The sequence below is a fragment of the Chiloscyllium plagiosum genome, chromosome 33 (genome assembly GCF_004010195.1).
Source record: "Chiloscyllium plagiosum isolate BGI_BamShark_2017 chromosome 33, ASM401019v2, whole genome shotgun sequence".
Taxonomy (NCBI): Eukaryota; Metazoa; Chordata; class Chondrichthyes; order Orectolobiformes; family Hemiscylliidae; genus Chiloscyllium; species Chiloscyllium plagiosum.
The window spans coordinates 6401380-6473468 of record NC_057742.1 but is presented as its reverse complement, the minus strand read 5'-3'; the positions used below and the strand labels follow the sequence as shown (position 1 = coordinate 6473468).

The window sequence follows — 72089 nt, the reverse complement described above, 5'->3', positions numbered from 1 at the left end:
ATTGTCAATTGTTGTAAAACCCCCTCTGGTTCCCTAATGTCCTTTAGAGAAGGAAATCTGCCATAGTTACCAAGTCTGGTCTACATGCGACTCCAGACTCATAGCAATGTGGTTGATTCTACACTGCCCTCTGAACTAGCCCCCCTCAGTTCATGGGGTTGTGCAGTAAATCCCAACCAGCAACGCTAACAGTCCAGGAATGATTTTTTTTAGAAAGGCAATATGAAATCTCTGTCCACTCCCTCCCTCAGCAGCAATTCAGCTCCAGGGTTTCCTCGCTGCCATTGGCCTGATGTGAGATTAAATCGCCGCCCTGCTTTGATTGTATTGATTCTGTTCCCAACCAGCAGAGAGCACTCCAGCTTTGGGAAAACTGGGCGACTGGCTGTTGCCAGGTAACCGCGTCTTTCCTGCCTGGAATAGTGTTCTTTTGTTCACGGACTGCCAGTGTTTCCCACGGTGACATATGCTCCCTTCTGTCGCCTCTCTAATAGCAGAGGATATATCGATCGGCGCTACCCTTACTGTTCAGCTGTACTAGCAATGGAGATAATATGGATCCAGACAGAGTCAAAATAGCCAGCACGTGTCATTAGACATTCAGTTTATTCCATAGAAAGCTCTATGTGCATTACAGGCACTTATTATCCCGATACTGCATCATACAAGCTGCATCATTTAAATTGCTTATTATAGTATGTGATTGGCAATAATCTAAAATAAATGAATATGCTTGTAGCAAAGCCGGATTTCCTGACCGAATCATTAAATGCATGCACCAAACGTGTATTTTACTGCATTGTACGCTCTATCCGTTCCTGCGTTTATTCAGAAGACACCAGCAACGAGAAAGCTAGTCATTGCTAATCAATAGATCGATTCCCTGAATGGGCGCTGCGTCGTCCTGGAAAAAAAGGAATTTCGTTTTTTATTGTCAGATTGTCCTTGAGGTTTCCTCACCTCCCCCTCCCCCGCATAAATGAGAAATCCCAGCCCCCCCCAAGCCCCCAACACCCCTCTCCCCTGTCTCACCCACCATGAGGGGGTGGGGAGGGGAGATGGAGAGAGTGGAAAGCATGCCAGACAGAGATAGATGGCGTGGAGATAATAGCTACGTGAAACAAAGAAACGGGAGAGAGGAAGGACAAGAGGCTGTGTCACATTAGTGAAAGCGATGTGTTAACCCTCACGACCAGCGCGCACACACACTCTCTCACACACACTCACAAGCACTTCAATGTTCAATGATTATACATAAATCTGTGTTTATTGTGTGTATAATATTGGCATTGCAAGTATTTCTGTTCAAAAAACAATGTTTGTTTAAAATATAATAAAGGAACCATAAATCGTTAGGGAAATGTGCCTGTAATTTATGTTCAGTGGAATTTGAACGCTTGTCCAATATTTGAGAATATATTTATGGTAATATGGCCGCACTGCTTCTTCGAATCTGCCACCATTTATTGCAAAATTGCCTTTCACGCGTTGGTCGAAAGACAGATATTTTTTAAAAAGCGGGGGGACAGAAAGAATATGACAAGCAGAAGGAAGGCAGAAAATGTCAAATAGGGTTAAATCTCATTATCTCTAATCAGAGAAACAGATCGATGGACATGATAGTTCTGTGTAGAACGAAATCACCAGTCCGCTGTAAAAGTTAAACTGTGGCTCACGTCCGAATGATGCAGAAGGAGCGAGCAGAAAACCAGTCTTTGTCAGTCCCTGCCCCTCATCCTAGTTATCTCTCTCTCGTCTCTCATTTTCTCTCCATTTCCTGGACTATCTGTAGGTTCCCCCCACTCTACCTCACTGTATTTGACTGTCTCCATCTGTCTTTGTTTCCCTGTACTGTATTTGGCTTTTTCTCTCTCGCTGTGAATCAATTCTGTCCGTCTGTATTTTTCCCTTTTTCTTTACCGTTGCCTGTCTGTCTACAGTTGGTTTTCTTTTACTACCCCTTTCTCTCTTGTAAATCTATTATTCTATCTCTGACTATCTCGTTTTCTGATTGTCTTTTTCGACGCATCTATCTATCTATCTATCTATCTATCTATCTATCTATCTATCTATCTATCTATCTATCTATCTATCTATCTATTTTCTTCGCTTTCTTTCACACATAAGGACAATAGCTCATGCACAAACTACCAATTCTCGTCCATTTAGGTTTTAAGGCTGCTCACCTGCACTAATCTATTTAACTGCGTCTCTTTGAGCGGAGGATAATGTTACTACGTTCCTTGTGTTTTTAATGTGTCAGTAGTTCGCTGAAAATATTAAATACTCATGTTTAGTTATAAATAGCACATTCGAGGTGGAAGATTTGATCTATGTATCGGAACTTTGCACAATCTCTAGTTTCCAACCCTTGCAAACTGCATGCGTACAAACTACATAGTGAGAAAACATTCAACACACCTGTCGTCTTTTTAAGGAAATGGCTGCCAATAATCATTATGTACAATCGGATAAAGCAATAATTCAACAGTTCATCAAGCAGTGTTCGAAATTCAAATAATTGCTAAACGAGAAAGAATAAGAGAATAAAGACGTCATAAGGCACTCTTTGAATTAAAGTCACTTGTATAACTGGCATCAAGTCAAATGTTCCAGAAAATTATACAACTATTTCTTGTTCTATCATCCATTGTAAGGAACACACCTGGAATCATAAACCACGTTTAAGTTGGGTCTGCCATTTTCCTAACCTAGAAACTAACACAATTCAATCGGGTTTAAAGACATACAGAGATCATTTTCCCCTAATACTTTGTTCTAACGATTGGAAACTAAACTAGTAAATTGGCGTGAAAATGGGTGTTTTCTATAGCTTTATTTCTCGATCATCCTGTCTTCATTTCCTTTATTTAACCTTATTCTCTTAAATGTATGAATTAGCCAATGGTCTGATGCAGTTGGGAAAAGGAGAATATTTCGCGTTCTCAATCTTTTTGAATTGATTTGAATCTAATTATGATATCATTGGAAAACGGAACATGTTTAATACGTGTGCAAACTCATGGAGATTTTGCCGCGAAAGAAATCAGACTCAGGGAGCAGTTAAATACATGTTTTAACTTCTTGCGACTCCTATAATTAAAATTGTGGACCGTTTTCTTGCATCAACAATATGTAGAGAAATGGGATCCTTATCAATCTTTAGATATGGTTTTCCTCATGATTAAAAATGAGTCAGACTTTGTTTTTAACGTACAACTTGCTGGATTCTATTTGTTCTGAGTCGTAATATTGCCGCACTGCTCAAAAAGCAATTGGGAGGCGTATAATGTTCTGAATATTTGGGACATTAGAGAAGTTGTATCCTAGCTCTCTAAGACCCGAGCCCTGGCAAAACAAAAAGCTTGTTAGCTTGCGTAATGGGTGACGATAAACTTTCTCCTGTTAAATCTTTTTAACTTTTACTGCGAAATCATATTTACTTAACGTATTCGCTTGGCTGACAATCTGTATAAATAAATGGGATTTAACGTTTGACAAAGAGGCCGCTTGAATGCTAGTTCAATCAGGTTGAAGAAAAGAAGGCAATCCTAGCAGTCAAATGAATTTATTCACACAGGTTAAGAACATGCACTAAAAAAAGACATATTGTTTAATACGATGTTCATTTACAATTAAAATATAGTAATTACAAATACTTGATCGTCTGTACCACAATTGTCCTAACACATCTTCGTCTACCACAAAATGCACCGTTGGATATTCAGTAGTGGTTTAAGCTGATGCAGTATATATAAACAGGTTCTTTAGCATAACACATTGTTATAGACGGTGCTTAAAACAAATACATGAAAGAAAAGATTTCAGAGGTTTATCACCGAGAGCTAGCTCACCAGTATCGTGCCATTAAAAAACAACAAATTCTGAAATAGGTTTGACATTAAAATAAGGGATGTTCACTACACTTTATGACTGTTAGGACACTAAATCAGAGAGCGCTTAAATATTGACAGATCCTAAATCGTAGTTGCTGTGTACATACTGTGTTCGGTATAGTAATAAACACTGTATACAATGTGGTAATTTGTGTCAGCTTCAAACAATAATAATAATTATATTAATGATATGAGTTTGTAGCACTTGGAACTATCCCTGCATTGAATGGGCAACGTAATCAGTCATATTGCATTGAAATATCATAATAAACAGCAGATAGAAAATGAAGCAATTTGTAGTATTAGCAGATACATTGATGTACGGTATTAAATGTATGTAGAAGCAGGCCGTATTGTTGAAGCAGCGAGCATTGATATCATAATATCTCCATGTCTGAGAAATGACAGGTATCTGCTCATCTTTTCAATGAACCTTGTGCTCATTTAGAGCACATTTAGCCGGTTAAAAGAGCTGTAATAACCTGATTTGTCTTTTGAAATGCATTCGGTCTGTAGAAACAGGCCCTTCTTTAAATCCGGAAACACACACTCTATCGAGCAAACTAATAGCAACTGTTTGATACAGGGCCCCCGTATGACGCTCCATTAAATAAACGCAGCAGCGAAAGAAATACCTATTGCATTGATGTACAGTGATAAGTGCATTGAGCAAAGCACTGCAACCCAGTAAGTGCGTGAAGATAGAGCTACAATCAACTAATTGAAGAAACCAGTGACAGGCAAACCATCAAATTTGATCAGAAATAACTGCATTACACTAACAGCTAATCGGGTGCATTGGATGCTCGGATTGGACACAAATAGAGATAATGTTGTAAAGACAAGTAATAGGCATTTCATTCATGGTATACATAGATATTTTGGATACCCAAACAGGGCTGCAATCCAATCAAAATGAAGATAGTTTTTTTGTGACAGCCTCCAACGTCTGAAACGCTGCACGTGAAACAAAGGAAAACTCAGAGGCATGGTACAAATTTGGGTGCGAGGCAGCCTTTGTGAGCATATTTTCTCAAGGGCAGTTTCAAAATGGCTGTGCTTGGATGTAGGGTTACATTAATCAACATTTAATTTTTTTTAAAATGCAAAGTCTCGCCACCAAGAGATTAACAATGCATACCCAGACTGAATCGGTGGTAGGGGCGCGAGGGGCTGAGAAATAAAGTGCACCTAGCATGTGATACCTTTACAAGAGTAAAACCTTGGCCTCTTAAAATGGTCACATTTGACGAATTTCGCAATTGTGGGATTAGAATTTTGGGGGCGGGAGGGGGGGGATACAGCAGTCGTCGTGAGGTGCAACGTCGCTTAAGGCTAGACTCTTCCCATTGAATAAATCAATGGGAGTAAGCAGTAAGTAGTTTGAAATATGCCTTGACACTATATTATTGATACAAGAGAGTAAGCAGAAAATAAAAATACTGAGGCTTCGAATGCTTGCAATGCATTAGATAATTAAATAATCTCGAAGAAAATAACGTATATTTTAACATATCATAATTAACATGAATGGTAAAGATGCATCCTGTAATTATAAATATTGACTAAAATATTAATGTGTAAATACACTTCTGTTAAGTTGCCTCGTCTCCCAGCAACAAAGGCAACAGAATTGAATGCGAGAGATAATAGTGTTATCTTCGCTATAAATTTTCTAATTTTTTTAAATTGTAAAAAAATTGTGAAATAAACAGGTAAGATCAGAAATGTGCACGCAGAGCGAGTGGCGAGATAAAAAATAGCGTCCCTGGGTGGGCTCGAACCACCAACCTTTCGGTTAACAGCCGAACGCGCTAACCGATTGCGCCACAGAGACTGGCTGGCCAATGCACTTTAGTTCTGTTGCTGAAATAGATTATATTCATGTTTGGTTTTCATTGGTGACTGTTTAATATTGAATGCGTGGGCAGAAAGATAAATGTCTACAAATAATAAAAGAGATTACATTCAATGGTTTCACATTTACATGCTGCATGTCTGCTTTAACTCTTCCGGCACTCATGTGAAGGTCCCAGCTTTTCTGCCGTGAGGTGCAATCACGTTTGACATGTATTGTGTGCACAAATGCTTCATATCTGTTGATTTGGAAGGAATCAGCAAGCATAAAAGAGCCTTTGCAAGGGCTACATTCAACTTGCAGCAAGAATGATGGTATCATGATGTAATTTTGCAGCTCTTGTATCGCTGTTCTGTTTCAATATTGCCTGAAATCTGCGAAGGTAATGCAGCAGAAAAAATCCGCATGAAATATTATCTTACTTTAGCAAGCTTTTAAATATGAACTGGAATGTCAACAACAGAGAAAATAGTTTCTGTTCATAACTGATTTGCAATTTTTTTCGTGTAGTTTTATGATCTTAAATGGTAAATCCAAGCACCATCCACTGTGCTTTGTCCAGAATTAAGTGAATACATTGTAGACCTTTGCCCTTGAACACGTGTTTGTTTTGCTAAATTTGTATTTTGGAAACGCAACATAAAATATCTCAGCGAACACGATGTGCCTGCGATTCTAGGTTTGGGGGAGGGGGAATTTGCAGCGGGGTTGTTTTTGTATGATTTTTCGCGAGGCATCAAATGGTTAACAGGAAACCAGCAAAGCCCGGTTGCAGCTGTCAATCAGCCGGCGGCTGCAGACGGATCAGGTTGCTCAGCTGATGTAAATGAATCTGCCTGTTGGGGGAGGGGAGATAATTGGCTGAATGGTAAAGGTAATAGATTCCACGGGCTACAGCCTAAAAAAGCATCTGCAATCAGTTTCTCATTGTAATTACTCATTCCGGATTGTGACTGAAAGCATTGTATCTTCTGATTTCATTTCTTTTAATTTAATAATCTTGCAAGTTGATCACTGACAGTGGCTGGCGAATAAAGCTACAAAATAATGTCCTGAATAATTATTGCAACGACATTCCAGATTCGTGCTCTTCAAGCGGTGAAAAAATATAAACACGGATTCATTGTGTTTGCCCCCTCCCCCACCAGAATTGTACGCTTTAATAGTCGGCATGGTCTCTAGCTGCTTTCATCGGAATCTCAATTGGAATATCGGTGCATCGTTTCCATTATTGGCCAAATTTAATTCCCCTCCACATTAGTGCAAATTGACTTTCACGTATTTTTGTATTTACTACTTGGTTAGTATTCTGATATGAGTTCTTTAAATGAACATAATGCATATATTTTGGATTAAATGTATTGCCCTTTTGCTGTGTGAAACATATGCACTTTGAACATTTCTCAATCTTGAATTTCTGTTCAGGCATTGAGCATTTTGCCAGATGCGTGTTAAATCATGAATCGTCACCATGGCTGCCCCAGTGAGTATTCCTGGACCTCGCATTAAACCTCCAAGTACCTGTAGTTAGCAACATTGGGACAAACGTCCATTACAAAGCACACATACTCACATTAGCTGTAGTCATGTTTTCTAGCTACCTGCGATTAGAATACCACAAACACCCACCCGCAAAACAAACCATTCACACCTGCATTAAAATGTAATTTTTAAAATTAAGACTGAAAGTAGAATGTAGTTGGGCTGAGATTATTTTACGCTTCCTTCCATTGAACTCAACTTTATGAATGGACGATTAGCTGTTGATGAAGTACGCTTACTCCATCTTGTGTGATTTTTGGCATCCGCCTCGTTTTTTTTCTGTGAATACTCTTTTCTGCCCAATGCCTTCTCGACTTACTTTCATTCTTTTTTTTAAAAAAATAACTATGTGGCAAGGGCGGAAATGTTAACAGCTCTGCCTTGTATCTCGCTCTTTCGCGCCTCCTCTCTGCCACTAAAACCCAGTTTCGCCTCCAGCCGCTACTCTATTGCCGAAAGGGCTGGGTAGCTTTTCAACCGACCGCGAATAAAAAAAAAACCCAACAAACCCTGCAATTCGTCGTCAGATAGGTTTTTTTTTTTAGCTACATGGAAACGGGTTTTGCATTTCAGTTCTAGTTGGCCTCCGAAAAGGAAACAATCTCGCGCTGAAGGCCCCATGAGGTGAATGACATTGTGGAAACCACCGGTGGGCCCCATCAAGTGTTATGCGTACGTGATCTGGGTTGATGTAGTTACCAGGGTCTCTCAACGCAAGCACGGTGGGCTCGTCATCTGCCAGTTTATGTGGATTTTCAGGGGCGTTGTTGACAGTTTGTAGAAGGTTAATATCAACCAGATTGATATTGATACCAGGTTAATATCAGTTTGCCATCGAGGAGGAGGGAAAAGTGAGTCGCTCGGGTGAATGCATTTCAACGTTTAAACCCTACATTAGGGGCAATTGTCTGTATTCTTTTCTGTGAAGCAGGGCATTAGAACATAATACTAACGAGTGAATCTTGATGCATTTTACGTCCGTAGACTTCAGAACTCAATGGTTTTATGATTGCAGAAGCAAGCTGTCCAGCCCATAAAGCCCGTGCCTCGTCTTTCAGAGAGCTATTCAATTTGCCCCTCACCATGATTCCAACTCCCCCCCCCCCCCCCCCCACTCCCGCCACGAGTCCTGCAATTTTGAGTTGTATTTATCCATATTATATTTGGAAGTTAATTATTCCACCGCAGTTTCCATTATTAGCCAAATTTAATTCCCTCCACTTTAATGCAAATTGTCTTGTAGCTATTTTTGCATGTACTTTTTCACTCGTATTCTGAGCTGAGTTCTGTAAGTGGACATCACGTATATGTTTTAGTTTAAATATGTTGCCCCCTTGCAATACATTCCAGAATATAACGAGGCGAGACTTTTAAAAATAAAATCACCTAATCTTTCCTCGACCTTTTTTGTTGTCGGTTGTCGTAAATCTCTCTCACCTGCTTACCAATCTTGCACTGTTCTGTCACAAAATGCAATAATCTCGCAATGAAAATCGACATCTCGAGGTTACGAGTAGTTAGTTGATGCCGTTTGTCAAATCCTAATCGCTTCCTCGCTTCTAGAATCTGGATTGAACTGAAAACCACTGGAATTAATCGCTTCCGGAAGCGAGCAGAGATTACCTGACTCCTGCATTGAAGACTTAAAACATTTCTTCGGAATGCTTGAACTCTCCTTGCTTGCTAAGACTCGAGAGAAGACAACGTCTGGAAGTATCTGCATTGCGGGGTTAGGAATACGTACAATTCCAGTCTGTTCACGAAGCATTTTTTGATCGCAAAAAAAAATCTGAGAACCCTGGCGTTCATTCTGCAGAATGTGGGCTCCATCCCGCAACCAAACTCCACATTCCCCGGCAAGTTCTCCCGAACGCCGCACGCGCGTTTGAGAGGGAATATTTAGGACAGTTGCAGTCGGTGTCCTTCGTTATTCACGGTTCATGTTGTTGTTGTTGTTGTTATTATTGTGTTCACATTTTTCAGCAGAAACCCAAAAGCGGGTTGTCATGTGTGGGACGTAAACCGGGATCGCTGCAAAGTTTGGATCAGAAAGAAAGACATTGCATTTGCATGGCACCTTTTACGTCCTCATGAGGCGACACGGAAACAGTTTGTGTTAGCGGAAATAAAGCAGATAAGTTGTGCACGGGATGATCCCACAAACACGAGAGAACCAACACCGCTGGTTTATTTGTGAACTCACTGTGAATCTATCCTGCATTGTCCGAGGTGGCAGCAAGGCGGTTAGATTCCGAGATCCAGCCGACCAGCCAAGTAGTTATCCCGGAGTCAACTGCAGATACCCACCTGGTCAGGTTGAATTTCTTCGCGACGCTACGAGCTCCATTTCAGATGGTGCTTGAGATTTCGGGAGAGTTTAATCGTGTTAGGTTCCGACAGCAGGGGACATGACCTGATAGTCTTTGAAAGAGAGAAATTGAAGAGTCATCCAAATTCGAAAGGTTAGTTTCATGGATGTTGCCTGGCCCGCTGTGATTTCCAGAACTTTTAGTTTTCAGGCGGAAATTCTCGGCAGCTTCAGTGAGGAGTGTCCGATTCCCCACAGACTAGTTCTCCAGTCTTTCAGGAATTTCCTTTATTTTTCTCACTCTCTCAGAATTGCAAGTTTCACAGTTTTAAGCTTTTCATTTGACCGATTGGGATTTTGAAAAATCCATTCACAGGATGAGGATGTCACTGACTAAGTCAGCATTAATCGCCCATCCCTGATTGCCCACAGGGAGTTGTTGCCATAACCGTGGGACGGGTACAGGGCTAATAGTCCTAATCAAAACCGGAGTGTTTCAATCGGCTTGGCTTGGCATGGCTTGGTTGAACTTCCATTAGTCAGCAAAGACAATCTATCAATGCTCTGCTCTATTCCTACGTTGTGCTCAGCGTGACCAGCCCTTGGCTGGTCCGCCACGCGAAGCGATACTGGTAGCGTGGGTTCAATTCCCCCAGCAGCTGGAGTGTCATGAAGACGACTTCTTCACTTTATCTCAGGCTAAACCGGCTCTAGGCAACGGCTACTTTATCCTTACTACATTATGTACAAATTATTCAGCTTCTGCTCTTCTCGAAACTTCATCTTAACGACATGTTCTTCTGTTCGTCTCTCACCTATCTTCCCTATTCCCCTATATAACTTCCACTCTATTGAGTGAAAGGATTCCCCTGACTTTATTTTACTTTTTTTCTGGGTCTTCATCCTTATAGTAGTGAACAGCTGCTTAACTTCTCAATTGAAAATTATACATTAAAATGCTCACTTTTGAAGGTGGAAGACTAAACCACGATTATTTAATAGCGAATTTAAGACCAAACCATGTTTGTTAAAAATATATATATATAATTAGCGCTATATCTAAACGAAACATCTCAGTCATACGAGATTATATAAACTAAGCTTTTGCCTTGTAGCCGTTCTTGGGGATTAAGTGAGAACTGAGAATGCGGTGATGCTAATACTCGCCGGTCCAATTATCTACCTTGGCTTCTCACCTTACTCCCTTAAAAAGCCCCAAAGCGAGAGCTCAGGACTTTTACCCTTTGCTATTCCGTACGTTTTCTTTCGAGCTGAATCCTTTTAAATGTTCAACTTTGGAGATAAACTGTCCGCCTAGGGCGGCTTTTATTAATTTTTGAAAGGATCCCAGGCAAGCTTGGTGGAATTAGCAGCTCTACTTAGACAAATCGGATGAAATGGCCCTACAAACTCCCAATAATGTTTGACAACAATTATTAAATAATTGCACTGGATCATTGCTTCCAATCTAACACCAACTGTCAACTCTGAACAAAATCTTGATTAAAGGGTATGGGATATTTGAGAGCTACAAAGCTTAAATACTGTACTGTCTGTCTTTGAGAGATGTTATTTGCTGGCAAAGTATCTATGAATTCGAGTTGCTGGATTGAACTAGCAACTTTCTTAAAGGCAATATCTAGAAATGCTGGAAGTCTGAAAGACACATGGAAAATCCTGGAGAAACTCAATAGGCACCATCCCTGGAGGTAGAACCAGAGATAACGTTTCGAGTACGGTTCTTCAGAAAAATAAGTCTGAAGTTCTGAGTTTCTCCAGCATTTTCTGTGTTGGTTTCATAATCCTCAACTCCCTAGCAAAGAACCAGCTGGGGAAATAATCTTTGTTTATTGAAATACTTGGTGATGGAACTCATTGAAAAAATCGTGTCGCTCATTCGACAGTTGTTTCTATTGCGCGCTCAGTAACTCCTGTAGGACAGAGGACATCCTACAACGCAAAAAGTTAAGGGCTTTTGTAGTGCAGTGATAATGACACTCCCTCAGATCGAGGAGGCCTTTAAGCCCCATCTACTCCAGAGATGTCTAATAATATGTAGGCCGGGAGTGGGTGACCACGCCTCCTAACGGCATAGAAATTACGAAAATCAAGAGGTAGATACATTTTTCACACTGACGAGTGTGCAAATGAAATGGGTAATTATTTTCTCTCAAGCAAAAGAAGTCAGTGCTCATGCACTTATCATCAATAATTTAGCTTTAGGTACGAAGTGAATTTGGAATTTAAACTCCAGCTCGAAGTCATGCCGCTAATTGGCAAAACATCCCAATATCCAATATTGTGCAGTCAATATCCTTCTGTATCCCTATCAAATCTCTGTAACAAAATATGGTGAATGTTTCCTCGTCTGTATTGAATGTTTGAGGGTATACTTTTTATTAAAAAAAATACATGTAGAACTGAGTGCTAGTCAGGCCCATGATACATTTTAAACTTAAACACGCACCCAAAGATTAGTGTCTGGTGATATTATATAACTATAGTTGGCTGGACTGAACTTTCACAATCTGTGGAAGTTTTTTACTATATAGAAATTGGGATGTGATGTAGATAATATTGGAAGGATTTTCTATCTAATCAGGTCGAGGAAAACGAAGGGGCAATTTTCCGTTAACTTGGCATTTTGTATGCTTTTCATTGGCTGATGGTCAGTGGTGGAAACTATTATTGGATGAGCTTATTGAGTGGGTGGAATTCAGTCCTCTGGTCAGTATCCGAATTTAGGCTGTATAAGAGCTTGTTTTATATAATTATACATGTCTATTTAAAAGTTCTTGCAAATTAAAAAAAAATGCAACATCATTGGTGAGCACATCAGGGAAGGCTACCCCTGGGCTACCATCTTGCTTTTTAGCTTGTGATCTGTTCGCCTGTAAGACAGCAACTCTTGCTTGTTAGATACAGCACAGGCTCTTGACTTCAGCTGGGTTTTAGACTGCTCACTTCGCACCAGAAGAAAGATCTGCACTACGACGAGAAGTACAACTTGACTTGCACTTGGGTCTGGGCCGCTTGAACTTAGGCAAAAAAAGTGTTTTTAAAAATAAAATACACCTCCCGGGACAGCGCTAAAGGTGTGATCTCACAGACACAATGAGAATGTATTTGCCAGCGAAATGAATTCCTGTCAGTCTAAATGGTCTGACTGACCTGATCAGTATGTAACACTGCGCCACCCAACTCTTGATATTCCAATGAAAGTGGATAAGGAATTCATTTGATGGCAAAAACAACCTTGAGATAGGAACTCAGATATCAAGAATCCGTAAAACCGAACCAGGAGGCTTCGAATAAGGGATTGTTATCGCTTAATAAAGCTGGGTATGTATCCTGAGTTGGTTTATCTCTGAAGGAGAAAAGTTTGGAATATCCCATTCTAATTGCGACATCTTGTTTGCTGAGAAAGTAGGGTTAGTGAAGTTATGTGATTGTTTAACAAGAAACATGTTCAGGCACGAGTGCGTGTATGGTGTTGCAATGACAGAGGTGGGAATCCAGGTGGGTGAACTTCCAAAAGCCGAACGTCCATATACTTGGTGGTGTTCTTCACATGTGGCCTGAGGGGATTTGACCTACCAACTCGCATTAGGTCACATTTTATTGGCGTTTCAATCATAGGCATTGTTTGGAACATTTTGTTTGTTGCAAGTGAGCTCGGAGAGTAACCTACACTTGAATTCGGATGAGTAACGTACACTTGAATCTCTAACGAATCCTTTCCAGATGGATATCAGAACAGCTAAATTAATCAAACGTTTGCCCAGCCTCGTATAGAATACTGACCTCCTGGACATTTTTTTTTCTGAAGAACAGTTTTGAAGATGGGTTACCGGAGCCGAAGCGTCTGCAGACGTGCTGAGTTTTTGCAGCAATTTCTATTTTTGTCTCTGGTTTCCAGCATCTGTAGATCTTTTGGTTTCTTCTTCCACTGGAGTTTTTCTTCGTAAAGGGATGATCATGCCAAAGGTCGCCTGTTCACGAAGAGTCACCTGACCACGCTTGTACCAAAGTAGGTTGTTTGTGTAACAATTGTTTAAGCAGCAGATTGGTTCTGTCTGCGAGGCGCCTATTTTGACTCACTTGAATAAATCTGTCAAAGTTAATTTTGGGTGTGTGTTTCCAACTTGCTGCAACAAATCCAACAATTTACTTTACACAACGCTGTGGATAACCACAGAATGTTGGACGTATTACTCCCATCAAATGCAACGTGAAAGTAGGAACATTGGTGCAAACATTGAGAAGTATTTCAGTGATGTATTAGATTATGGCAGCTAGTACTTATTAATAAAATGAAAGCGCCGCCACTGTCAGGCTTCATGTCATTGACCATGTTACCATGTTTATGTGAACCTTTTGATTTTTACAACAGTTTAAACGAAACGCTAGATAGCTTATGAAAATAGGCAGAAGTGGGTACTGCAAATGCTGGAGATTAGAGTCAAGATTAGAGTGGTGCTGGAAAAACACAGCAGGTCAGGCAGCATTCCAGGAGCGGGAAAAACGATGTTTAGGGCAAAAGACCTTCATGTCAACTTCAAAGTTTAATGACTAGAAATTTCAAAGTTAGTTATGTTGACTCCCATCAAACCCATGGCTTTAGCCATGCTTTGAATGCTCCGGCTTATAAGCACTTGTCAAGACTCCAAACATTAGACACTTAGCTCCCTTTCGAAAGATTGATTGACAATCCAAGATAAAGCTTCATTGCTCAGTTAATCAAACAGCTATCATAAGTCGCTTTTCCATGAGGTGACTGCCTTCTCAGGGACTCGGAGAGAAGCAGAGAAGTTCTGCCCTCGGCTCCAGATTTGGAAGACACTGGTTTAATTGTGAACTAATACCAATTCTATCCAAATTGCGTCCTATTGAATATTTCATATTCAATTATTACATTGTTTGAAAGACGTATTCTTGAACGCAGCAAGAATCAACAGTGGCAGCTTCTGGGGGATCAAGCAAAATTTTTACCAAATAAATAATTTTATACCTGGTCACGAATCAATGCGCCAGAGTTTGAAGATAATATTTCATATCTATCGTGGTGTAAGCACTGAAAGTAAAATCCTTGGCAGTCTATCGTGATAATGTGCATCTGAAGAAATTGAATGTGATATCCTTTAGTCAGTTATCACGAGGTAGATAGGCTTGCACAAAGAAAAGGCTTTCGGAGTGAATATTTTAGTTTTAAAATTTGGCTATTTAACTGGAATTGTTGCTTTGAGTACCAATGAGTGCACGACTTGAGTTGGATAATGAAGAAACGAAATGTAAGGGGCACCAATGGCGCAGTTGTAGTGCCTCTACCTTTGAGCCAGGAGGCCTACATTCATGTCCCTTCTCAAGAGTTGTGCCACATCTCTGAGTAGTTTGATTAACATAAATAAAGTCTGTTCCGTTAATGGTGCATCATTTTAACAACCAGTGTTAAGATACTAGTCCTATACAGACCTCACGCCGTACAATCTTCTATCCTATCCCTAGATGCTTCCAATGAACTGTGTGTACAAATTTTATGGAGCACAAAAGCATAATCTGCTGCAAATTTTACACGGAATTTAACGACGTTGTTCATTCATTGCGAGCATATTTTCCATATTGCGTTCGTATCTATGCAGACCACATATTTTGTCTTTCCATATGGACTATGTGACTGACAAGCTTTGTGTTCACTTTGTGGTTACTGCTGTTAATGTTTTATGATTGTGGTGAAGAAGATTGCCCCGTTTCCAATAGAATTACTGTACACATATTCCCATTAAAGGTCCAGTGTTCCTCAACAAATTCCAAGAATATGTGAACAAGAAAACAAGAAGCAAACAAAAAACATTACACATGAGGTGGTCAGGACTTGGGATTATCTGTCGTAGATCATTAAAATAGTTAAGGAAAAGCCGTTTGTAGCAGGAGAAAAATAGTGGCGCTGATCTGATGCACCGAATACTCTTTGACTAAAGTGAAGAAATTTGTTTTAGGAGTAAAGTGTAATTTTCTTTTTTAAGTTTAGAGTGTACTTTTCCTGCTTGAATTAGCTGATAAGAGCATAAATATGTGAAAGAGAATAGATCATGTTAACCACCCTGTTCAGGGATATTATTGTTTGTTGTGTCGCCATTGTCTTACCAGACCATAGGGACTGCTCTTCCTCTAGGTTTGGGATTTCAACCCTCGTCTCAGAGACAGTGACGCTACCATTCTGCAACCAGAACCCTCTGTAAAAGAAGGTAGAGTATGAAAACCGGTTTAGTCTTAAATCCAGCTAAATGCTTTTGAATGCTTGAATCCATTGGCTTACCAGTTAAAACATTTTAACAATCTTTGGTGCCGTGGAGGTGTCATTAAAGCACGGAATTTCTGGGGAAAAGACTGGTAGACGACAATTCCATTAGAAATTGTACGATCTGATGCTTAATGTTCCACATTTTTCTGAGGGCGACCCTTCAACCGTATTTCTTATTTATTACATGAACGTTATACTTGGATTTAAAGGGTTCAAAACGAAATTGTGGCCCTCCCGAGCCTTAAAACTATGATAATACGTTCGGAAGACAATATATTTATCCTAGTGCTGATAACCGAGAAACACGATAGGTACATTACGTGTGCTGTACAAATGATGGTGGACAAATATCCACTCGATGGCCATATTAAACATGCAATTCCCTAACTGGCACGTTGATTCCCATTGTAGCAATGTGAGCTCACTACTTGTTTCGCGAACCATTCTAATTTATTATAATCTTGTATTTCATTCTCTGTGTTTGGACAGCTTTGGAATAGATTATGATAACTTGCCCATTCACATACCTGTAGTTGTTTGTGGCAAGTTTCGGTTGACATTTAGATTTGCCAACCTTTGGCATAACCTTCACCGCGCGCCACCTCCCCCAGATAAAGAAAGTAATCTGTTCCTCCACTGATAATTCAAGTGTTTCAAATGGTGGGGAATAGTTCAACTGATCCGAGCTGCAAGACTCCAAACGGAAATTTGCGTCGTGTTTATGATCCTGGAAGACATGCGATCTAACATCAGCGGGTTCTGACGTTAACCGCGTTATTATTATAAAGAACAGGGCTTAAACGGCATAACGTCTTCATTCTGGTACCAACATCCAAATAGAAGCCTCACCCTGATGTGAAAATATGAAATTGTTTGGCATGTTACCTTACGCCATTAAGATCCTATACGGCAGAAATAACCGTTATCTCGGGAGACCTGTCCCCTCCATCACATGTAATTGGACTCTCTTGTGAATCTGTTGCAATTTTAAACCCTTTGGCCTGAGTCATTTTATAGTACAATGATTTTGTTTTTGGCGCCTGCCGTTACATTCTTGCCGGCGCCCAGGTTTTGAAGAAACGTGTTCAAACGGTCTCTGTCAACCGTACCCTGGCTGGCGTGCATTTACTCACGAAAGCTGGGCGTGAAGGAGCAACAGAGTTACACCTAATGGCAATTCATCTTACTTTTTTGGTACCTGGTGCGAGAAATGGTTCCGTGTGAGTACCACTAATAAAACTAATTCCGTACATGTCAAAAAATAGACTCATGCCATTGGTCCACAGGCAGCGCCTGGTCTCTGCCTGGTAGATGTACCCTTTCCCCAACAAACTAGAAACTCATCAATTGGGCGTTTCCGATTATGGTGTGAACGAAGATGTGCAGATGAGCCAGTGAAAGTGCCAATCATCGAAGTTACCTGTTTAAGCCTTTCTGTCAAGGTCCTCTCTATTAGAAAGTTCATTCAACCCACACAATCACACTCTGGAACACAAGAGTAGACGAAATAGATACCACTGCTAGGAAAGAGTAAGGCACCTGACAGTTCACTCTTCTGGTGAAAGTGTGTCTAACAGGAGCAAACCCCAGGAACCTTGATAAAACAGAACTACAGGTCTCGAGATCTGAAACCCCCAAGAGCAGTAAGTGTTGAAGAAACTCGGCAGCTTTGGCAGCATCCATGGACAGTGAAACGGAATTAATGTGTAGAGTTCAGTGACCTTGTGCCAGAACTGAAAACGCGAGGGACAAGATAGTATTTTTGGTGATGCCGGGGTAGGCGGTGGGTGAATAGAATACACGGAGACCAAAGAGAGAGAGAAAAAAAGAGAGGCAAACAAAATGATTGCCTATGCTAAGCCGATCGGGAGATAAATGCTGGATACGGTGCTCAGCAGAAGTACGAATGTTTGAAAGTGGGTTGCCTGTGCTGGGACCAATCCATACAAGATTTTACTCTTTCCCCTACTCACTCTCTCATCAGTATAAATACCATCTGTCCCAGCTGCTGTTAACCAAAAGGACAACTCTGTTTTTCTCTCTCTACAGATGCTGCAAAACCTGCTGCGTTTCTTCAGCACATTCTGTTTCTTATTGCTCAATAACTTTGACGCCGATGATGATTAGACGCTACGAAGAATGTCGATACGTTGTGGAAGTATTAAGGTAACGCTGAAAAATCATCCTCCTTAAGAAGGTAATATTGCCTAAAGAAATTATAGTTCAGCATTAACAGTGTTCTATTGCCTTGGTGCCCATTGTTCAGACGAAAGGAACTCGCAATCCAACATGTTATTAAGCAGCAAGCATTTCGAAAGTGGGTCTATCCACAGATAAGCTGGGTGTCTTTCCTCGCTCACAAAATGACGTTGGCAGCTCTTGTTTATTTAAAGGGAAAACATTTTCTACGTGAATGAACATATGTTTCCCCTTCCCTACTCCCTCCTGTGTTCGCTTCGTGCAAGGACCCTTATCTCCAGAACGCCAAGACAGAGATGGCACTCAGCCAAGTCAAATTCTTGGGCACAACTGCCGTAAAACTTTGGCAGCATTCTGTCAGATGGCCGCGAGTTCATGATTGAACTGTACCCAAAATTAGGCCAGTCCTCCAGTACAACACCGAGGGAGTGCTACGCCGTCTAAGGTGCCATCTTTTGGGATAGATATTTAAAACGAGACCCTGTCTGCCTTCTGGACGTAGAAACTCCCATGGTATTAATTGGAAGTAAAGCAGAGTGTTATCCTGACCAACATTCACCTCTCTCAACATCATAAAACAAAACTACGTGGCCATTCTTGTCTTGCGGCTTGCTGTGTAAAAATTGCCTTCGGCATATCGCAAATCACAATAGCAACAACTATTCAAAGAAGTGCTTCATTCAGTGTGAAGTGCTTTAGGGCGTTTGGTGGCCGTCAGGCGTTATACAAATGCAATGCCAATTCAACCCACAAAGCGGACAATGGTCTTCTGTGGCAAAAGTGAGGACTGCAGATGCTGGAAATCAGAGTCTAGATTAGAGTGGTGCTGGAAAAGCACAGCCGGTCAGGCAGCATCAGAGGAGCAGGAAAATCGACGATTCGGGCAGAAGACCTTCATCATGGTCTTCTGTGGCGAACTGCATCATTCTCAAATCACTTTGCAGAAGCCCATGATTTTAGTAAAAGTAAACTCTCTCTCACTTGCATGAGTCACATTCTAAAATCATCCCAGCTGGCTATTTATTTTGAGATATAAAAAAATGCAGTTGCTGGAATCCAAATTAGACAAGCAGGAGGCTGGAAGAACACAGCAAGCCAGGCAGCATCAGGAGGTGGAGAAGTCGGCGTCTAGGGTGTAACCAAGCCTGTCTACTGTGTGTCTACTATTTATTTAATGATGCATGTAAAGATCAATCCGTTCGTGTTGTAAGTCTCTGTGCAAACATTGTTTGTCATTTTTCCTTTTAAATTTCTACGCAGTCCCTTGTGAGATATGAATTTGCTCAGAACTGCCTTGTTCAACACCAGCTCTCTGATTCTCCAGCTGTTTCCCTAAAAGCAATTTGTGTTTTGTTAGTGCTGGGTATATCCAGTCTATTTTATTGGACACTGAGCAAACGGTCATTATCGAATCCATTTGTACACTGGATGATTGTAACTTCAATTATGAAGGAAAGCATTTAAGAAGTCAACATTATAGATATATTATTTGAGTAGTCTGACGTGGAAACAGGCCATTTCGCCCAACAAGTCCACACCGACCTTCCGAAGAGTAACCCACCCAGACCCATTCCCCGACATTTACCCCTGACTAATGCACCTAACACTATTGGCAATAACTGTACATCTTTGAGTTGTAGGGGAAAACTGCAGCACCCGGAGAGAATCCGCGCAGGCACGGGTAGAATGTGCAAACTCCGCACAGGCAATTGCCTGAGGGTGGGATCGAACCCGGGACGCTGGCGCTGTGAGGGAATCACTGAGCCACCGTGACACCCATCGCTCTTCGACTTTGCAAAAGACTCTTTTATGGCCTAACAGCAGTGAATTCTTCCGCTTTTGCATTTTGTGCTTCCTCCCACGTCGATAAGATCTTAATATCCAAGACTGCATTTTAAAAACATTTGTTTTTCATTCTTCCTTACAGTCTCAGTGTAGGCTTTCTCTGTTGACTTTAACCTTTTTTCCTATTTAAATTCTCAAATTACACAGTGCTTCCTAAGCAGTGTGATGTTTGTATCTGGATTGGAAGGCCCACACCACAATGCTGACGGTAGGCTGACACCTCCCAATGTGGCTCTGTAAGAGTTTCACACTGTTGGAGAGAGACGCTATCTGTTGGCCGAGGGGCTAATTCTCAGTCTTCCTCTACACTTTTGGGGGGTATAGTCAAGATCCAACTGCATCTGAAAGAAAAGCAAAGGAATTCACCCGAATTCAGGCGAACATTTATCCCAAAATTAAGATTTTTTTAAAATAAAAAGGTGGTCACTTTACCATTGTTGTCTATGGGAGCTTGCCGCGCGCAACATGACATTTCAGTAGTGACAACACTTTGAAAGTTTCCAATTCGGTGCAAAGTCACTAGGGGTTTTCTTGCGTTCTGACAAACATAAATTATTTCCTTTATACTAACACTGTAGAATATATTAATAGTCGATGTTATATTACGTTCATCACCTTTTTCTATTCTGTATAAAGTTTTATTTTGTCTCGATAGGATACTGGTTATTTCAGACTCCAGGTTGTTTATTCTGAGGCTGGTAATAATTATGTACAAACAGTAATCCTGGTTTCTACTCCAAAACATTGAATTTTAATCGTCTTTATCAGCGTTACCAAAATGTGAGTTTGTTTGATGTATTTCTCAAATACATCCTGAAGAAGGGCTTATGCCCGAAACGTCGATTCTCCTGTTCCCTGGATGCTGCCTGACCTGCTGCGCTTTTCCAGCAACACATTTCCAGCTCTGATCTCCAGCATCTGCAGACCTCACTTTCTCCTCAAGTATTTCTCAAAAGGATGGACCAACATTTACAACAGCCGTGCTGTCTGTAATATACTGCCTGTATTCTGAGTTTGAGGTGGTGGGGGGTGGTGCGGGATGGTGGTGGTGGCTTGGACGGGGTTGGGGATGGGAGGGACTAAACAACTGTATTTGTTTTTAGAATGCCCTTGTCCCAGTATTTGCGCCAGTCATTATCAAGCTTGAGATATCACCCAAATCAATCAAACTGAATGAAGATCAATGGGAACCAAACATTGAAACCAAATTGGCAGATACTTTTGAAATCACGAAAAGATTTTTATTGTAACCTTTCTGACTTTTGGTTAATTGTGGTTACATTAGTGCGACAACCAATGCACATGTATTATGTGCATGCATAAATGTGTATATAGGGACACAATTTGGCATAGTTTGGACATCACTCATTGGGCATTTACAACTAGATTTGCATGGCTGTAGGGAAGGGCCAAATACTACAATTGCCCCATTACGTAGGTTGGCTGTTAAAGTTTGACAAAAAGAACAATTGGCAACAATTAATCTATTTTCATTTGTTTAACACCATTATTGTTGCTGTCGAAGATCGAAGATGTTCTGAATGTAATACTAATGGGAAACAGTTTGAAGGTTGTGCTTTGGAGAAGTTAACGTTCTTAGGCAGTCTGAAGTTTCGAATTTACACGCCACCACCCACTGAGAACGACATACAGAAGGTCCAACTATCATCTCACCCAATTAGAACATGTGCGTGAAATCATAATGAAGTATAATAGCACTAGATTAAAAGGGATATCTGCTTCTTCTGAATACTTGGAGGCGTGGGGAATGGACTGGACAATATTCAGCAATACAACTGAACATTGCAGACTTTGGGACTCCCATGAACCACTATTGAGTTTAAAATGCAGTAGTTCATTTTATTTCCCTTCAGGCAACTAGCAATCAAATCCAGATCTAGTTAGCTTTTTTAAAAAAAATGCAGTCTCGGTTTGTTCTCTGTGGCTTCCTTGCTGGGGTTTTTGGGTCTAAATTTGTTGAATCAGTCAATTTGTCTGCCAGGAACATAAGACACGAAAAAGGAACATATCTTAGCAATGTGTTCAAAGTACAACCATTGCAATGAAAAACATGGCAGGACGACAAAATGTAAAGAATATAGATTTTAGAAAACAATCAAATACGTATTTCAAAAATATTACTATCCACCATTCCATGTCTCAACAGCTAATGCGATGCACAGAGAGGTCATTAATAAAAAAAAGTGAGTACAAAGACTTAAGTCGAGTTGTAGTTCTTTTTGGAAAATGTATTTACGGCATATTTGCGTCGCTGGCTGGACTATTTTTTGTTGTCCACCCTTAATTGCCCAGAGGACAGCTAAGAGTCAACCACATCGTTGTGGGTTTGTAGTCAGTGTAGGTGAGGACGAACGTTTCTTTCCCTAAAAGACGTTAATGAACCAGATGTGTTCCACATTCCAGCGACAATCGTCAACAGTTTCATGGTCATCATTAAACTTCTAGTTCCAGACTTTAAAATATTGAAATTCAGGATTCAAGCCAGTGCTTACAGAACACTGCCTGAGTTGCGGGCTTAACAGTCGAGCGATAATGCCCATAAAACACCACCTCCTTACATCCTCAGATCGTTGAGTACTAAGAGATCTCACAATTAGGGTACAGTAGACTGCGCTGAGTGCTACTTAAGAGAATGGCGACAGTGCTGTGAGGTGATAGTACATCGGTTTAGTAATATATGCCACACATAGACTAATTCTCAGGGACATGTGATCTAATCGGTTGGGGGTCGTTCTAGGGTGTTTTTACCTGTGGGACAAGCAGGTCGGATTTAATTCCCACCTACCTTGTCATAGTACGTCCAAGCAAGTTGACAAAAGTAGCTATAAAGGGAGTACTTCATTACTCAAAGCAGAAGATGAACTAGTAAACTTTAGAGTCACGGAAATACCTGAACAGATGCTTCATTGTTAAACATTTGTTACACTTTATGGTGTAACTAACTGATTCATTAGATGATGAGCTCCACTGAGTATCGACCTTGTCGGGCGATAGATTCTTTGCATCATTTACCATTTTTAGCTGAAATTTATCAAACAGTTCATCATTACAATAACAACAAGGTGCTATAGTTTGGACGTTATCTCGAAGCGGCGCTATTATAATCAATGTTTATAGATGATGAAGTGAACCATTTAAAGCGCGGTTGGTTTTTGTTCAAATATGTCGCGTTGTTGTACTCGCTCATGAGAGAGCCCGAAATACCAGGGATACGGGGCAGTGCAGGTAAGAAGGGGCCGTGGGCAGGAGGCGAGGTCGGAGGATGGGGTGACAATAGGCTTAAAGTTTACATTCAGTCATGTTGTTGGCAGTATTGGATGGGACCGATTTGATAGAGCAGTTGGTCCTCTCCCGCCCATCAATTTCACATGCTTACAGGAACGTCCTTAAATATTTCAGAGAAATAACCTGTAGAAACATGGAAAATATTGTCAAACCTTATTCCAGAATGCCTGAAAGGTTATCATATATCCGTGGTGTAGTAATAGTGTGCAGTCTTGTTTAGTCGGTTATAGGTAGATGAGCATATGATGCCTTGCCTTGAGTAATAGCTAAATTAAGAACCACCAAGGCATATTTTAGGATTCCTGATGAAGGACTCGTGCCTGAAATGTCGATTTTCCTGCGCCTCGGATGCTGCCTGACCTGCTGTGCTTTTCCAGCACCACTCTAATCTCCAGCATCTGCAGTCCTCACTTTCGCCTATATTTTAGGAGCTCTTGATTGCTCCAGATTTATCTATAACCTCAGGTAGACCAGTATCAAGGAGTTTCTGTATGGAAAGGTATACATGTATACATGTATTTCCAGCCGTTTCGCCGCAAATAGTGAGGACACAATTGGAATTGGAGAACCAAGGAAGTGTGGTCTGTGCTATACACACGTAGAGTTTTGAACTACATCTTATAGGTATATACGCCTCTGAACATAATAAGACACCCCTTGAGATTTCACAGGAACACTCAGCTAGATCAGACGATATGAAGGCAGATGTCCAAAACCTGGTCAGAGTTGGTTTTAAGGAACATCTTCAGGGAAGAAAGGGATGGTGAGGGGTTGGTGAAGGTAGAGGAGGAATATCCAGAACTTGGCACACACGCAGCTAGAGGCACGACCATTAACGGTGGAACAATTAAAATCGGCAATGCTGAAAATGTGAAAATTAGCCCAACACGAGCGTTTCAGATTGGACACAGCATAGAGACTCCTGAAGGGTTAATGTGGTGTGTTTTCACATATAAAGGTTTTATGAGCTGCCTTCACATAAGGTTCTATTTACAATACTGACATCATAGGGATTCTCGATAAATTATATTTGTTTTAAAAAATGCTTGTGAAGCATAGGTTCCTCCCTCCTTCCTTAGTGATGTAATGCCCAAGGGTTGTTCTACTTTGAGTCTGCCCGGGGCAGATAATCTGAAAATAGAAGCCCAGCATTAAAGGACCATTGGAAAGTAAACGAGGGAGTATTCCTCTCACGCCCGATCTGAGATTGGATTGTGAGACGACAATGTTTCAGAGAAAGTTAGGTTTGCATTTCTATAGCGCCCTTCAGGGATTTCCTCACAAACAATGAAATGCTTAGGAAATATGGGCCTAAGTAGATCTGGTGTGAAGAAGGATCTTAGTCGGAATGCTACATGTTAACTTGCATGTATGTTCGTAGAGGTGAATAGAATTTGTTAAAAAGGTATAGGGCTGTTGCCATTCTTCGCCTCCCTCTCAATTATGAGATTTGTTACCTCGCGGGTTGCTTTGTTTGTCAGTTGGAACAGTTTTCCTGGTTAAACTGTTGGAGCAGCACTTGTGTATAGTCACAGCACGGATTTGCAGTATCTTATTAATCCCGAGTTCACACTCCACGCTTTTACAAGTTTTGGTTGCCTTGTTATTAAATATAGAAATGCTTCCTGTTTTAGAGTTCGGGAGCAGCCATGGGGCTTTTAATAGTTGTTGATGAACACTTTGTGATTGTAATGATGAATTCATCTTCAAAATAATGAACATATTATCGATCGCGGATTCCTGCAGTAAATTAGGATTGTATGTCAGTAATTGAGGCAGACGAGATAATTGAGTTATTAAAGCAGTTTATTCATAATCAATAATACTGCTATTCTGGTTGGTAGGTGCACGGAGCTAGGAGACGGTTCATTGAAGACAGAGCGCCTCGGAAAGGGAAGCGAGCGATCTTGGGAATGGCTTCCGGGAAAGAAGCAGCTTTCCCGGGGAGTGAAGCAACCTCCAAACAGCAAAATAAAGAAAAAGGCTGAGCATGGGCCGGGGAAGAGACGGGCAGAGAAACAGTGGTTTCGGGACTAAGTGGAAGTGGGGTGGGGGTGGGGGAAGCGCGTGGAAAGAGCCTCGACGGTGGCAGGAAACAGAGCCACATGAAACTGGGGCAAGGGAAAGGAGGGATCAGCGGCAAGGGAGGGGCCGTTGTCCAGGCGGATGGAGAGAGGGCACATGCTGATCTAGATTTGTGCAGTGCGGCTGTAAGTATTGCAACAATGTTTGAAGTGTCATTTAGTATGTTTCCCAAAACAGACAAATAGTCCCTACAGTACAAGGTTACTTAATACTAGCTACTAGTTAATACTTCCTATAGACCACTGCGTGAAACCCAACTCAGGATTTCATTTCCAACGTGGAATTACAGAATGAAACATTTTTAAGACCATTATTCCAATTTTTGTTGTTAACAGTGGACGAGTGCAAACTCGACTTTATGTTTCCATTTCCCTGTGACTCGACAAAGTTCGAAAGAATTCGAACCTCGCGTTATATAAGCGGCGAGCCATTCTAATGCGTTTTTTGTTGTTGTTAGAACGCCGGAGTATTCCAGAGAGACGGGAAACGGTGAGACTGACTCTGTGCTTAGCCATACAGAGTTATAGCTCTTCTGAAACACGGACAAATCAGACTGAGAGAGGCGGAACCTGCCTCTGAACCAGCCTCAATCGCCGCTGAAAGAGCGAGCGAAAGAAAGCCATTTGTACAACACTGGGGGCAAGTCGCAGTGACAGCAAAACAACTGGAGGTAATGCCGGAGAAATGTAAATACTTTGGACGGAATGAAGACGAGAAGAAAATTGAGTGAATGAAGCTTTAAATGCCCGCTGTCAACAATGGAGGAATTTGCCTGCTTGTGGGGCCACTTGGGGTCATGAAAACAGTCCGCCCCTGTGAGAGACATGCGCCAGTAGTGACACCCTTGCCTCTTTCTTTTCTAAAAAAAACGTTTTCATTCCAACTCCAACAACAGTCCATTTATTTGCATCGAGATCTAGCAGTTCGTTTTTACAGAGAGGAACGGCCCTTTGCAAAACTGGCAGCAAATAAAACAATCCTTTTTGATCCTGATCATCAAATACTGGAGAACAGATCAGGAGCAAGTGGTTTCTGTCTGGAGGGGGAAATGTTCATTTGAGCTAATGCTCCTGTTACCAGAGAGCCAATTAAAATTGGAGGGGGTGGGGTGGGGGAGGTCGTGTGTTGTGGGAAGATATTCCCACAGATATTCTTGTGGGAAGAGCATTATAGAAGGTCAGAATAAAAGTCAAGTTATTGAGATATTAATTAAAACCAATAAAACACATTTGGTATATATTTTATATGAGGTGGTAATCTTAGAAGGAGCCCGACCTATCGACCGTTTGAAATCCAGCGCCCATGAAACAGAAGAGCAGTGTTTTGCATTCCTTGTTGGCATTTGGGAAGGATGACCATTGGAATGCGGCGTCTATGCGGCTTTGCCATTCATTTGAAAGTCACAGAAGTTTAAAAAACAAACAATATTTTAATGTGTGCTTGTTAGTAGGGTGGAGTTATGCTCAGAAGATAACTGAAATAGATGTCGAATATTTAAAATGAATGACAATAAAGCTCGGATTTCTTCGGGAAGAAAGTCTTTTAAGTCCCCCTCTTCAGTGTGGCACTGACAGAGGCGAACCAAGCTGATGCAGGAACCCCAAAGCTGTGCACGGGCCATGGCAACACTCCCTATTTGCTCTATATTGTGACTTTGAACGACATTGGAAATCAAGAGAAAATGGCGGCAGCACTGTTGAAATATACCGGCATTCCTCCATTTTCCCCTCCAAGGATGAAACATGTTGTCATATTCAAATGAACCGTCCACACCGCGTGAGAGGGACGAAGATTGACAAAATCTTCCCCGCCCGCTGCTCTTAAGCCTTTTCCAATGTTCTCAATGATCACTCCTTCGTCTTCCAGGAGGATTTAAAAAATATATATTATTTTGAGATATCTCTCACGACAGCAATTCTCCAGCCACGGAGGGTCATTATTTTCCTCCTGTTGATACACGACTTGAAGGAAACAACACCCGCCATGATTATAATCTGTAATTATAAAATGGAGCAGCCCCTCGTATGGTGTAAACTGCAGGCCGTGTTTTTCAAACATGCACGCTGCAAGCTGTCGTTTTTTTATATTTACTGCCTAAAGGCCGCTTCTTTCCAAAAGAGATGGGCCACTGCGGGCACATAGGGGCACCTGCAATCCTCATTGATGTACGAGTTGAGGGATAACAGGTTGCAAATCTAAAGGTTACCCGGGCAATATTGTACAGAAACATATGGGAAAATGTCAAACACAGCGTCGTGGAAGGAGAGAAGCAGTTCCCACACTTTTAGACGGAACAAGCAGAACTATTAATTTTAAAATATTTATAAACAGCACATTTCAATCCATTGACTTGTTCTGTCTCTAAATATTGGGTCATTAAAATTCAAGGCAAAGTTGTCACAGCCAATGGATGTCGCGTTGCCGAGAATTTGCTGTCCGGTTTGAATCATTAGATTCCCTACAGTATGAAAACAGGCCCTTCGGCCCAACAAGTTCACACCGAACCTCCGATGAGTAACTCATTCCTTTACCCTACAGTTACCCCGACTAATGCACTATGGGCAATTGAGCATGTAATCCACCTAACTTGCACATCTTTAGATTGTGAGAGGAAACCCACACAAACACTGGAAGAATGTGCAATACTCCACACCGACAATGGCCGAGGATGGAATTGTACCCAGGCCTCTAGCGCCGTGAGGCAGCAGTGCTAACCACTGAGCCACCAATTTTTTTTATTAGAGGTTAACAGGTCAATTAAGGTGGAGAAGCCTACTGAGAAGTCCAGTAGTGCATATCTGTTGGCACACACAAGCTTTCGAAATCGAAGGACTGGGAAGGTCTTGCTGACCCATCAATCTTACTCCCATACTGTGGTGGCTCCAGCTTCATAGTTAAACACTTCCTCCCTCCCTCTGTCACTCTGTGTTATCAACACGGAATCACCGCCCCATCTCAACCCCAATCACAAAAACACATTGCAGTTAGGTCATGACCCGAGAGAAACAAAAATATGTTTTAAAATCTGTACCAATAAAAGTGAAGTGCTTGATAAAATTCAAGCAGAACTGAATAATTAATGTACAAATGCAACTGTAAGGTTTTGTTTTACAAGCTTGGTGGTTTCAGGAAGGATGGTAATACAGTGATGGTTATATTGAAATTGTAAGTTGGAGCCGTCTCTTTAATAACGATTTCAGATCCCACCTGGTCAGCTGTGGAGCTTGAAATCAATCAGTAAATGCATCTGAATAAAATTTTACTATTAGCGACCATGTAAGGATTGGATTACAATAATAATAAACAGTTGGTCCACTCATGTCCTTCAGGGGAAGAAATCTGCCGTCCCTACCCTGTCTGACTTACATGTGACTCCAGGCTCATAGCAATGTGTTTGACTGTTTTAGCCCCCTCGTGAAATCGTCTAGCAATCGATACACTCATGTACCGCTGTTAGTAACGGGTTGTCCTTTCCAGCGACGCTCACATCCCAAGAAGGAATAATATGTACATATAAATAAATAAACACAGAAAGAACTCTGAAACTCTGGAAAGATTGAGTTAATAGGAAACAATCAGTGATTTGTTTGACTCCAACGTTAGTAAAAAGATGAAGGTAATTTAGAGGGCGCTGATTAAATTCTGGAGGAAAGCAGGAAGTGTTGGAAGATCGTGACGATACTGCACGATTCTTATAGTGTTATGCTTTGATTTCTATTCCATTGGAGGCTGGAGGAATTTCCCCGAATCAAATGAATATTCCCTGAGAATTGCCAGGGCCATGGTAAATTCTGCTAAAGCCAGGAATGGGGCAATAGAACTCCATAATTTGCCGCTCGCCCACCACTCGATGTAGGTGTCGCTTATAGTGACTCCTAGTACCAATTAACCATGTTCAGTCATCACAAAAGGCAAACAGACATTTTTCAATGTGATTTTTTTTCTCTCTCTTTACTAATTTGAGTTTCTACAGAGCCCCTCGCTGCCACAGCTTAAAACATCTTACAGCAAATGAAACATATTTTAAGCTGTAGTCACTGTTGTAATGTAGGAGGTCCAACAGCAGCAAAGCATGTGTGCAACAGTAAGATGGTGACCAGGCCATCTGTTTTTTTTTGGTGAGGCTAGGTAAGCGATAAATATGAAGCTGAAGGCTATGTGTTCATACGTTGCTAAACGTCCAATGGACTTGATGGTGATGGTTGAGTTGATGGTTTAATAATAACTGGAGGATGTTTGGTTTTTGATTGTTCTTGAATTTTTCACTTTGTGAGGTGTTTGCTCGCATGACCTCACCGAAGATTGCATCACAGCTCGCTTTACCAGTAAGGATGCAGATGCGGGAAAAACCAACGCAGAAGCATAAACATTTCGCGTGGGAGACAAAGGAAGGAAGGAGCAGTGAACTTAAAAGCCCCATTCCGTTTTTACTTCACGTCACTGCGTGGCGCGGGTGTGAGCACTTTAACCGGCCCACCCTTCATTGAATCCCTCGCATTTCAGCCCCGCCAGGCAGCACTCAGAATAAAGGGACTGCAGTCTCCTGTACATTAGGAATGACTCGCAGATGGGGCCATTAAGCAACAGAATTCTGCAATTAAAGTGTGAAATTATATTTCAATCAAACTGCTTGCTAATGAGGAACAACGTGAAGAAACGGTGGTCCTGGTTGAAACACAAAGGGATCATTGTAATATTTTGAAGTTATTAAGCTGAGTGACTACATGAATAAAAGTTAACGTCATAAATGACCTTCTTTAGTCCCCCACCCACCATGTTGGTTGAGAGAAAGGGACCCCCTTGTCATTTATTAACAAATCGTTTTGCATAATCCGGTAGATTCGCCCAGGAGTGGCGAGGGTTCATCTTCCGCGGTGAGGAGTGAAGGATCTTCTCAAACATTGGCTTTCAGAGGCGTCTAATCCGCGGTCTACCTCCAGATCTTTGTGATCCGAAATTCAGATGGAACTTTACAGTGCAGTACAAAGAGAATCAAAATTTGATACCTGAACAACCCAATAACAAACGTGAGGCGTAAGCGATAAAGGTTATCCGGCAGTTCTGAGGAAGGGTCACTGGACCCGAAACGTTAACTGGTTCTCTCTCCACAGATGCTGTCATACTTGCTGAGTTTCTCTCTCTATTTCTGTTTGTGTTGTTATTTAAGATTTCCGGCGTTTGCAGTATTTTGCTTTCACTGTTATATTAAGTGTTTCAGAACAGCCTTTGCCTAGTTGGATGGTGGTCAAGTGAAATGGAGGATTTTTAATCCTCTTCTGACGTCTGAGAATCTGACCTCGCGAATATCAAAAGGTGCTTCACCAAGCATAACGTTTTATCTTTTTTAATATATTAAAGACATGTTGTTAGAAGCCGCCCTGACCTCAGCCGGTTCAAACAGGTCCTGATGAACCCACTTAAAATGTTAAACAAAAAACAGAAATTGCTAGAAAAGCTCAGCAAGTCTGGAAGCACCTGTGGACTGAAATGAGCGTTAACATTTGGGATCCAGTGACTCTTCCTCAGAATATTAAAATATTCTCCAGCCCAGGTACACATTGTCGAGGATTTTGGAATGGGATCAATGTCCCAGTGATTTCTTCAAATACCTACACTTTCCATAGTTTTGAACCGAATCTGTGAAAACTAGAAAATTCCTTCACCTCCAGCCCCAGACGTAGAAATCGTCCAGTTTCTGCAAGGCACGCCAACCCAGTTTTAATGCTAAATCCGTATAATTCTGTAATCCGGGTCTACTGATTGATACCAACCAATTCTTGCAGGTGAACCTGCCCCTCGCTCGCTCATTTGAGGATTTGAATTCCTGGTACAAATTCAAAATCATGTTTCACCCCTCTCCCCCTCTTCCTCTATCGCCACCCTCCGTACTGTCCACCCTTCATCTCTCCCCACCCCTCACCCCTCAATCCCCACAGAAACCCGAGATTATTTTTATTGTTGCCTGGGCTGGGAGATTGCGTGGGGTTAAGTGGAAGCCGACTGTGGGGTGGGGGGATGGGAGCTGAACGTGTGAAATTGAGTTAGCGGAAGGATAGGAGGCGGAATTCTACCATTTTCGAGGAGATGAATGCAGAATATAAAGAGTATATGACCTGAGGATAGATAATTTTGAGGCACATTTCATATGTTTATTTTGACCTTTGTTTCTGATCTCGGGCTAGCGAAAACATTTTCTTTTAAAAAATGTATTTGGTTTGCCTCAGTTCCTTTTGATGTCAAGTATGAAAATTACACGGAAGCGACTGAGTCAGTTTCTTTCTCTCTCACTCGCTGTATCTCTCTCTCTCTCTCTTCACGTACACTATTATGTATGTGTGATATTTCAGTATAGTGCATGGCAGCGGTAGAAGTTGACTGGTGGCGCCCTTAAACTCCGAACTGCCGCGTGATAAAACCATCAACCCGATCAGCAATACCTCCGCGTCGAAATTGGCGGGGATCGGATCTTGACTTTTGTCTTGGAAGCAAAACACCAATACAAATCAGACAGAATTGACAATTTATCGACACGCATTGTGTCGGTTGGGTGGCGACCTTTAAAGGATTTGCACGGTATTCATTTATACAATGCTAAGAAACCGCTTGGGGCTGTTTGTTGTTAAAAGCTATAAAATGGAAAAAATATTCAGACAAATATTTACCACAAGCTTTACGGCAAAAGACCTCAATGGTTGCTGTATGGCTACAATAAAGAAAGGCAGGGTTATAGAATGGTTAATAATTCTTGATATTGTCGTTTCTGTCATACGCACTTTCTTTAAGAGCGAGCGAAGAAGATGGAATCTTGAGCTGCACATCTCTACTAGGGTTAAGGGCAACTTATAGTTCACCCCAAAAAGGGCCAAATAAAGTATCGCCACAAAAGCGCCAGGATTCAAACATCTGATTAATAAACCCACACGTCCCAAGTCACTTGAGATCTTGGAGTGAATAATACTCGTAAAGTACAGGGGCCACACACTCGCGTTTTATTATGTTATAACTAATGGTGTGTTCTATATCTATTTTTATTTTAAAAATCACATTTTATTCTTTGACCCTTGTAACACACTACACACCGCAACCGTCCTCCCTTTCGCTATGTCTTTCTCTGTCTCCCTGTCTCAGTCTTTCCCTCCTTTGTGGTTGTCTGGGTTTACATCTCGCCATCTCTCTCAACCAGAATGTCTCTCCCTCTATCTGTGTGTGTGTGTGTGTGTGTGTGTGTGAGGTGTGTTCTGTCTCTCTCTCTCCCCTCTCTCTCTGTCTGTGTTTGTGTCTCTCTCTCTGTCTGTGCGCCCTCCCAGCCTTTCTCTTCCCGGTCTCTGTGTCTCCCTCTGTGTGGGGTGTGTGTGCACGTCCCTCTGTTTCTGTGTGTGTGTTTGTGTGTCTGTCTGTCTGACTCTGTCTTTCTTTCAGTCAGTATTTCTGCCTCTGGACACCCTGAAGGAATGAACCCACGTGACCAAACGGGGCGGTCGATCAGGAGCTGAAAAAAAAAGCCATTTTGTGTGAGGAGCCTGTAGTAACAGCTCCAACCAAACACTGTTTCTTCGCTCGATTACTCGCACCCGAGACGGCGGGGGCCCGAAGACCAGGTAGGGACCGCTTTAAAAAATATTCTACTTTGCGACCGGCCTGGGGGACTGGGCTGGGGCTCCGGCAGCTGTCGACAGTTGAACGAAATTAGTACTGCGAGCTCGGTTGACATCCTTATTGCTGTTTCTATTTCAAGATGGCGGCTTGCCTTGAATTCATTTCTACTGAACTGCTACTTTTCATTGTTGCTGCTAGACTGTCTCCGTTGATCCGGTGCTCATTGGGGCACGGGGTTCTGGTCCTGAGCTTGGGTGTTCCCTTCGCCTGCTGCCCGGGTTCCTGAGAGAGTACTCGGAGCTCTCAATTGTTGCAGAATTGGAGTTGAGTCTCTCTGTCTCTCTCTCTCTCTCACACACACACACACACAGAGTGCATGTCTGCTGCCTCTCTCTCTCTCTCTCTGCCTTTTTCATACTGACGCTGGGCCACTTTCCCCACTCTTTCAACGCCGAATTAAGTTCGAAATCGTTGCTTGCATCGAGGCGAGCCTCAGTCTCCCGGTACCGCTGGAAAACTCAGAGTTCCAGCTTCTAGTCCTTGCTGCCTCTGAACTCTGGTTCGCTCTCGAAACGCCGGGGAGAGCTTTCGAAAAGACGGTGCGCCCGTCTCCGCCAACCTCGTGCGGTCAGAAGGCAGTCACCACCCCAACATTGGCCCTGATTTCAGTCTACTCCCCGGGTGTCAGCGGGATGATTTTATAGAATCGGAAAGTGCACAGTGTGCGGATGGTCTCCGTCAGGATCCCGTGTCGATCTGACCGAGCCCGGGCGTTTTACGAACTTATTTCGCCCAGCTTCTCTTTTCTGGAATACTCATGAGTCGAGAGGGCTCTGGCCCCCGCTTAACAATTTGGAGCCGCCACCGCAGCTGCAGTGAAGTCAGTCTCTCGCAGCTTTCATAGAGATAGCCGGGTCAAGGGGGAAAGGGAGTGTGGGGAGACACTAGTCTCATTTATCCCTTATTTTTATTTGTGATGTGAAGGACTCAGGAGGGCTCCTGTTTAGCACAAATCAGAGCAGAACAAGGAGCCTTGTGTCGTGGTTTCAAGGACGTTAGAACGAAACTAAACTGAATCGCGCTTTTTTTTTGAAAAAAATATAATGCGTGTTGTGTGTTTTGGACTGATGGCTTTTATTTTCTTCCCCACGATCTAAATGTTTTAAACACCCGAGGTTTGCACCCTGTTCAAAGGGTTTGGACTTTTAAAGCTTAATGCTGGAGTTAGTGTGAAAATGTGTAGATAGAATTGAATTATTATAATTGTACAAGACGGTAATTAATCTGGGAGACAGTGTGAAATTGAATTTTAATCTGCTTGTAGTTTACAGTTTGTGAAGTTAATGCCACTCTTTGTAATGGTCACCGGTGGTAGTACAGGTCATTTTGGAGTTTCCTCGGCGTTTGTATTTTTAAAAAAATATTTTGAACAAGATACCTAGTTTCGGCAATGACAGTTCTTCTTCAGTCTGTGTGTAACAACAGCGGATAATTATAATTAAAGGCTGGGAGTTGGGAGTGAAGTGACGATCAGAAACGGTGAATATTGTCTCGGAGGGGGAGGTGGGGCTGGGTTGGGGATTTGGTGTGTCTGAGCAGACGTTTTATTTTTTTGAAATGTATTTTTCCAGAAAGAGCGAGAGAGAGAGAGAGCTGCACGGGTTAGAGATGGAGTCAATGGGTTGAAGTGTTGATACCTTGTTACTAAAAACATGCGCCTTTTTCAATACTTCCAAAGGTGGTCACCCAGTCCCCTCTCAACCCTCGCCCCCCTACCCCAGGGCACCCAATACAGGAATCGCTCCTTGACGATTTAAGGTGAGGCCGAGAGAGAGGTCGACTCGGTCCAAGTTAGGATAATTGTTTATTAACCCAAGGAGAAACATAACTCAGACCGAACTCGTCCATGTGTTTAGAAACCCCTGACGGCATTCCTCTGTCGATCAGTGTAAGGCAAAAGTTGCTGGTATTTTCCACACGCGCCTACCCATGATGATGTGAACTGATATTATGCGTGAGGAACGAGTTAATGATGTGTACGCGTTTTGGAGGAAGTTACCGACTGGTCTACATTTTCACGACCTAGCTCGTCCCGGTGTCTCCCATTACTGAAAGCCATGTCTTCTTAGGTCTTTTTTTAAAAAAAGCAAAAAATCTTGACAAAAATCACGTGTGTGTGGTGTCTACTATATCCGGGTTCCCGTCGCTGCTGCTCTGGTCGCCAGTCTGCTGTTAATTGACCGATAGATTCTGTGGGTCAATTCGACCGGGGAGCTGCTTCCTTGTTGTCACATCAAACAGTGGGATTATCGGGTTATTGAAACGGCCGATGGCGAGTGTGGGATCGATACCGTTGACTGAAATCTTGCCTTGCTCAGGGGTCTGACCGAAAGTAACCCGTTTTATTTACGGTGAATGAAAATACGGGAATGGTAGCCGATTTGAGATGCAGCCATCCTGCATCTCGGAGAGTTATTGGTTAAAAGTGTCATGTGTAGGTAACGGATTCCTGATCAATAGAATTCCCTATTCCCCAACCGTCACCGGGATGACATTTCATAATTTGTGCCTCTTGGTCTCAGTAACTGTAAGCAACACGCACATTGCTAATGTGCTGTCAAATGAACAAAAACCGAAATTGCTGGAGAAACTCAGCAGGTCTGGCAGCTTCAGTGGAGAGAGGAAATAGAGTTGTGTCCAGTGACCCTTCTTCAAAAGTTCGCTTTATTACATTGTAGACCTGTTCTGTGAACTTCGACCTGGCTACTTACAAAATTTGCTTTTTAAAGAGTCTCTCCCTGGCTTTCCCCTCGCCAGTGTCCTTCCAACAAAACCTGCCTGTCGTGAGTCCGTAGGCGGTGACAAGAGCTGCTGGTTTTGTGAAATGGAATGCGAGCTAGATTACATTTTGCTGTCGAAATGAAATCGCACGTCGACCAGTCCAAAGCAACTTTCTGACACATTTGGCAACCCGTACATTTGGCAACACAAATTATTTTGTAAGTTGGCCGTTGGATTAGATAGGACTTTGCATCGTTCGGGCCTTAAAACATCCCCTTTCAAAATTCCAAGAGTTATAATCAGTTGACCCCTTGTCGTACTGTATTACACATAGTGATAGAGTCGGTTTTATTCCCATGATTTCTGCTTTCTTCAAAGACATAATGAACTTGTTTATGGACAGATACAATCACAATAAGATATGAACAAACAATTAGCTGGGAGTTTTGGAAGTGGGTTTGGAAGTGACAACCGGACTGAGGAACCGCAGCTTTAATTTATTGCGACTCCCACCATCCCACCAAGCCTGCTGCAATTCAAAACGATGGCCTGCCCTTGCTCTGAAAAGCAAGTTCACGGGTCATAGGGGACGAGGAATGAAACGTAGGGGGATCCCCTAACTGCGCTGGAAACATTGGAGATAGCCCGAATAGCTTTAGATCCTGAGGGACCGATTTTAGAACCCCATAGTTAACACTTTCAACTAGCATTTGTAGTATTGGCCCGAGTTGAATTTATTTAAGACGGGTTATGTAATAAATCATTTGTAACAAGACAGATTGTTTAAAAGTCCCAATCTATTTCACGACCAGGATCGCCTTCATCATAAGGCCTACACGGTTTACTTGGGGAAATTTAGATGCTGGGTTTCAGGAGCTGACAGGCTTTGTTTCTGTGTGGCCTTATCGATAAGGGATGCACACATTGCACACTCCCACAACAGCTCGTTGCTACAACAACCACCAGTGCCATCTACATTTAAAAATTAGAAACTCAGACAATCAAGCATTAATTTAGGGAACAAAACCTTTACATAGGAAGCATCAGATAGAGGCCGGCATTGTTGCTTCTGCGCTTGTATTAACCTTGACAAATTGTTGCATTTTTAATGTGCAGATTTAAGTGGAGTTACCGTGGAGAGAAAGGCCAACTCGTTTATGCTCTGAGACGGGCTGGATTTAAACCAGTTTACCCAGAACTGAACGGACGCCTTAGAGAGAGATTCTCAAAGTTTGGCTTTTAATAAAGTTGTAGTTGCTGTGAGCACACCTTGAGGCAAAGAATCTCAGGTAGTTTTAAAGATGCAGCCGTATTCAGTTTACCTGTACAATTTGTTTTCAAGCTATTTAGTAGACGTGAGTTTTTTTTCGCTGTGATAATCTAAGACCTAATGATCAGGAAAAGCAAGCTGGCTCCTTGTTGTTTGTAGTTGCGGGATAGCATAGGCAATAAATCTGATCCACCGCGAGAGTTAAGTAATGTTTTGACTCCGACAGGAACACTCCGGTGAAGCGCTGTGACCTCCAACCTTTGAGTGTCCCACTGCTGGCCAAAGACCGAGTAGCGAATAATTAGTGAGGTCCTTTTTTTTTGAAAGGTGGAGACAGAGTGTGACGGTGGGGAGAACCATGATTAAGGGAGGGTCACGTGTAATGTAATTTGCATCCGCTAAGACTCTGTGTCTGTAATCCCAGGAGAGTTTTTCTGTTTAGTAACTTCATCAGATAAACGAGTGCCTTTAAAATAAACGTGCAATGCTTGTCAATTACTTCCATTCGGCGGGATTTATCAACAAATAAGATTGGATTTGTTTATTTCTGGTCTCCGTCACCAGCTGTTTATTCTAACTTCTGGGTCATACTTTATTGCAACTAACATTTGGGGGGGGGGGTGCGGTTTGGGAGATGACTTCCAGGTCGACATGTCATCCTCGCTTTCCCCATCCCCAATCAGAAATGCAATGCTGGTTGTTACAATAATTTCCCAGAGAAATGGAGTGTTAATGGGACTTGATACAAGCACTGTTTCCTTCACCCAATCACAAAATTGATTTAACCAGCGCCCAGAATACAGGTAAAAAGCAGGATGCACCTCGCCCGACTCTCCTGTCGTGGTACCGATCAATGCAGCGGCCCAGTCAGTTGGTGGGTGTGTTGAACTGTCTGTCAGCCTTCAGTTGCAATAAAAGATATTTCAACGTAATCCTGTCACGTGGTCGACCAAGAGCGTCATCTGCAGATCATATACATACAAGCACACTCACTCACTCAAGTAAACACTCAAATTCACACACACACATACACCGATACACCCATATACACGGCTGACTCAAGTGCACACATTCACTGATGTACACACTCTCAAGTACATGCGCAAACCCATACACTCACTGAAGTAAACACACGCAAATTCACACATACTCACTCAACTACCCGCATTCAAAATACACGCACAAATTTAAACACAGTCTGATATATACATGCACATACACGTACCCATACACACAGTCAAATACATACTCAAATGTGTATATTCACACGCACTCACGAAAATGTACACGTTCAAACACACACGTTCAACAGGCACATACTGTCATACCCAAATACGTATGTATTCAAATTCTCTTTAACGCACTCAGTCAAACGCTCACTAAAAACACACACAAACATAGATAGACAATTCACACAGGCAATGCAGCTAAACACAGACACTCAAGTACACTTAAACAAATATAGACAACACACAAACATGCAGTGGTGCTGGAAAAAACATATCAGGTCAGGCAGCATCCGAGAAGCAGGAGAATCGATGTTTCGGGCATAAGTCCTTCATCAAGAAGGGATGAAGGGCTTGTGCCCGAAACGTCAACTCTCCTGCTCCTCTGATGCTGCCTGATCTGCAGTGCTTTTCCAGCACCACACTGTCGACTCTGATCTCCAGCATCTGCAGTCCTCACTTTCTTCTAGCTAAACAAACACTCACAAACACTCAAACACATGCAGATAACACCCGGGCACAGACACATGCACCTAAACACAGTCACTCACACATACTCAAACACAAATAGACAATACACACAGACACATGCACCTAAACACAGCCACTCACACATACTCAAACACAAATAGACAATACACACAGACACATGCACCTAAACACAGCCACTCACACATACTCAAACACAAATAGACAATACACACAGACACATGCACCTAAACACAGCCACTCACACATACTCAAACACATATAGACAATACACACAGACATATGCAGCTAAACACAGACACTCACATATTCAAACACATATAGACAATATTGTACACACAGACACATACAGCTAAACGCAGACACACATACTCAAACACATATAGACAATACACACAGACACATACTCAAACACACACAGATAACCACGGGTATTAGGAAGCTGGTGATCCTTTCAACTAATTTGCATTGTGAGTCCACTTTGTTTCGATTTCCGAAAGAACTAATTTGAATATCAGGTACAGCTGGGTGGGTTTCTTCACTTCTCGTAAGATGGGTTTGTTTTCATCTTTTTTTGCGGAGGGGGAGGGGAGGGATCTTACGAAGTGTAAAGACGGTCGCTATAGTAACCAGTAGTGGATACTATAGCCGCTATCCACGTCATAACACGTACAAGCCGATGTAATGTGTCTGTGGTTGTTTTTAAATTGGAAAGTCTACTGGCTGAGCGCTTGTTTATCTTCATTTTTTTTCATATACTTTTTGTTTCGCGAGGCAGTGTCACTCGCCGGCCGCGGGGGTGTGATGCTGCATTTTCAAAGGGATATTAACTTTCTCCAGCATCGATTTAAGCGACCGCGTATGTGCCCCAATGCAGGCAATACTCTACAGAATGAATTGCGTGTTAACTGTTCATCGGACCATTTATCTGATTTTGTACGGATCAATGCCTATGAAAACGTGTGTGTGCCTGTGTGTTTGTCTGTGTTGGTGGATGGGGGGAGATGGAGAGAGGGAGAAGGACGAGAGAGCGAGAGAATGGTTTCCCAGTAAAAACAGTGAGTGAAAACTGAGAGGGGTCGAGAGATTGTAGGTTAAATATTCGGTGTCAGCACTCTGCTGATAGGACGCGTGCCTGCTTTGCAGAAGCGGCAACAAACCGGGCGTACAAAGGGATTGGGAATATTCCCGAGAATACGCCAAAGAGTATGGCGTTGACAGTGTACCGTTTGTTTAGCGAGGGGCCGTACGCTTCGGTGCCTTGCGATTTACGGACAGGTAACCAGAAAATGGGGGCGCAGTGGGATTGAATGTAGCAACCCGTGTCTATTTACACCACAGTTGAGCCTTCCCTTCTTATCGAAATGTCCACCCTCGCTGTCGGAATTGGGTTCCTTTCCCACCTCAAAAGGACGTGCGTACCCTCCAAATCTAGACTTGTCTTGAGTATGATGTGGGTAATGACCTCTGGCACAGTGTCGCTCCCGGTAAAGGCCGCTGGGTTCTGCAAACCCGGAAAGTTAACCTTGCTCGATTGAAAACCTACCGGGATGGAATGGATTGGCAGAGATGTCGTCTTACACCGTCTCCAGTTGTGTTTTTTTTAAGATGCGTTTGTGTGCTTCGTCGATATGTTCCACGCAGCATGTACCAGATTTCTTTCAGAAATGATTCACTGGCACAGATCCCTGTAATGGTTCATTACAAATTAAGTGAGCACAGAATGTGGTACATCCCTCACTTGCTTTCAAAAAGCTATAACTCTCAGGGCCTCACTCTTTCCATTCTCTAAATGGCTTCGCACTCATATACTGTCTGCATGTGATATATGACGAACACTCTAATTCAACTATAAACTAGATTAATGAATATTTATAACCTGTTATGGACCGACTGTGAATTTCAGGCTTTTTTTTCCTCCCCATTTTCCCTCCCCATAAAGTTTCAAAATTGACCATTTAAACTATGCGTAGTTGAATAAGGGAAATTATTTTTGAATAAGGGAAAAAAGTTTAGACTCCAAAAAATGTAACGTCGCCTCTTCCTTTCACGTCTCAGTAATTCAATGGCGAGTTTGTATCAGGACCTCAGTTGCAGTGAGCGCTCGATATTTCTGATGGCGATCGATCTTTGCGATAATCGATGTCAATCATTGAGCAGGAGTTTCCAAAAAGGGGAGCTGATGGTGTCCTCTTAGCTGTATGTACCATCTGTGGCTTTCACCCGGGTCTGAAAACAGGGCCACGGGGAAGATGTAGTAGACGCGAGTAGAGCCCCTGTTTCCCCGTTGATGATTGCATCAGACTAGGTTTTACCACGGTGACCAACGCTGACGCTACTCTCTGGTGCTATGTATATTGAAGTAATTTGGATTAACAGCCATCGGTGATAGATGTGCGTTTGGACTGGACGCGCAAGTCACATGCTAAATATTTGAATGAATGCCCAAGTCATGTCCATAGTTGTTTTCTTAATTTATATTGAAAATCACCCAACCTCCAACTTCACTCCCATCCCCAAAACATACCGTCAGTTCATGTATTAAGGATAGGCGTCACATGTGAGGGTCCCTCCTGCACTATTCATCTGTCATATAATAATTGTTTTCCTTTTTTTGAGGGATGGTTAGAAGGTACACTATTAGGCCATGTACACAGTTGATTATAAGGCTTCGGACTAATATTGTTTTATTTTCTCCCAGCACGCTCAACTTTTCAAAGTTAGCCAGTGCTCCTATTTGTGCGATGAAGTATTTGAGAAACGTGCGTTAAGTATAGGATTGGCTACACACATAGCTGTTTATTTCCACCCTTTAAGACAGTTGCTTAGTAACCGCGTCTACATATAAGGAGGCATTTAAGGTAAAGCTGGCGTACACAATACTATGTGGTAAGCGAATAACGCAGAAAAATGTATCTCTCATTTGATTTAAGATTAAGACCTCATGTATCCAATGTGAAGTCATATTTCCGAAGTACACATGCTTCTGCTCTCACATGCTTAATTAGGGAGTCGCAAACCTTGAAGAAACCAATTTTCTCTCTCAAGTCTTTAGGAAAATCAACCAACAAATGTCAATACGTGTTTGCGAAATGTTAGTTACTCAACACGATCCTTCATAATCGCGACATTTTCCAAAATCGAAATGTTTGCCCAGTGATCAGCTGCACATTAAATCGTATTGGGGAAGGACTAATACTGTTCATTAGACGTAGGAATTGTGTCAGTAGGTTCTGAATGGATTTGCTTGCACTTCCACTGAACAGAATGACAAGAGTAATTCTTCCGCCCCGTCCCAGGTTTCTAGACAATTGAATATATTCGAACATTTTATGTTGGAAAATAACAAGCTGCTCTTCAATGTTAGTGTATCAAGATACCCTCCTCATGTCACTGCTGTAATACTGAAAGCTTTAACTTTTCACAAATAACTTTGCCAATCTCCTGCCAAGCCCAATGGTTAAAAATGAGTAGGTTAGCACAATAACGCCCTTCCTCCACCGTAGCTTCTTCTCGCGATTTTTTTGTCATTTCTACTTACTGTTACGTTTTCTGATTAGATTAGCAGTGGGGTGCCTCACATCACATTATCCAAGCTTCCAGCTATTAGCATTTGTAATAATGCGGGGTTCCCAGCTCATTACTAAATGATTCAAATAGTCTTTGTATAAAAGTTGCAGCACCAGTGTTGACGTTATTGTCTCTTCTGGCAGTTTTAAGGTCCAGTATGTTTAATTAATTAGAGATGAGTCACTGTGACAATGCATAAAACACGGGTTATGTATTTCTAGCGTTGACACTCCCACTGTTTTGGGACTTCCACTTATTCTTGGGCCTTCCCTGGGGTTTCTCCTCCTCAGTGCAATCCCGGGTTCTTTATGTAATTCATGGCATATAATTTAAAGTCCTTCTTAATTATGTTTCCTAAATACGCCCTGGTACTCTGTTCAAAAACGTTGGAAATTCGGACACTGTGATAATGGAAAAATGACTAATAAAGTTAAATTGTTGCTATAAGGTGCCTTATAGCATGTGCCTTACTTCTTTTTTTAAATGATGCTGTTTGGAACACCTCAGCAAGCTTGTACAGGATCTGCAACACCCTTAACCATGAATAATCTTCTGTTAACATTGCAGAGTCTATTGCAGCTAAAATGCACAGAACCACTCGGATCAAAATCACAGAACTCAACCCTCACCTGATGTGTGCGCTGTGCGGGGGATATTTCATAGACGCCACAACCATCATTGAATGTCTACACTCATGTGAGTTTATTTTAATCATGCTTAATGTAAGCTCTTAATGCTTAATCCTAACGCTTGCCCATCACTGCCTTTCAGCAGCCTACAGGTGAGATGAATTATGAACATTAGGGGAGAAGTATCTGACACTTGGTTGCAATAGTTTTGCTGCCATATATTTCATCAGCTATGTGAATTTTATTGGTAATGATCGGGTTTGGTTTCATTGTAAATATGTAAACAATGTCCGTTTTTACTTATCTTTTTGGTTTTCACTTGTTAAAGGTACCCAACCCTGAATAGCCCAGTTTCACTAAAGGCCATTTCCTGTCACACGAGGCGCTTTCACTTCACCTGCCTCCCCCGTGATGATCAATATGTGTCTTTGTTTGTGGCGAAGCTTAACCCTCATCAATGCTAACCCCAGATGGAACCCAGAGAGTATTGTGTTAGTGCAATTCACCTCATCACGAGGTAAAGCTAACTCTACCAGAGTCGCAAGTGAAATCAGGTGTTAGACTACCACGATACCCGTTTAGCACGCTTTTAACTTTAACTTTTGGTCCTCTCAAACTCGCTCCAGCGTTCATGAATCGCACGAGTACCTTTGATTGTATTATAACACGCACCTCGGCGGGACGAAGGCTGTAACCCAATCTGACGGTTCATGTGACGTCTCTGAACAGCTGGAGCTTTTGTTCAGCTTGTTGCTGAGGTCATAGTAATCTCTTCATTATGTTAAAGCCCCTACCCAACAAGGTAACTCGGAGCTTTTCACTATCTGCATGTTCCCACGTAGCTAATGTATGAATTAGGCAAGACACAAAATAATTAGTAAAATGTTGTTTTCAATCATGGGTAATTTACTGCAATTTCATTATAGCTTTTTAATCAAACAAATTTATTAAAAATGATTTCAGCATGACGGTTACAATACTACTGGGATTATAACTTATTTTAGCTGCTTGTATAAATATACTCCAGACAATTACTATTTTTGAAACATAAATTATTCTCTTAATTTTATAGGAAAATTACATATAACTTACATGTTACATGTAATAATTACGATAATCCTTTCTGATTGTAAGGTTTCACCCTTATAATTTCAGTTCATTCTGTTGCAAAGAAATTGAACACATTGCTTATTTGCTAAATTATTTTATTTCATTTCAACCCTATTTGTAATGAATTGCTCAAATATTTATTATTATAAATAAATATTTGAGCAATCAATTGGAATTAGTTATTGACACATTTAACTAACAATGTTAAGACATACAACATAGATCAGAAAGGGAACATAAAACAATATTATTGTTGCTAAAGTCTTTGTACAATGCAGTTCAGAAAAGAATTACTTAATTGAAAGTATTGACCATTTTGAAAGTGCAGGATTTTGAATGTTTGTTATTTTGTATCCATCCTTGTGATGTTATTCACAAAAAATGATAAAGTCTTTTGGGTAGGTTCATAAATAGGAAGGGTTTAGAGGGATATAGACAAAAAGCTGGCAAGTGGGCCTAGATTAATTTGGGTTATCTGATTGGTATGGATGAGTTGGACTGAAGGGTTTGTTTCTGTGCTGTATGGCACAATGACTCTATGAGATGTAAGCATCTGTGATTGCATTAATGCTTCAAAACCGTTCTAGACAATACATGTATGTTGCAATCATGTATTATTCTCAACACAATTAATTTGATTACAATTACCAGGGAGTAAGAAACTCCAGCTATTCATTAATAAACCACTCAGTCCCTTGCTTGAATCGTAGCTTTATAAACAATGGTACAAATGCAGTATTTTCTACATAAAACAATTACAAATACTGATTTTGAGTCTCTTCCAATTGCCTTTGTCATTCAGATTAACTTTTCTCAAAAAAAGTGCAGACATCTATAGCCTCAATTCTGTGTAAAAAAAATCTTGACCCTAAAGTAAATTGCAAGTTTGTAATAACTCAAAGAAGTTATCCATTAAATACGTTAAAAAAATGAAAGCATGATGAGGTTATATCCCTGATAACACTTCCATTTGTATTCTGTCCAGTACATAGATAATCTGAACCCTTTAAACGAATAAATGTCTCACAATATCATCTGTGCATTTTTCTGTTTGCAATTAATCAGCATTTAGTTATTTTTATTTGCATCCATCACTAAAACTGTATATGAAGCTCTTCAGGACATCAAAAAGATTTTACATGGGGCTACATATGTGAAAACTAATATCTTTCTTCCTTTTCCTCTTATAATACTCTATAAATGCACATTTACAATTAACTATCATTCAATAAAATTTATATTTATCCATACAAAGCACATTATTATCCTGAAATTGTTTCAAAACAAAAAAATTCATGTAACACTGATTGAAAATTATATCTAACCAGGAAGAAAACATAGAGATGTAATCTTTGTCTCAACTCTCTTGACTTTTCAATTTGCTCATTAAGTTGGAGGAGTTTTTGCTCGAAAATAAAACTTAATTTTTTCCATGGATTATAAACATTACAAATTATTTTGTATATATGTCAGCATCAGACTAGATGTTGACATCATTTAAGTGAAAAGAACTGTACAATGAGGCTGTGTACTCTAACCAATCTTATTCAGTCTGTACACAAAACAAATATTTAATGAATTAGATGCTCTTCAGGGGAAAAATTGAAGGCCAGATCATAACAAACACTGCAAGAACATTACTTGCTGAGTCAGAAAAGTCCTTTGTTTTTATTCATTTGTGGAATGTGGTGTTGCTGGCTGGCCAGCATGTCTTGCCCGTCCCTAATTGCCCTTGTGGAGATGGCGGTGAGCTGCCTTCTTGAGTCATTGCAGTCTATTTGATGTCGGTAGCCCAAAATGGTCTTAAGAAAGGAGTTCCAGTATTTGGACCCAACAAAATATCTTTGATCAAGCAAAATCTGTAAGTTTGCTATTTGGATTGAATGTAACCATGAAAAAAAAGAAAATGGCAGTCAGAAGAAATATGTAAGGGAAATAAATTATGGAGAAAATGGAAGGCGATGCTGTTGCATTGAAACTAGTAGACAAGTTTGTTTATTCAGGACAATTGGTGGCAGACAGGATGCCGAAGTCAGATAGGGCTAGAAGAAATAAATTTGTCAAAATGAAGGATGTGTTAACAAAAAAAAAATTCAAAACTTATTACAAGGGGAAAAAACTTCAGGATGCTGCATTTTATCAAATGTTCTGTATGGCACAGAAACATAGGCAATAAATAAAGGTCAGTAGAAGAAAATAGGGACCTTTGAAACATGGATGTTAAAATGTATGCTAAGAATTCCACTTGAAATTGCAAAAGCAAGATACACTCCAAACAGTGATGTCCAGAGAAAAGAATGTCAGTATTTCAACCATTTGATCAAAGCTGAAAAGCTACAGGAAACCCTCTGGGAGAACAAAGAGGATGGCAGCAGAAAGAGGGGTTGACTGAGACATAGTTGGATGATTGATGTCACAGAACTGTTCCAGAGGAGCTAGAATGAGTATGGCACAAACTATGACAAACTATGCAGCAGATCCTCTGGCAAGAGTATATCAAAATTCCCTTAATCAATTTGCTAATCATTTGTATTCTGATACCTGCAATGTCTATTTCTGAATCACAGATGGTTCATGTTGATATGCTTCTAAGTTTGGCCGAGCAAGACCTTTATAATGACTGTGATGAACATTCTTAAAAACAATTGACTTCATGAACAAATTAATCTGGGATTAACTTGTGAAAAGTTGGCATTTTGTACCATCATTACATGGAAGGTTAACAGAAACTGTAGTATGTTGTGAAGCAATAACTGGTTGAATGATTGAGGTGATGCTTAAACTGTGACAGCAAAATTGGAAGAGTTTATCCATGAATGTGAAAGCTAGAATGTACTAGTGCCTCTGTGAACCATGCAGAGTTGCAGCACTTCCCGTGGGGAATGCAGTCATTCACTACGCAATCATTTAGTTTTGTAGAAATGTTGCAGAGATTGATTTTACTGATGGTTTGGGGGAGTATTGCTGTTTCATTGTAATATTCTAATGTAAACAGGCCTATCAAAATTTATACCTGCAGTTAGATACCAGCCTCAGCAACAGCTGTCTGTGTTTGTCTGAAGAGTAGGCCTAGAAAAACTGGAACTTAATGGCATCCATAAATCCCTGGAAATAGATTACTCAGTGTAAGCCAATAAAAGGAAAGCTAAGGGCCATTTGATACAGTGACCTTCCCATTTGAAAGCGCTTATATTTTGAGTACTAAAAGACTTGATAGGAATTGGAGTTAGGAGTTGTCTCCACAAAAAGCTATGGATCAGTTGGAAACTTCAAAGCTGGAATTGACAGGAGTTTTGTCCAGTAAAGGTGGCAACAGTTAGTGTGGGATAAGTAGACTGGATAGGTTGTTGAGCAGGTGGGATACTAATCTCACTGTCTGGGTGTGAGGTGGAGGATTCAACAGCCGCTACTTGTTGCTATATGCTTAAAGACTTTTTAAAGAAACCAGAAATGGTCCCAATATGAAGTCAACATATCTGTCACTGTAAGTGGTCGCATGCACCAAGGTGCTGTGAAATATCACTCCAAATGCCACCTGTTGAAGGAGCAGCACTCTGAAAGCTAGTGCTTCCAATTAAACCTGTTGGACTATAACCTGGTGTTGTGTGGCTTTTAACTTTGTACACCCCAGTCTAACATTGGCATCTCCAAATCACTCCAATTGACACATTGTTTGAGTTAGATCTGCCTGTCTCTGCAGAGGTTTGTTTCTACAGACTTCAAACTGTTCATGGGAACTCTGTAAGATCCTCCAGCGCTTGAGGGCAAACCAGGGAAGATGAGGCATCCAGAAGTGAAATGCAAGGAACAGCTTAAGTTGTGACTGTAACTGTCCCAGTTAATCCATCACCCACATCCTGAAGTACCATCCTGAGAGAGATCCATCCCTGGTGCTATCACAACCATTCATATTAAGTCAGCCGAAGCAATTGAATAGACTGTCAATCTGGACGTTGAGGTAGAACCGCTTTCCAATCCAATCCAAGCCAAAACAAACAGCATTAATGCATCTCAAATGTATTTCTATTGCCCAGATATTTGTAAACTTAATATCAGGGCTTTAGATTGCAATTATTCAGAAATGATATTTAACACCGAGATGTTGTAAACCCGGTTCTTTGACATTTGTGCAAACTGATTGGAAACGTTTGAAGTTATGTTCATCTACTTGCTATTGTCAAAGTGTATATCTAATAATTCACTTTTTTTCCCCTTTTTTAAACCCCGGCAGTTTGTAAAACTTGTATCGTTCGCTACTTGGAGACCAACAAATATTGTCCGATATGTGACGTACAGGTTCACAAAACTAGACCCCTCCTTAGCATCAGGTGAGTTCTGTTGTCACCTCTTCTGTAACTTATGGTTGTGAATATCAGTCTTATGAGGCTTTTTACTTTCCAAAGAATTGGATGTGTATTAGCCAAACTTCACCAACACCACTTCTCCACTTAGCTCCAGGAAAACGTCTAACATTTGAAGCCTGCCGAGTTATGTCCCTCTCTCTGTGCCCATTAGTATAGCTGGACTTTTCCCCTTTAAGAACTGGCAACAAAGTGCGGAAAGTCATAGCTTGACTTGGAATAATAACATAAACGGCACTTAAGGGAACCGGACTCACATAGTGTATGTATGAGCTGTTGTTTGCATGTTCATCCTCATAAGGTAGTACTCATTCCTCGTTTGGTAACAATGTAATCTCTCTCAAACCACGTACGCGATTAACTGGATTATCGGGGCCTTTTCTGACATGCGCATCTTCATATTTGTTAGAGACGGTTAAATGTTTGGCGCAACTTGAGTCTGCCGTCCGTGTACTTTCAACCATTGTCCTCCCCTCTGTTCCAGGGCCGATAAAACGTTACAAGACATAGTTTATAAATTAGTTCCGGGGCTTTTTAAAGGTAGGCAACTATTCTTCACATTTTGCCTTATTTTCTAAACATTAAAATAGAGCATTTACACACATTTTGGATCAGAACGCATTATGCTGCTTTTATTTCTCTTGCAGATGAGATGAAGAGGCGGAGAGACTTCTATGCAGCCCATCCCTCCGCAGATGGTAAGTGTTAATGTGAAAATAGGAGATTAAGGTCGCTTGTAAATTTGTGACTATCTTGGGATCAAAGCCTTCCTATTTCACCAACAAACTATGCCTCCCTTAACTCAATGCTACATGATCAACTTCATCCTAATGTCAGAATCACACATCAGAAATCATCTACTTACAATTCAGAAACACTAGAGGCTTACTCTACATTTACACGGTTCTATGAGACTCCGATATTAATTAATGCGCTTACATGAAGTCATTTTCTATTCAATCTGCCTCCAAACAGTACATTTATTTTGTCCCAAGGGCTGTGCAGTCAACATAATAGATTTTTTAAAAAGTCTAGGTTACTTTCCAGAAACCGAATGGACCAGCGTGGCTACAAAGGGTTCAATAAACAGGCGAATTCTAAATGGCTATTGTGTAGAGCAGGAATTACAATCACGGGGAAACCGAGAACGTATCCTCTGGTCATTCGATCTCCAGTATCTATAGACTTGACATTCCATAAACTCGGGATCAACTAATTGAAGTGTTCTGGGTTCTCCATCTTCAAACTATCAATTCAGGGATATAATTGAATGCATCTACTTTTCCTCTCTCCCTAAACAGTCACAAATGGTTCAAACGAAGATCGCGGGGAAGTCACAGAAGAGGAGAAGAGAATTATTACAGATGACGAAATCATTAGTTTGTCTTTAGAGTTTTACGAGGGCAACAAGTAAGTTGAATGGTCTTTGGCAACACAACGATTAATTTGAACCGCTCTCAAGTACTATCTTGGAGATTGACAGGAGTATTGATATCAATTGCATTTCACTGTAATTTACAGAAATAAAAGCGCATTTATCTATTTGAATTAACGTGTCACTGACGCCTTTTAACAAGTAAGAAAGGACTGCTAGAGCATTGGACATAGTGCACACTTCTATATACGATCGAGTACAAATACAAATTCTGGAATCAAAACAACGCATGCTAATGTTATGAGACATAAAATGAAAGATACCCATTCCGTTTATATATATAAAAAAATCTGCCTAGGTCATCAGATACCCTGAAATCCATTAGTATCAACCAGCTTGGCGATTTTCCTTGTCTAAAATAGAAAGGCAGGCGTCTGTGAGCAGCTGTCTTCCATTATGTTGCATTGGCGGGAACTACAAGTCTCTTTCAGATAATAATTGGTCTACCGTGCAATTATGACATTTTGCTAATGCAATATAATTGAAACTGCATCACCTCGCATTAGGTGTACCGTTTGTATAAGAACTTCTGTCACTATAAGGGGGTAATCACTGTTAGTTACCATGTCCAGAACGGCATGAATTTGCATTCAACAAGACCCTACAATCAGCAACGAGACAATGACCAGTCGTTCTTGTCGTGTCCGTAACATTTGGTGAGGGATTAATATTGGAGTTTATCGGGGAGAACTCCTCTATCCTTGTTCCATCTGTGGCCCTTTTACCTTAACACCAGTCCATGCATGTTCAAAAACCCAACTGTTACTAACTGATCCTCCATTTGATGTAGATTAATAGTAAAATATTTAGTAACCATACGACCATCTTAACATCAATGCAAAGCCACTTTACATGTACATTATTTCACTAATTTTAAGTGTAGGGAATTACTGAGTTTGGTAAAACTGTCGGACTTGCATGTTCATCCATGTTGGTCAGTATATTCCTGTACAAATTGTATATTTAGTGACACCATGTTCTATTTATTTGTTCACCGCTAAACTGCCCAAGGACACAGTTTCCCGCTGAGTGTTTTCCATTTTATGACTTTCAACTTAATTTATCAGAAAGCTTATTGAAAGCAGGGTATTAGAGATTAAATAGTACGAGCAAAAGTAATTCGGTTTCTATCCAAATTCACGCAAATTCCGTCTATTCTGCATTGTTTATGACGAGCCAAATTCTATAGAGTTGTAAGAACATATCAGTTACTATTTTAGGAGACAGTCATTGTAATTGAACAATATGTGACTCTGTAAACCATGTTAAAAATTACACAATACCTGGACCTGTTGGACTATAACCTGGTGTTGTGTGATTTTTAACTTTATCTACCCCAGCCCAACACCGGCATTTCCACATCTTAAATCATGAGGAAGTTATCGAGCTCTCACGTTCAGTCAATAAAGAATTAAACATCGGAATGAAAGTTAATGACTATTCGACCTTGCAATTAATTAAATAAAAATTGTGTTTATTGTGTGCTTTTCAACAGCTCAAAGGGTTTTACAGACAATGGAGCATTTCTGGAAATCTAGTAATTGTTTTGTTAAAAACACGTTTAATCGAACCTTTTCAATTTATATTGTTCCAGATCAGAAAAGAAAGAGGTCCCGCAGACTGAAGATACAGATAAGGTAATTTACTGTTTAAATTGTAAAGTTAAGCTGTGAAAACAAAACGTACTGGAAATCAGGCAGTATCTGTGGAGACAGAGAGCTACGACTCTAGATGAATTAAATTGTTTTCAGCAAATTCTCCGGTAGTCTACAGGGTTGATCACTGATATTAGCAGAGAGTCAACGTTTATATTTTTATTTATTCAGATTTATTCGTCTGAACTGAATGTAGCAAATCTCCTTTTCACCGTTCAGTTTTCTTCAGAGTACCAGTCGATTCAATAAACAGAATACTTCCGGAGAGTCTAAAATATTCGGTAAACTCAATTCCCGTTGGCAGCGTGTTAGAGTAGAAAACTACTACAGTAGCTGAGGTTTCAAGTATTAGGTCAGAAAGCCAGGATCAACATTATAGCATCTTACAGCGTGGACAGAGCCGTTCGGCCCATCGAAGCCGCGTCGACGCTTTGAAAGCGCTAGCCAATTAGTCACCATTGTTCGTTATAGCTTCGGTATTTCCCCACCCCATTCATTTAAATGTTTCATATCATTGATTTGTAGTTGCTTTTAAGAAATTAAGGGAAATTAGGGACGGCCAGTAAATGCTGGCCAGCCAGCAACATCCCGCGAGAGACCCTAATCTGCCAGAGGAAATGATGGAGGCTGGTATTGCTACAACATTTAAAAGGCGCCTAAATGGGTATATGAATAGGAAGGGTTTAGAGGGATGTGGGCCAAATGCTGGCAAATGGAGCTATATTAGTTTAGGATATCTGGTCGGCATAGTCGAGTTTGACCAAAGGGTCTGTTTCTGGGCTCTATATCTCTATGACTCCATGACTGTAGGGCAAACAAAATGCTTAAAGAATCTTTCCTAATACAGTTGATCTGTAAATGCTGACACAGTATACAGTATTAGAAGTTTTGGGTTAGATCTATTTAGGAGTCCACCTCCCACTGTTTAGTGTATGATTTAAACAGATATGATGAACACTCGGAGAGACATGAAACAAAAGAGGCCGCTTCAGGACAGAGCACAGCTTCATTAATGAAACTATTGGCTACATGTAGATTAAGAGGCTGCTAATATGCTAACGAATTTTTGCAAAAAAAACAAGAGTCTTTTTGGGGGTCATTTTATGGGTTGGAGTCGCAAAATTCTTGTAGTCATCGGTGTAGCTGTAGTTAAATCGATTATTAGCCTCCAAGGTAAAAACAATGACTGCAGATGCTGGAAACCAGATTCTGGATTAGTGGTGCTGGAAAAGCACAGCAGTTCAGGCAGCATCCGAGGAGCAGTAAAATCGACGTTTCGGGCAAAAGCCCTTCATCAGGAATTTATTAGCCTCCAATCCAATATTTACTCGCTCTGTTCAACTAAAGGTCCTGTCGCATTTGAAGTTGATGCATCTTACATCCTCTTCCAATCTTTGGAGCTTCCTGATCATAACTGGGCAGCGAAGTTCTGGATATCCTCTACATGTACAAGTAGGAGTAAGAGTGGGCCATCTGGCTCCTTGAACCCGCTCCGATATTCAATAAGACCAGGGCTGATCTTTTCATGGACTCAGCTCCACTTACCCGCCGTTCGCCATAACCCCCAATTCCTTTACTGTTCAAAATTCTATCTATCTTTGTCGTAAAAACATTCAACGAGCCAGCCTGAACTGCTGTACTGGACAGGGAATTTCACACATTCACAACCCTTTGGGTGAAGAACTTGCTCCTAAACTCACTGCTAAATCTGCTCCCCTTATAGTGAGACTGTGACCCCTAGTTCTAGTTTCACCCGTTAGTGGAAACAATCTCCCGTTAGTGGAAACAATCTCCCTGCTTCTATCTTATCTATTCCTTCCCCCTATACGGAAGTACAATTGACTGTACAAATTTACCGATTGGATGGATCCATACAGTTCTAATTATTAACATTACGTGGCCGTGCCTGTGCAAGGCAGTGGTCATATCCCAAAGCTAAACATTAACCACCATGTTCTTTTGTGAAAAAAAAACTCGAGTGGTTACAGTACAGAAGGGGGCCTTTTGGCCCACTGAGTTTGTGCAGGCTTTTATAAGTGCAGTTAAATTGTACTGTAAGAAAGTTACAATCTTAAATTACTGTTGCTATCTGAATCGAAGCGAAGTGCAGGTTTGCTAATTACAGTCTTTGACCGTGGGTAATGGTTTCAGCAACAGTGAAGACGGGGCTTGGAGAGACTTTAAAGTGTGCTCTTGCTTATTTGTTGATCATGCAATCATGCAAATTGGGTTTAATTTGTTCTGGGATCTTTCCCTTCAAACATAACCGGTTCGATTCCCGCCTCAAGCGACTGTCTGTGTGGAGTTTGTACGTTCTCCCCGTGTCTGCGCGGGTTTAAGTGCGGGTTGGTCATGCTGGTCATAGTGTTTGGTGCATTAGTCAGGGGAATGGGTCTGGGTGGGTTACTCCTCGGAGGGCCAGTGTGGACTTGTTGGCTCGAAGGGCCTGTTTCCATACTGTAGGGAATCTAATCTTGTGTATACAGTTGCCCTCAGGCTGAATTCTCCCATAATGGGAAGAACTTGCTTTAATTCGCGTTCAGTAGTTCACAGTGCATAACTACGGGTGGGCTAAGTGACGCTTTGATATCATTGACCTTTGACAGCTGTTGCAGTGAGCTCGTTCGGTTGAGCAAGTTGCTGCAGAATGATGAATATCTCTGTTCATAATATTAAAAATCGCACAACACCAGGTTATGGTCCAACAGTTGTGATCACCTGATGAAAAAGCGGCGCTTCGAAAGCTAGTGCTTCCAAATAAACCTGTTGGCCTATAACCTGGTGTGTGATTTTTAATTTCGTCGACCCCAGTCCAACACAGACACTCCCAAGTCTATTCATAATGATAGCCCGTTATACCCCTGTTACAGCTTTATCAAAGCTGACCAAAGTTGTTCAACAATAATAACAATAGAAAGTGCTGGAAAAATTCAACAGGCCTGTGGAGAAAGAGAAACAGAGTTAACGTTTCGAGTCCAATATTTCATATCTCCAGCATCTGCGTTTATTGGTTTTGTTTTAGTGGTTAGAGTCATAGAGTCATACAGATGTACAGCACGGAAACAGACCATTCGATCCAACTTATCCATGCCGACCAGGTATCCTAAATTAATCTAGTCTCATTTACCAGCATTTGACCCACATCCCTCTAAGCCCTTCTATTCATATACCCATCCAGATGCCTTTCAAATGTTGCAGTTATACCAGCCTCCACCACTTCCTGTGGAAGCTCATTCCATACACGCACCACCCTCTGCGTGAAAATAAATCCCCCCTTAGGCACCTTTTAAATCTTTCCCCTCTCACCTTTAACCTATGCCTTCTAGTTTTTGGACTTCCCGACCTCGGGGAAAAAACCTTGATTGTTCACCCTATCAATGCCCATCGTGATTTTATGATTTGAATAATGTGTTCTCTCGCTTGACCCGTACCGGGTGTGTCGAACTTCTGAGATCCACAAATATCGTGCCCTTATAAACTGGAAAACGACGTGTCAAGACAATGATGACAGATGTTGGTTTCAGTGGACAACTATCAGGTTAAAAACCGCACCTCAATATCTGATTGCATTCTCTTATCCAGACAGTCACCATCACCTGTGTCTGCTTCCTCTCTGTAGGCTAACAGTGTACGGTATCTGCGGTGTCCCGCTGCAATGACGGTGATGCATTTGGGAAAATTTCTAAGGAATAAAATGGATATTCCCAGCAATTTCCGAGTAAGTGTGTAGCTTTCTGGAAAAAAATTAAATCAAACTAAAACCTATTTCCTTGTCTGAAAACCTTGTCTGAGATCTGTCTGTTTTGATTCTAGATTGACGTTATGTATGAAGATGAACCCCTCAAAGACTACTACACACTTATGGATATAGCGTATATTTATACATGGAGACGGGTAATTGAGCTTTTCGCTATGGGGCCAGGCAATGCTAAATTCAGATAATTTTTGTAACAAATAGCTTGGTTTGTACGTACGTGTGTACCGTATATGGCAGTGGTATCCATGCTGAAGCTAGGCAGTAAGGGGAACAGACCATAAGACAATAAGAAGTGGGAACAGGAATAGGTCGTTCGGCTCTTCGAGCCTTCTTTGCCCTTCAATAAGATCATGGTTGATCCACATTCCCTACATCCATTTTCCCGCAACGTTTGACTCGCAACTGATCAACAATCTGGGTCAGCGTTAAATTCCAAGTACCTTCCCCCCCCCCCCCCCCGCCGCCACACACACACACACACACACCAACAGATCACTGTGGCAAGGAGTTCCGAAAATCTTCAACTCACTGAGAGAAGAAATTCCTCCTCATCTTAGTCTTAAACTGCGCCCCTTTATTCTGAGACTATGCCTCTGGTGCTGGACTCCCATGAGGGGGAACATCCCCATAGCATTAACCTGTTAAGCCCCTTAAGAATCAAAGAGAACAAAGAAAATTTATAGCCCAGGACAGGCCCTTCGGCCCTCCAAGCCTGAGCCGATCCAAATGTACTGTCTAAACCTGTCGCCCAATTCCTAAGAATTTGTATCCCTCTGCTCCCCACTTACTCATGCATCAGTCCAAACGCATCTTAAATGAATCTACCGTGCCTGCCTCTACCACCTCTGCTGGCCACGCGTTTCAAACGCCCACCACCCTCTGTGTGAAGTATTTGCCGCGTGTATCCCCCTTAAACTTTCCACCTCTCACCTTGAAAGCATGACCGCTCATTATTTAATCCTTCACCCTGGGAAAAAGCTTGTCTCTATCCACCCTGTCTATGCCCTTCATGGTTTTGTAAATCTCAATCAAGTCCCCCCCATCTTCTTTTTTCTAGTGAAAATAAATCTAATCTACTCAACCTCTCTTCATAGCTAGCACCTTCCATACCAGGCAATATCCTTGTAAACCTTCTCTGCACCCTCTCCAAAGCCACATCCTTTTGGTAATGTGGCGACCAGAATTGTACACAGTATTCTAAATGCGGCTGAACCAATGTCTTGTACAATTTTAACACTCTATCCACCTGTGCAGCAACCTTCAGGGTACAATGTACCTGCACTCCCAGATCTCTCTGCCCATCAACTTTGCCCAAGGCTCTTCTATTCATTGTATAATTCGCTCTATTATTAGACTTGCCTAAATGCATCACCTCACATTTGTCTGGATTGAATCCTGTCTGTTTCAACTATATCACCTCTCATTCTTCTAAACAGTTGACAAAATAGAATCTAACTCCGGTGTGTGCCAAAAAGGAAATTATTGCCAATGCACATATTGGCAAAACTTGAATATGGCTGTTCACTCCTAAACAGATAAATCCCTTTAAGCTCTTAGCAATGAATGCCAGGTTCTGTGCGCTCTCAGTGGCGCGTGTTCCAGGTAACCCTCAGGTGATCAGAGAAACAACCAACCGGGTTTCAGTTGTTCAGTCAGGCATGAACAAGAGGATATGGCAAGTCCTTAGAGTATAGCGCTTATTGATAGGATATGAGTTGTTTTTGTCAGCAGGAGGTTTGGGCCCGTGGCCAGGTTTAGAATCCAGATACAGGATATTCTAACCCAGACGATCATAGCTGGAGTTGCAAGACGTGCTTTTAACAGTTAACCTGCTTTCATTTGCTTAGTCCAAACAAAACGGGTAGCTTAATCGTGATTAATGTGATAATCCACATCAGTCTGTTCACTTCATTGGCTGCACTATGAGGAGCCAGGTATCTCGTGCTGAGCTAATTCAAAAGGTGCAGGTGCATATGTTACCTGACCTTGCCCTTTACACTTGAAAAAAATATCCCGAACAGACGCTGTCCAATTTTATAGACTGTCTCTACAAGAGGGCAACTTACAAATCCTTTACGGATGTTAAATGCTAATCTTTCAGATTTTGGAAAGATTCACAGGTGCTTAAATTCGCGATATATAGTCCTTAGGTGTACTGTCCTTTAATGCAAACGTTTAACAAGACATTAACATGATAATTAATCATCTAGCTGAATCCTGTGCAATCTTTCCCCACTTAGCTCATTACATTGAAATAGATAAATTCACATGTATCTATTTTGCCCTTTCTTTTGCAGCCTTCAGTTACTATCAGATCTGTTGCTTTGCTGAGTTTAACCAGAGCAGAAAATAATAAAGTATCCAAATAATTTCAAACACAACCCCCAATGCTGGAAAGTCAAACATACACAGGAATATATGTGCCATACAGATAAATGTGCACAGATGTCATGATCCTTTGCACTTCCTTGTCCCTTCATTAAGATTTCTCAAGAAGCTTGCCCTATCCATTCATAACTCGACATCTTACTTAGTGGCACACTATTTGAAAACTGATGTATTTTATTACACACATTTTATGCTCTGACTGTACTTGGCTTCATGCTTTGCTATTTGGGTACAGAAGGTTGTGGAAATTAAGAAGTAATGAGAGACTGGTGTGAGAATTGGTCTTCTTAAGATGATATGAACGTTAACTTTTTAGGAAAACTCTGCCAAATCCCAAGGTCCGTAGAGAAGGCACAAGCATGTTGAAAAGAATAGGGGAGAAGTTGGCACGCTGTTTTTTAAGTATCGAGGGTTTTTCTATTTGAGAGAAACAAGCGCAAAATAATGAGGCATCCAAACAATTGTAACTAAGTCCCCTTTAATATTTGTAAATCACTTTTGAATTAGTGGGGAACATAAGTGATAGAGATGAAAGTTCCAAAAGCTTGCCATCTCGAGAAAGACTAGTTCAGAGGACGACAGTCAAATCTGTACATTGTATTCCATGCCATTTCTAATGTGTGATTGACAACAAACTGCCTGGGCTTTAGCATCTCTGTTTTGTGATTCATTTACAGAATGGTCCTTTGCCTCTAAAATACAAGGTCCAGCCAGCCTGCAAACGGTTAAAACTCAGTCACCCGAACGAGGACTTCGCTAACACCAGCATACACTCGGAGAGTGACTCAGTGAGTGACAAAGGCAGCCCAGCCGCCGTGGCCTCCACATCATCGTCGCTGCCGAGCCCCGGCACACCGGCAGTATCTCCCAACCCGCAGTATCCAGCCGCAGCTGCCTCGGTGGTGAACGGCAACACAAACTGTCACCAGATGCCTCCATCTGTCGGTAGAGGCCGCAAAGTGACTGTTAACGGCTCGGCGGCCCCGGCTTCCTGCTGAAAGCCGGACCCAAACTGAATGTTCAGCCAACAAAGGAGAAGAGACTCGCCTGTATATTAAACACGGCGCAGCCACCATCACACTGGCTCCTGCGCCGTTTATTAAATGTAATATATATATATATATTCTGTTTAGCAATATGGTTATTGTCAGAAACATTTGTATTCCCAAACAGATTTGTAAATGTAAACGGATATAACGCACACATACACACACACACATGCACCTCCAGTCTTAGACGTCGCTGTTCATTTCCTCTAATTGCAAATGTCGAGTATAGTCGATCTATTTTTAATGAAGGATTATTGGGCCGTAGGATACTGTTGGGTCGCCACTGTGTTTACTGAGAAATCAGGCCTGGATTTTGTTTTTGTAAAACCCTGTACATTTAAAAAAAAATTGCCTTAACACCAGCCTCATTCATGGCAGTTGTTAACAGGGGAACACAATATTTATGGTATTGTGGCAGGTATTCTCTAATCAGCCTGTTCATCGAGGTTATTACACACCTCTGGAACAGGCGGGTCTTAAGAACCCAAGTCTCCTGACTCAGAAGTTAAGGACACTAGCACTACGCCACAAGTAACCCTCTCCCCTCCACTTCCCAATGGTTTTGTGAGGAAGTGATCTCAGTTCAAATTGGATAGTGGTGTAGTCAATTAAAGTTGACTAGGTCCAGGAGAGACACGTTTTGGAAGATCCCCTGAATATTAGGAGGAAGTTTTTTCTCTCTAATCGCGCATGTGTCTTTGTGTATCAGACAAAACAACACGAGGTCCGAGATCTGTTGTTCATCATTATGTAGGGAATCCTTTCTTTAAAAAAAAAGGTCCTTCATAGGACTTGACGTGGCCTAAGGAACAGTTTGTAATTTTAGGGAAACATATTCAGTTCACACTACAAACTAGTGTTGTGGTTCACTCATTTTGTGTTCCAACATCATTGTGGGGAAATAAAACAACGTCTACGGTCATCAGTTTCTGATCTCAGTTAACACGACGAAAAGCTGGATCCCTTATTCAGGCCAGAGAAATTGATCATCTTACCTCTTCATCACTGCACCTAATGGGAATCAGTATCCCTGAGGATAAGGGTTAGGCGTAATCTTTCCAATCTCAGGGACACTTTTAACCATCATCCAACTACCTTCGGAAAAGCTATTCATAGTGGCGTTCCTAGGTATTGCTACATTCCCAAGTCGACCTTCTAGAATATCTTCAACAGCTATGGTTAGATTGACAAGAGGTCGGTTCAGAGACGGATAAGCTATTTTATGTGAATGGTTTGACTTTGTGTGAAAAACATACGAAATGCAATTGAGAGTAACTGGATTGGAAACTATTGCTGCAAGTTCTCAGCTACATTGGTTAGAATGACGCCAAGGCTGTATATAGTCAATTGTTTTAATTATTTTGTTCCTGATTCTACACGTTCCGCCATTTTCTTCATTAAAGATGTGGTTTTTTTTAAACACTGACAACGATAATCAAATAATCACTGCTAAAGAGTTAAGGTAACAAACAAACTGGGTTTGCTGCTTAATACAAATTGTGATTTTCCCTCTTTATTTAATCAATTAACTGGAGTCTACTGTACGATCTAGCATTTTCTTAACGTGGCATGTGTGATATTGAGAAGGAGAGAAAAACTGTTAAAACTGAATGAAACACGGACCTTAGCAATTAAATATATCTCTGTCCTGGTAACGACTTGCTATGACACAACAAAAGGGAATGAGTTGAGAATTAATAATGTTTCATAAATTTTATTTTATGTTTTGATAAACCTATTAAACCATTCTAGAAGCCTATTTACTTTAATTATAAACATCTTCCAGTGTTTAAAAATAATCTTTCGATTGTAGACTGGAGAATGGTATGCAGCTATTCCGTTAAAATATTGACAATATCCATTTATTTTCTAAAGCAAAAAAAAACATATTGAATAAAGTTTTGAAAGGAATGGACATGGGTAACACGATATTGCCTTATTAAGTTAAAAATCACACAACACCAGGTTCTAGTCCAACAGGTTTATTTGGAAGTACTAGCTTTCGGAGCACTGCTCCTTCATCAGGTGGTTGCCTTATTTAGTGATTTACACAAGTGTGCGCCGATTGCTCCTAGACGTTTTTTTTTCGAAGGGGGAGACCATAACTTTTTTTGCAAGAAAGGATGTGGAGAATGCACAGTGCCCCAGTCAGCAACTGAAAGAGAAAGGTAGGTTTCTGATTCGAAAGGACCTAAATAACCCCATTATTTTTTTTCGTGGCTTTCTTTCGTGTTTGGGTTTCTAGCATTTATGTTCCGCCTTTTCAGCTGAACCCCCAGTAAGTCCATCGAAGTGTCTATATTTACAATAAATATCTGATTGGCGACGTGGCGCTTCGGGAGATCCCAAGATCGTGAAGGCGCTACAGGAATGCAACTGCTTTCATTTCTTTCTGGTGGTTAGAATTTAAGATAGATCCAGTCACGTCCTTCGTCTTCGCTCAATGTGTTTCTCGTGAGGTTTATCTGTGAAACTTTTAAGTATATACTATGTCTGTACAGTTAAAAGTCTATGCAGTTACTGAACCCAGTGCTGCCGAAATCTCTCCACATCATCCAGAGCACTGCAGCCTCTTCAGTGCACAACTCAACGGAAATTCAGTTCTGAACACTGGTCGATCACGCCGTTGATCTGGAAGGGCTTGCAGGGGTTAGAGCAGTCAGCCGTGGTTTGTCCTTGGTAGGGAATTACCTGGAGAAACGTGTAGAGAAGGGCACTAGACAAAAAAAAACTGCGGATGCTGGAAATCTGAAACAAAAGCTGAAATTGCTCGAAAACCTCAACAGGTCTGACAGCATCTATGGAGAAAGAAATCGGAGTTAACCTTTTGGGTCCAGTGACCCTTCCTCAGATCTGGACAGGGTCAATGGACCCGAAAGGTTAACTCTGATTTCTTTCTCCACAGATGCTGCCAGACCTGTTGAGTTTTCCAGCAATTTCAGCTTTTGTTTTTTGTTGGTAGAGACGGGCACCACAGGAATTGTCCAGGGCTGAACTGGAAGTGTCTTATAGAGGCAAACGCTGGAGGGAGAGAGGGACACGATATTGATCCTAGACTCTTGTGTGAAAATGAAGCCACCAAATGTATTGGAGCCACTAGCCGTTTTTGGAGTTGATTTTGGAACGATACGCGCGAATAACAATTGTTTAGTATTGTGTTTTTTTTTAAACGAAAGGGATAATTGTCACTTACTGACCAGAATGCTCGGGAGTGTGGTGGGGTAGACAGGCAGGAAGGATGGAAGAACACAGCAAGCCAGGCAGCATCAGGAGGTGAAGAAACCGAGGTATTCAGGAGGGAATTGGATTATAATCTGTAAAGGAAAGGGTTAGAGGGGAGAGACGGTGACACCAGGTGAACTGCTTATTCGGAGAGTCGGCGGGGGCATGAGCAGTGCCTTGATTCTTGGTTGCTGAAAATCCTCACAGCTTTGATGGACCAGTCTCAGGTCCCTTCTGCTCACCGTCTTGAAACTTTACCGATTTGAATCAGTGCCCACGGGCTGTCGCCACGGACTCCCGAGCCGCCGCCTCTCGCTCTCTCTCTCGCTCTCACTCACTCTCTCTCGCTCCCTCTCTGTCTCCCAGGGTTTGAGGGGTTTTGTGTTGTGCTGAAGACTGGCAGCGCTAGTATTGTATTGTGCTCAGAGTCAGGATATGGCGAAGGGAGCGGCGGGGAAGGTGGTGGGGAGCGGGATGGGAGGTGGGGGGAAGGTTGGCAAGGGAGAGGGAGGCGGCTGGGCTGAGATTTTAAACATGCTCCCACCGAAATGCAACAAAATCAATGAAGGACAACAGTCAATAGACTTACCCATAAAGCTCCGCGCATTATACACCTTTCAGTAGAGTCGCTATGGTAACCCTCGATGCTGGGTTATCTCCTCTCCTCCTACCTCAAAGTGTTAATTTAAAATCTCTAATTTAAAAAAAAATTAAAAAGGTCTCAATCCCAGGAATCTCCCTGCATTCAAACCTACACACGCTGGCGGATGTTTCCCTACAGAGACAGGGCTGTACACAGGTTCAATATCCCCCACAACTGGGTTCATTATTTTGGGTATTCCAGGCGCTGCTGACGACAGAAAATATTCCACATTTCTCATGAAAAATGCCGCCGGCATTCCAAATATCTTTTTCTCTCTCCCTCAGGATATAGACTGAAACCGCAAGAATTGGATCTGAATCTTGGCAAGAGATGTTACCAATTACACACATGGCTCAGAAGACGAAGAAAAAAACTGGCAAAATTGGAAGCTGGAAATTTTGAATGGGATTAGATTTAAACCCTGGATAGACAGGGTTATGACGGGGGCAACACCTCAGCCCCTTTCCGCTGCAGACTTACATCAAATAGACCAGTCTCTGAAACTGCAGGATTCAAGTCCCCAAGATACCTGTCGGTATATGGGTGGAAGGTGATCATTTGGATAGATTAGTCAGTTACTGGTAGGGATGAGGTGGTATCTTTCAGGATGGTCAGTCATGGAAGGGACGGTATTAAAGACTCTATCCCTGTCTGGCAGCTTCATTGCTCTTGGCCTGACCGAGGATTTAAACCATAAATCTGTATGCGGTTTGCTACCGCTAAGTCCAAAGTAAAACTTACGGTTTTATTTGCTCAGTTCTTTTCAAACTATTTATAGTTGAATTATCAATAGTAAGAAAATGGTGGAAGCGGAGTTTTTGATCCGCGCAATTACAACGGACTACAGACCATTTTTGAATTAGAATTTGAATTGGGTTGGTCCACGGGGGTGGCATTAAAATGGTCAATTTTTTGACAACAAAATGAGAGAGTAAAAGGAGTGAAACTTGGGAACTTCTTCCGGTTTCTTTCCTCCTTCAGACAATTCGTTCTTCTGAGTAAAGATTGAGGAATTTATTGACACTGTGAAGAGAATTATCATCTTAAACCACAATCGTAGTTCTATTTAATTACTGTATAGGTTATTTTTATTTATTCGTTCATAGTATGCGGGCCGTAGCTCTCCGGGTCAGCACTTGTTGCCCTTCCCTAATTGCCCCTTGAAGGGAGTGGTCATTTAGGAGGGCAGTTAAGAGTCATTAGTGAGGAGTCACATGTAGGTCAGACCAAATAATGGTGGTAGACTTCCGTCAAAATATTCAAGATAATGTTTGGTTCTGAGACAGATTTATCAACAAAGGGGAAGTGTCTGAGATTTATGGTCAAATAGATTGAGGGGTGTTGTAGGCTCCTATCTGAACTTACCGAGATTTTCCCCAGTTGGTTAAAAATCACACAACACCAGGTTATCGTCCAACAGGTTTAATTGGAAGCACTAGCTTTCGGAACGCTGCCCCTTCATCAGGTGGTGATGAAGGAGCAGCGCTCCGAAAGCTAGTGCTTCCAATTAAACCTGTTGGACTATAACCTGGTGTTGTGTGGCTTTTAATTTTGTACACCCCAGTCCAACACCGGCATCTCCACATCCGAATGGTGACATTTTAAACAAATATGTGCGAGTTTCAATTCAAGTAAGTCAGGGCTAATGTGAACATGCAGGAGTTGAACCTGATGTAAATATCTTTCCCTCATGCAGAGGTTCTATTGCTTTTACTTTGCCCAGTTGAACGGGAAGTTCATCGAGATCGATCTAGAGTCCCTTGGTTTGGGATTGTCCTAGAACCGGGGTACATAGCAATCGACGTAAATTGTGCACAAAACCCAACAAGATTACCAATTCTACAAATGCACTATATTCTAGGAACCGCGTTTCTGCACTTCAGTTTGCACATCCGTTTACAAGATAGAGAATAAGTAACTCTTACACACCACCATTTAAAACAAAAATGACCCCTTTAACCAAACGAATGCGGAGAGGTTGGTGGTTTTATTCTGGTTGGCATACAGACACGTTACATCTCCAGCCACCATAAATTTGCATACATCAGATGAGATGCAATTTTCCCGATCATTTGAGAAAAGTGCATTTTTTTGTGTGTTTAACTTTTCCTAGATCACTACAGATTTCCAACGTCCTCAAAAACAAATTGCGAAGCTTGTTGCTTTAAGCAATTACTCATGTTTCTGGTAAATAAGCACTCGAAGCTCAGGAAGCATCCGAGGCCGAGGAGTGTGATGAGTAACAGCAGCACCGCATCATCAGCTGGAACTATTACCCAGTGGGCGGTGGATTACATCGGCTGTGCCCAACAGTTCTATTGAGAGGTGCGGAGATCGCATGTTATCTCGTCAGCAGCTAGTAATTGTCACTGTGGGTACAGCAAGTCAGACTAGATTACTTGCCCAAACATTTATGCCAGAAGCATTAATACATCAGCTCTGCAAACCTCCTAGAATCACAGACACGCAGCACAAAACGAGGCCATTCGGCCCACCGGACTTTATGCTGTTCTATTTTGAAAGAGGACTCGTCCTTACTTCCACGCCCGTGCTTCCATTTTTGTCCGAAACAATGCAAGCATCTGATTCATCAGTACCCTGTTCAATTCCCTCCTTCAATTATTCATGGATTCCCATCACCTTTCCCGATTTTTAAAACGGTCATAACATCATTCTGATAATGTGAGGAACAAATCTAGAAAACTTGCTGGATTTCGGCAAGTGCGCGAATCTGTGTTTGGTAAAAGAAAAGATGTATGGTAACACCGTTTTATAGAGGCTTTTAATTCTGAATAGTTTCACAAAGTATGTTCCTGGCCTAAAATATATGGCCCTTTGCCAAGGAGTCTGTTTGATACTTGCAGCCTCAGTGAATATGTCTATTGGCCACGGCTATTAAGATAAAGCAGAGATCGGTTTTGTACCTAGTTACCTGATATAATTTTTAATAGCTAATGAGCAGGTAACAAAATCACCTCTCCACCCCCCCCTTACATCAGAGGCCTTCCCTTTTAAGCTACCCTTCCCCCTCCCCACCTCCCACCGCCACTGCCTCCATAGGTGAAGCATTTTTAAATTCTTACTTCTAGTTGGAACTTTGAAATCCTAACTTTCTCTCCCTCCGTATGCTGCCTGACCTGCTGAGCTTTTTCTGATTTTCTTTCAGACTTCCAACCTTTTATTTTAACAAAAGATTTGCATTACCTTTTAAACCTTCACCCGGGAATCTGCTGATGTGTGTGTCAGTGTATACATAGGTCAAGAACATGTGCATTCATTCATTTTAACCAGCAATGACTGGCAGAGTCAATTGCTTTTGTACCAAGAACAGATCTTTGGATCTACTGCAGACATTTGTGAAGAGACAGGACAAATTACATAAATACCATCCATAAATTATTTCTCCACATAACATGATTGATCATTGATAGAATTTTCCATGGATCTCTCGTTCTATGAGCACCTTGCACAATCTTAGGCTCTGTGAAACAATTTAAAAGAATTTCATAGCAGAATAGAAGACCATTTGGTCCATCATGCACATGCTGAACTATGCAATTAGGGCTAATCCCCAACTTTTCCCCCATTGTCTGAAAAATGTTACCTTTTCCAGATATGTTCAATTTTCTTTTGAAAATTACCCATAAATGTGCTTCTACATTCTTTCAGCATTCCACCCTAGATCACAGCAAGATGTGTAAAAATATGTCTCTGCATTATCCCCCTGCAATTTTAACAATTATCTTAAACTTGTGTCCCCGGTTCACAATATGTCTGTCAGCCTCTATGTGCCAAAAGTAATTTATTACATGAAATACTTTGAAACATTTTGATGACATGACCAGATGCAAATAATGGCAGCAGGCTGACAGTGATAACACACCAGAATTAGATTCTCTTCCATATATCTACAAATGGAATGTCATGGATCATAATCCAAAGAAGCACATAAATCTCTTTCTGAATTTAAATGTAAAATAACCTTTTGTTGCAAGACATTGGAAGAGGGAGAATAATTTCAAAGTGTAAAATAACTTGCTCTTCTTCAAATAATACTGTAGAATCTTGTCATTTGTTCCCTCAAGTAGAGATAAGTAGGCATTTAAAATATTTAAACAGTTTGGATAAATATAAGTAAACTACCTGCTCTGGTGGGAGATTTAGATCAAGTTGACACAATAATAAATTTCGAACTGGACAATTCAGAAACAAAATCAAAAACTGTTTTTTCAAACAAACAGTACAGATAATTGGCACAGTCTCATTCCAAAAGGTGGAGGATGTAACTGAAATGCCTCAATTTATTTTGTCAGGAAAGGACATTAAGAAAGATGGAGTGAAGGTGGGCAAATAGATTCAAAGGACAGTTCAGCTGCAGTCTCATTGAATGTTGGAAGAAGACTGTGGAACTGAACGTACTGCTTCTGTTCCTAATTTTCTGCAATTTCTACATCAACTACCAGACCAACAAAGCAGGCCTTGGCTGAATGCCTCACACTAGGAATGGTATTGCCAGCAATGCAGTATTGAACTGTTCTATTAGACTTGACTGTGGTGGATGAAATTCTGTATAAGGTTTTCTTTCCCAATTATTTGTCGTAAACTTGTAGGTAAAGCCAAATAAAGCCTTTTAGAAAGGTTATTATCTGAAGCATTCCAATGCCACTTTCACCAGTTATGTTGGATGATTGATAGAAGCTCCTGAGGAAGTTCACCTACAGTGTTTTTTCAAGCTTCAAACCTCCAAGACACTTCATTGGGAAACAGAGGTCAACTCATTGAAATATGTATATTCAAATTCCTTCTTCACAGGGTAGAAAAAGATTTTGTTCAATAGAAAGAGAACAGTTTGTAGATTATTTTTGGCAAACACAAGTTGATTAGGTAATCGCTGTTATCAACATAATTTCTAATTTTGATATTTATAAGTAAGTTAAGAAAGGTTTATCAGTTTTGATGATCATTTCAACATTTGGAACTTGCACTAACTGTTTAAAAAATTACATTAAAAACTGTATAAATCAACACTTTGAGCATGCAAATATTTCTGAAGGTAAACAGAAAAATGATTTGGAATATTTAACATGTCAAGATAGCTGCACACATGTAAACACACTGCACAAGTGCACATTGATCTCATCATCGAACGCACACTCTTCTCTTTGTGAGAGTAAAACCGTTTTTAATCATGTAAATTAATTTACTAGGTAGCTGCTGCTTTCTCCTGTTATCTCTGAAGACAATGATTCATGCTATGACACAATACATTCCCCTTTGCTAGCTTAGTCAATGAAAATTCTTTGTTCATGAGTTGAGTCAGCAAGTAAATGCATCAGCATCCTATTGGACTTTGCAGGATATCATATGCTGAGACTTGATTGAATCCAGAGTTCCAGCGTATAAATTATCAGACTTGTGCGTGACTTGTGCAAGTGATGATATTCCAATGCATCTGCTGCTTTTGTTCTTCTAGGGTGTAGAGGTTGTAGACTTGCAAGTTGTTGTCAAAGGAACCATGGTGAGTTACTGCAGTGCATCTTGTAGATGGTATATTCTGTTGTCACTGTGCACCAGTGATGGATGGAGTTAATGTAGAAAGTGATGGATAGGGTGCCAATCTTGCAGGCTGTTTTGTCCTGGATAGTTTGAGTGTTATTAGAGCTGCTCCCACCTAGGTGCATGCAGAGTATTTCATCATTTGTCCTGCCAGAGATCATGAAAATGCAATTAGCAGTTGAAACCCTTGCATGCATATATAATGTTGCTCCTTTCTAACATATGTTTGCAGTACTCTGGCACAAACTTATTCATTCGTAGGATGTTGACAATGGTAAAGCCAGCATTTATGGATCATTCACAATTATCCTTGAAATTGGGTTGGAGAACCACCTTCTAAACGTAAATGAATGGCATGAGGTGGTGGCTTAGACAGCAGTTAAAAGCCAAATAATATGGAGTCATGTATTGGCCAGACAAGGAAAAGCCTTTCTCCCCTAATAGTCATTGACAAACCAGAACGTGTTTGTTAAAACTGTAAGACATGGGAGCAGAAGTAGGCCATTCAGCCTATCAATTCTGCTCTTTCATTCTTTGAGATCATGGCTGACCCGAGAATCCACGCTCCACCTTCTTGATTTTTCCTTATAATTCTCGGTTCTCTTATAAATTAAAAATCTGTCTAACTCAGCCTTGATGACCCAACCCTGAGAGTCTCCTGCAGTAAAGAATACCACAGATTCATTACCTTCCGCAAGAGGAAACTCTTCCTCATCTCTGTCTTAAATGTGTGACCCTTATTCTGAGATTATGCCCTTTTGTCCAAGACGTTCTCACAGGGGAAAACAACCCTTCTGCACCTATCCTGTCAAGCTCCCTAAGAATCTTGTATTTTTCAATAAGATTGCCTCTAATTTGTTTAATTCCAATGAAAACAGGCTCAACTTACTTAACCTGTGTTCCATATCTGGTATCAGCCCAGTGAACCTTCTCTGGATTGCCTCCAATGCATATTTTTCCTTAGCTAATGGGCCCAAAACTGTTCACAGTACTCCAACTGTGGTCTGACTAGTGCCTTGTATCATTTTAGCAACCCCTTTCTATTTTTATACTCCATTCCCTTTGAAATTAAGGCCAACATTGAATTTGCCTTCCCTATTACCTGTTGTACTTGGATGCTAGCTTTGTGTGGTTCATGCATGAGGACTCCCAAACCCCTCTGTCCTGTATCACAATCCAGTTAATTTTTTGATTACCAAAAAATGCTAGTTTTTTGTCCCATACTTTGTTAATTACTGAAAATAAATTCCCTGGCTGATGTGGTTGGATTTTAACTAATTTATTTCAGTTCTAAGTCCACGTCTCTATATTGCGAGTCTAGTAAAGTAACCATCTTACCAGAAAACCATATGATATTACTTAATTGATGCTGACTAACTCAACACAGATCTGTGTCCTTACTGAATTGTATGAATCAGTACACTACACATAATCTATTTGCCCAGGCAGCGAAATGTTGTGCTACTCTGCATTTTGCCTGATTTGCTGGAAGGTTTCTCTCACTAATCCCTTCAAAAATCTAATGCTGACAATGTATTATGATTAACATTTTTATTATATGAGAATTTTTTTGCTTAAAGAGCAGGTGTCACCATCAATATTCTTTCACAAGTCATTTACAAGGAATTGCCATTAATTATTAAGCATTCTTCTGCTCTTTGCCGTCTATCTATTTAATGTTTTGCTTAAACAGGAAATGCCGATAATATTATCAAGGGAACTGTTCTGGCCTTATTACCAAGTCTGACATTGCAGGGAAGCTGAACTGACATCAGTAGGGAAGAGATTAACCTCAGAAGTGTCTGCTTCATCTGTGAATGTTAATTAGGCTCTTTTGCTCTGGGTTTGTGACTCCTTCAAACTAGTCTCCACAATGAACTGTTTACTGTGTACACAAATAAGATAAAATAATTATGCAGAAAAGATAATTGTGTCTTTTGAAAAAGGATTCTAATCACTTCTAACTCAGTGAATTAATGCAATTGAGAGTAAGCTTGCAATTAATGACTTCAACAAAATATGGTCTTATGAGGGTATTATGCAGAAAATGTGAAGGAGAAAGATGGTGTGGATTGATAGGAACATGAATTTATATGGCACTCTTCATGACCTCAGGACGTTCCAAAGTGTTTTACAGCCGAGTAAATACTTCTGAAGTGTAGTCATTGTTGTAATTAACAGCCACCAATTTGCACACAGCAAACTCCCACTTGTGGCAATAAAGTAATGACCAAATAATCAGTTCCAGTGAAGTTGGTGAAAAAGTAAATATTGGCCAGTGCATCAAAGTGAACCTCCCACCTCTTGTTTGAAATAAAGCCTTTATATCCACCTCAGAGGCTGGCAAAGCCTTGCTATAATGCCTCTCTCAAAAGGCAGCATCTCCAACAGTGCGTTACCCTCTTAGGACTGCCTAACAGTGCCAGCCTAGATTATGCGCTCAAGTCTTTGGAGATGGATTAAAGTAGATAACCTGACTGTGGGGTGAGCAAAGGTAGAAACTATACCAGACCTTTGAAACATACTTGTATGCAGATCGCCCACTATGAATACACTGGCTGACACATTGCCCACATTACAAAAGACACTATACTTCAGAAGCAGCCATTTATCTGCCACACTCAGAGCGAAGAAAAGCAAAGCAATGATTTCTGGCATATTTCACGTCCCGGGCAAAAGTCAAGAATTCTTCAAGAAAATTGAGAATTTGTGTAAATACCACCTTTAGATGCCCTTGTTACACTGAAGAAGAATTCCATCCATACAGAGCATGTGATTAATGAGAAAAGTAATAAACAGCAAAAAAGAATTATTTGAATATAAGGGGAGGGTGCTTGGAAGGGAAGGAGAGCAAATTATGATCCAAACAAAATTCACTGAATGGATGAATATAAGAAATATATAATGTATATAATATATTATAATATAATATTATATTATAATATTATATATTATAATAATATAATATTATATATTATAAGAAATATATTATAAGAAATATAATATATTATTATAATATATTATTATAATATATTATTATAATATAAGAAATATATGAAATATAAGAAACAACGCCGAGCAAACAGAGTATGTTGTATATCCAACATACATGTGAATGTTGAAAACAGCAGAATCGGAAAGCTCAGACACTGGTAACATATATAATGTATAAAAAGTGAGCGCTCAGGAAATTCAGTGTACCGGGACTGGAAGAAACTATAGATGTGATGTAGCTCTGAATCCTAGGGAGGTTGAAGAGGATAACCCAATAGAGGTGGAAAGGTATATAAGGGGACAAGTTAAACATAAAAGGATGCTATGGGCCAACAGATCTGAACTGAAAAGACTACAATTATTGTATGGGATAGTAACATTTGAAAATGGCATGGTTAGATCAGCAATGATCAAATGCTTGCTACAGCATGTTCAGGCAGTGGCTCAGAGCTAGCACCATTAACCCCAAAATAGGAGGTTGTGGGTTCACAAACTCAATTCCAGTTGCTTAAGCATAAAATATCCTTAAATGTGACGTATTCTTATCCTGCATTTTTAGCTAAATGGGAGGTATTGAGTAACCTAATATAATTTGGGAAGATAAAATTAGCTAACAGTTTCCTTGAGGGATTCATGACTAAAAGTATCAAAGATACTATGAGAAGCACATCTTGACTTGCCAACGGTATGCTGATACTGGAAACAGAAATTATAGGTCCCTGGATGATGCCAAACAGAGAACAATCATGTTCAACATAACCTGTGATTCAATGATATTGCGCCAAGAATGCATTTTTTAAAAAGGACCGGCCTCAGGGAAATAAAGTACAAATGTATAATAACCTATTTTGGGAGAATATCTTGTAACACTTAAGTTAAAGTCAAGTAGCATATTCTAAAAGGCATACAACTGAGCATTTAAGGTCAAATTATTCTAGGATTAACAAGCACAGACTGTATAAACCTAAACAGATCAACAAGAAGCAAAATAAGACAAAACAATTTCTGCAAAGGGAGA

At 41.0% G+C, this 72089-nt stretch overlaps 2 protein-coding genes, 1 long non-coding RNA gene and 1 other non-coding gene across 11 annotated transcripts in view; 1 reads left to right on the top strand and 3 right to left on the bottom strand.

Moving 5' to 3' along the window:
- Window positions 1-5659: 5659 nt before the first annotated feature.
- On the bottom strand, window positions 5660-5733 carry trnan-guu. The gene has a single exon. It is a non-coding gene; the product is annotated as a tRNA-Asn (tRNA).
- A 27029-nt stretch (window positions 5734-32762) lies between these two features.
- LOC122539775 (polycomb complex protein BMI-1-like) lies at window positions 32763-58728 on the top strand. 8 transcript variants are annotated; one of them, XM_043674829.1, is made up of 10 exons: window positions 32763-32938; window positions 42840-42968; window positions 48243-48339; window positions 48857-48912; window positions 49020-49070; window positions 49674-49782; window positions 51402-51444; window positions 55082-55180; window positions 55276-55356; window positions 58285-58728. In XM_043674829.1, exons 2-10 carry the CDS (start codon window positions 42857-42859, stop codon window positions 58603-58605), a joined length of 969 nt encoding a protein of 322 aa, XP_043530764.1. In that variant the 5' UTR covers window positions 32763-32938; window positions 42840-42856; the 3' UTR covers window positions 58606-58728. The 8 variants fall into 8 exon arrangements, with proteins under 8 accessions (XP_043530764.1, XP_043530761.1, XP_043530760.1 ...); XM_043674826.1 differs by lacking the exon at window positions 32763-32938 and adding an exon at window positions 39014-39561; XM_043674825.1 differs by lacking the exon at window positions 32763-32938 and adding an exon at window positions 39014-39579.
- Window positions 37008-42329, bottom strand: LOC122539777. Its single transcript, XR_006309182.1, has 3 exons — window positions 42244-42329; window positions 40249-40390; window positions 37008-37949 (listed from the first exon to the last, which is right to left on the bottom strand). It is a non-coding gene; the product is annotated as an uncharacterized LOC122539777 (long non-coding RNA).
- An 8976-nt stretch (window positions 58729-67704) lies between the features above and the next one.
- LOC122539774 (CDGSH iron-sulfur domain-containing protein 3, mitochondrial-like) overlaps window positions 67705-72089 on the bottom strand; it is a 124216-nt gene continuing 119831 nt past the window's right edge. The window contains exon 4 of the mRNA XM_043674824.1: window positions 67705-68224. Coding sequence (XP_043530759.1) covers window positions 68216-68224 — 9 coding nt within the window. The 3' untranslated portion in view covers window positions 67705-68215. The remainder of the gene's footprint in view (window positions 68225-72089) is intronic.

Coding starts and splice junctions, on each gene's coding strand:
- LOC122539775 (XM_043674825.1), top strand. CDS start 39,387: ATGTGTCTGTGGTTGTTTTTAAATTGGAAAGTCTACTGGCTGAGCGCT. Junction 48,913..49,019: donor AGTTCCGGGGCTTTTTAAAG/GTAGGCAACTAT, acceptor TTTCTCTTGCAG/ATGAGATGAAGAGGCGGAGA. Junction 49,071..49,673: donor AGCCCATCCCTCCGCAGATG/GTAAGTGTTAAT, acceptor CTCCCTAAACAG/TCACAAATGGTTCAAACGAA.